The sequence below is a fragment of the Podarcis filfolensis genome (assembly GCF_964270895.1).
Source record: "Podarcis filfolensis genome assembly, chromosome: 6".
Lineage (NCBI taxonomy): Eukaryota > Metazoa > Chordata > Lepidosauria > Squamata > Lacertidae > Podarcis > Podarcis filfolensis.
This window is the reverse complement of record NC_139609.1, coordinates 93,454,846-93,515,592: the sequence shown is the minus strand read 5'-3', so window position 1 is coordinate 93,515,592 and position 60,747 is coordinate 93,454,846. Positions and strand designations below refer to the sequence as shown.

Here is a 60,747-nt window from a genome sequence, read left to right as displayed (position 1 = left end):
CATGGAAGATTCCAGCAAACGTGACTCGACATCCCATTTCAGACCTTCTGTGCTCAACAAGGGAACAGCAGGATGGAGCTGAGGCCCAGAAGATATTCACGGCTCTGTGGCTCCTTTATGGTTTGATATTTCCTCCAGGCAGAATAAACGTTCTCGAAATTTATTTCGCACCGCAATAAGCAGTTTCCGTTCAAAGCTTCCCCTCAAAGAAGTATGCCTTACAAAAAAATGTTTGTGATTTTCCCCTGCAGGGGCTCCCAGGCAAGAATTGACGCAGCGAGAGAACGGCCATTTTCAAAACTCCCAACCGGTCTGCTTCCAAAAGCGTCTCATTGCCAAAACCCTCCCCCTTCCCCGCCCTCATCCCCAAACCTTGACAACTGAAGGATATAGCTCCCAAAACTGAAAACGGGGAACCGGGTCCCAAATCAGAGCAACGTTTAAAACGTGAACCGAACCTAACGAAACGACAATCCCGAAACGTCCGTCGTCAAACGACCTCATCGGGTTTTTGTTTTTCCTTTTTTCCTTCGTAAAAAAGCATCTCCTAAGAAAATTATAAAAGAAAGCTGGTTCGCAACCACAATCACAACAATAATTTCATCTGTAAAATTCCCACCAGCTCTATTTCCTAACACATGACTGCTACCTGAAAAGGAATCCACAAATAATAATAGCTTTTTAAAAAAGAATTTTGACCAGCTTACGCCTGGGTTCCTATTGCACTTTCTTCTCCCTTTGCTTGAGCAAACCCCCCTTTGCTTGAGCAAACCCTCCTTTGCTCTCTTTTCCTCTCCTTCTCTCTCTTTGCTTGAACGGCACTGGGTTCGAATTCAGAAGCAGGAAGAAAGGAAGGAGGGTGACGACAAACCACCTTACTATTCCACCTGCCCATGGACGTGGAGCGCCTGACCCACACAGGGGGTTATGTACAATCCGCAGAGGTTTCCGACGGAAGAATCGCAGCGGCCGTTCCTCGCTTGGTTCTCTTCTTCCAGTGGTGAAAACAAAATGTCCCGTGATTTAAAGTGGTTTTTCGTTTTTAAAAAAGGGATGAGCAGAAGGTGGAAGGGCCCAGCATATACTGGGAGTAGCTCTCCCCTCCTTCCGCCCCATTACCCTGGGCTGTAAACTAATCATTAGAGAGTTTTGTTTTGTTTTCTCCCCCCCAAAAAACGACGGCTTATTTCTCTGGCATTTTACTGGACCCCCCTTTCTTGCTGTGGGGGGGCTTGTTACCTCGCTCTCTCTCATCGGGGCTGAAGTCCGCGGCCTCCCAGGGCCCCGCCGGTTTCTTATGGTTCGTCTTGCCTATCTCTTTGCTTTTGGCGGAAGATTCCGGAGGCCTTTCCTTCGGCTTCCGCCCCCTCTTCTTCCCGTCTGTGCTTTTCTTCTTCTCCTCGTGGCTGGCAGCGGTCGGTTCGCTGGTCTTTTTCTTCCGGATGGCCTCCGTGGAAGTCCGGAACCAGTTCTGCGTTCAAGGAAGGAAAGGAGAACAGAGTCGGGAACTTGATTCGGACGTGGCACGGAACAGCAGCAGCCACAGCTCTGCCGTAACACCACAACTACCAGCAAACGTGGTGGTTTTCAGAAGTTAAAAAAACAACTAAACGAAGCACCTCATCCCCACTTGAACCATTCTGAGCTGCAATCACTTGCTTCAGTTTGGGGGTTTGCCCCAAAATCCTTCCCCCATATTGGGTGAACCAAGGAGACAAAAGGAGACTTAGGAAGGGAGGAAAGCCAACAGGCAGCTCACTCGGCTAACTGCCCAGAGAATCCAGACACACAGAGAGACAGAGAGCTGCTTTTCAGTACGTTTCTTGGAATCAAAAATACCTCGGGTTACAGACGCTTCAGGTTGCATTTTTCCGGGTTACGGACAGCCGAAACCCAGAAGCACCGGAACTGGTTACTTCCGGGTTTCGGCAGTCGTGCATGCGCATAAGAACCAAATCGCACTTTGTGCATGCGCATAAGCGCCAAATTGCAATCTGTGTGCATGCAGACGCGCCGCTGCGGGTTGTGAATGTGCATCCCGCATGGATCACATTTGCAACCCGAGCGTCCACTGTACACGGTGTTATGTACGGAAGTTCTCACCCTGGCCACCAGGGGGTATTGTGTCCAGTGGTACCTCTGGATGAGAACGGGATCCATTCCAGAGCCCTGTTTGCATCCTGAAGTGAACGCAACCCGCGTCTGCGCGTGTCGCGATTCGCCACTTCCGCGCATGCGCGTGACGTCATTTTTAGCGTCTGTGCATGCGCGAGCAGCGAAACCTGGAAGTAATGCGCTCCGTTACTTCCAGGTCACCACGAAGTGCAACCCAAAAATGCTTAACCCGAAGCTACTTCAACCCGAGATATGACTATATGTGGTTTTCATTCAGGTCCACGTAAGTTAATTTAGGTGGGAAATCCTGGGCTGTTGTTACAATGTGGAAAGCCGGCTGCCTATAAAAGCAGGCCAGATGAGCTGTTTGCTGTTCAGTTCAATTCCAGCTTACTTATAAAGACCTACTTGGAGAAATCTCTGTGTCGTCTGCTATGTCCACCCACTACTTAACACACGGAGATCAGGAAATAGGACTGTTCCCTGGAGTGCCCGCTTTTCCCCCTGGCCGCTGACTTTCTCTACCTCACAGACCCTCCTGCTGCCTACGGTGGCCGACAAGGGAATCTTTCCTTTTCTGTTTGGCTTTCCGCTCAGAGACACGAAGGGCACTCCTGGCTTTCTTTCAAGGTGCACGGTGTCAACCAGCTGCTGTACTGTTTCTATGACATCTGACTCCTGTTGCTGTTCAGGACTAGGGCATCAGCTCCACCTGGTACGCAGGCTGAGACCCTACCTGCCCACAGACTGTCTCGCCAGAGTGGTGAATGCTTTAGTTATCTCTCGCTTGGACTACTGCAATGCGCTCTACGTGGGGCTACCTTTGAAGGTGACCCGGAAACTACAACTAATCCAGAATGCAGCAGCTAGACTGGTGACTGGGAGCGGCCGCCGAGACCACATAACACCGGTCTTGAAAGACCTACACTGGCTCCCAGTACCTTTCTGAGCACAATTCAAAGTGTTGGTGCTGACCTTGAAAGCCCTAAATGGCCTCGGTCCAGTATACCTGAAGGAGAGTCTCCACCCCCATCTTTCAGCCTGGACACAGAGGTCCAGCTCCAAGGGCCTTCTCGTGGTTCCCTCACTGTGAGAAGCCAAGTTACAGGGAACCAGGCAGAGGGCCTTCTCGGTGGTGGCGCCCGCCCTGTGGAACGCCCTCCCACCAGTTGTCAAAGAGAAAAACAAATACCAGACTTTTAGAAGACATCTGAAGGCAGCCCTGTTTAGGGAAGCTCTTGGGGTGAGGGTCTCCACCATTCCTAATCATCTGCCCAGTCCCTGACAGGGAGTTACCTAGACTGCCTTTGATGCAGGGTATGATGAACGGCCTAAAGTCCCCTCCCCTTCATGAAACCCTCCCCACAACCCCCCCAAAATTAGCTACTGGAAAATAAGGCAGCAAATCTGGGGGACTAATTTCAGTCAGCTGGAACTTTGAAATTCGCTCCTATATTATTAGAAAAGGATAATGATTTATTCCAGCTCACTGGGACCAGTCTCCTGTAGGCCTCACGAGAATTTCAGCTTTCACGGGGGGGCGGACACCCCCCAAAGACCTTTGCTGACTTACCTCCGAGTGAGTCTTAATGATGTGGTACTTGACTCCGCTTTCTGAGCTAAACTCCTTCTGACACAGAAGACAACGATACTTCCCCACGGAGTGGTCTCCCTGCAATACAAAGGTCCGGCCGTGTGAGCTCAGCCTTGGAGGATATCTTGGAGATGTGTTGATCATCTACGTAGGACAGATTTGCCCTTGGGACTGTGCCATTCAGGCTCCAGGGAAACTTCAGGCCCCTTCATATATGGAGTAGGATTCAGGTGGGAGTCAGAACCTCCCCTGGGAATCCGGGGAAGGGTTAACTCTCACCGGGACCTCTCAGAACCTATCCTGCACTCATGCATTTGGAAACTTAGCAGAAAGGGTCACCTGGCTCGCTCAGGTGAGATGGAGGGCAAAAGATGAGGGATTTTTGGCAGAGGAGCTTACAGCCCCCGCCTTACCTAAGGTCCATTCTGAGGTTGTTGTTAGTATTTGTACTGTATTTGCATTGTAAATCTATTTCGCAAAGAATAAATGGTGGCAGTTGGTTTGCTTATTTTTGTTATCGTCGTTTCTTTGAGAACATGGGAACTCCAGACACTGTCTGGAGGAGTTTGTGATGACAGGCAATCTATGGATTGATAACTTATGCACTGCTATGAAGCAGTTTTGATAGCAAAAGGACTAAGCCCTCTCTTGGGCTCAGGGAAGAGAAACACATGGCTTTCATTAATATGTAAATTTAATATAACAACAACAACAACAACAACAATAATTGAGTAATACCTGTTCAACTGTTGCCAACCTGACAAGCAAAGATTTATCTTCAAGTCTTGTGCAAGGCATCTGTTTCATCACAAAAAAAGCTAACAGCTGTCGGTTGCTGAAGCAACATCTTCCACTTGCCCCAGCTTGAACCCCTCGTGGAGTTCGCCATCCCCAACGTTGCGCCAGCCTACCCAAGCTGCCACATGGAGCAGAACAGCAGCTTCATTCTACCCTGCAGCCCGCTACGAGGAGCAGAGGTTTCCTCTAATTTATGGCCGAACCTGATCAATAAAGCTTTTGAAATTTCTCTTCTGGGTTGCCGAGCAGCTAATTAAAACCCTGGATTTCTGCTACCGCTGACCTTGCGGAAAACGAATGAGTTCCCTACCCTGCCTCCATCTGCCACTAGAGAATGCGTAATATATCCTTTATTGACAATGAGGTGATGTACGAGCTCCCAGCGGGAGAGGGGGTGTAGTGAGAGTCGCGGGAGCATGCTTGCAGCTGGATCTGTGGCATTAATGCGAAGCAGGCAAGCATCAGACATCGAGTATAGGTGCATCTTCACACAACTGGAAGCATCTGAATGAACCAGCCAGCCGTTTTCTGATCCGTCAGAAAATTAATGAGGGGCCTGAATTTGGCAGAGGGTGCTGAAAGCTGAGGGCAGGGAGTGAGAGTTAGGAAAAGGATTTCCGCCTACGCGCTCAGGGAAGGGTTCTCAACCTTGCCATTATATGACCTCTTCGCGGGTTTCGGATACCACTGGCTATGGCATCCTCCAGAGCTGGCTCTGAAGAAGGTTCAGAAACTTCAGCTGTTGGGACGTGGGTGGTACTGTGGGTTAAACCACAGAGCGTAGGGCTTGCCGATCAGAAGGTCGGCAGTTCGAATCCCCGTGACGGGGTGAGCTCCCGTTGTTCGGTCCCTGCTCCTGCCAACCTAGCAGTTCGAAAGCACATCAAAGTGCAAGTAGATAAATAGGTACCGCTCCGGCGGGAAGGTAAACAGTGTTTCCGTGCGCTGCTCTGGTTCGCCAGAAGCGGCTTAGTCATGCTGGCCACATGACCCGGAAGCTGTACGCCGGCTGTACACTGGCGTACTCCCAATTAGTTTCTAGGCCCAATTCAAAGTGCTGAATTTGACCTATAAAGCCTTAAACATCTCAGGACCTCAATACCTCCAGGACCACCTCTACCCATATGAACCAACCCAGACCCTGAGATCACCATGAGGCCCTTTGTTGTGTGCCTCCTCCATGAGAAATCCGTAGGGTGGCAACACAAGAACAGGGCCTTTTGTGCAGTGGCTCCCCGTTTGTGGAAAGCTCTCCCCAGGAAGGCTCGCCTGGCGCCTTCACTGTACATCTTTAGGCACCAAGCAAAAATGTTCCTCTTCAACCAGCTCTTTGCCTGATTAACATTATGTGTCCTTTTATATGTGTTTGTGGGAGCGGAGTGGTTATTGTTTTGTTTTTGCTTTCATTGTGTATTTTGTGTTTTTATTTTGTATTTTGATGCTGTGAACTGCCCTGAGATCTTCCTGATGAAGGGTGGTATACAAATTTAATCAATAATAACAATGAAGTTAGGCTATAAGCCGAATAAATGCCTTACCTTGTTGCAGTTTGCAAGGTGGGCTTTCAAACCGGACACACTGGAATAGATGGCAGCGCAGCACTGGAAGCGAAAACAGCGCAGCACATGTTAAGTAGAGTTTTGTACTCCCCCCCCCTTCCTTTCCCCCTTTCATGGGGTTGCAGCGACTGCCCCATTCCAAATCCCCACAAGGCTCTCCTTCTTTGCAAGCTCCCTCTCGCCGTCACAAGGTTAATTTTACAGGCGATCTGCCTGTTGGGATCTTGCCACATGCTTCTAATTACTGCTAATGGGAGTCATGTGGCTCCGTCGCTGGCAGGCAAAACACGTCCCTAAATGGACCTTTGAACATTCAAGGCGCTTTCAAGCAGTTACGGGAGGCCTGCTGGGCGACGGGAGATCTTACGGCACCGCCGATCGCGAGTCTGATGTGGAAAGGGAAATTGGGCTAATCGCCTGGGCAGAGACGCTATCCGTTTTAGAGCCGTGCACCTTTTCAAAGTGGCTGTGAGAACCGGCTAATGCCTCTCACCTGCTCTGCGAATGACATCCCTCACACCTCCCCACAGCCCTGTTAACAAGCCTTTCCTGGAGATCAGGGAGAGGCAACTTTTTCAACTCAGGGACTGGCCGTGAAACCTTAAGAACGGGAGAACTCAGAAAGAGATCTGTTCCAATCTGCAGCATGTCCATAGGTAAAGGAAAAGGGAACCCTGACCATTAGGTCCAGTCATGGCCGACTCTGGGGTTGCGGCGCTCATCTCGCTTTACTGGCCGAGGGAGCAGGCGTACAGCTTCCGGGTCATGTGGCCAGAATGACTAAGCCGCTTCTGGCAAACCAGAGCAGCGCACGGAAACGCCGTTTACCTTCCCACCAGAGCGGTACCTATTTATCTACTTGCACTTTGACGTGCTTTCGAACTGCTAGGTTGGCAGGAGCAGGGACCGAGCAACAGGAGCTCACCCCGTCGCGGGGATTCAAACCGCCAACCTTCGGATCGGCAAGTCCTAGGCTCTGTGGTTTAACCCACAGCGCCACCCGCGTCCCGCAGCATGTCCATAACACAGCATAAAACATAACATCCCTTTCATTTTCCAATCAGCCCTGCAGTAAACAAGGCACTCACGTTATTAGGGCAGTTGATGTGTCCTTTTTCCTTCACTTCGTTTTTCCAGGTTTCCAGAAGCCTCGGGTTCAGCTTCGGAAGCCCAGGACGGGTGTAGTTTAGCTGCCAGGCGAGAAGCAGTGGTTAATCAACTTTGGCATCTAGAACACAGCTCTACAAAAAACTGCATTATTATTCTTTTAATCTGCTTATTATTTCAACAAGTCCCCCCCCCCAAAAAAACACGATTCTGTTATTTTCATTTCCCCAAGTTTAAAAAGACTGCCTGGAGCGTGTGTGTCTGTATTTCACCAAAATGAGCAAATCTTTAACTGGATGAAATCAACAAGAGTGTATTTTGTCACAGGCAGTGTGACAAAGGAGAGCTCAACCAGTGGCAGAGAAAGAAAACACTGAGGACCTTGCACATATGCGCATCTAGTAGGCTAATAATAATAATCATAATAATGATGTATTTTTTTATACCTCGCCCATCTGGCTGAGTTTCCGCAGCCACTCTGGGCGGCTTCCAATACAATATTAAAAACACAATACAGCATCAAAAATTAAAAACTTTCCTAAACAGGGCCGCTATCAGATGTCTTTTAAAAGTAAGATAGTTGCTTATTGCCTTGACATCTGCTGGGAGGGCGTTCCACAGGGCAGGTGCCACTACCGAGAAGGCCCTCTGCCTGGTTCCTTGTAACCTCACTTCTTGCAGCAAGGGAATCTCCAGAAGGCCCTTGGAGCTGAACCTCAGTGTCTGGGCAGAACGATGGGGGTGGAGACGCTTCTTCAGGTATACAGGACCAAGGCCGTTTAGGGCTTTAAAGGTCAGCACCAACACTTTGAATTGTGCTCAGAAACATACTGGGAGCCAATGCAGTTCACTCAGGACCGGTGTTATAGGGTCCTGGCGGCCACTCCCAGTCACCAGTATAGCTGCCGCATTCTGGATTAATTGCAGTTTCCGGGTCACCTTCAAAGGTAGCCCCACATAGTGCGCATTGCAGTAGTCCAAGTGGGAGATAACTAGAGCATGCTAACTCAGTACAACACTAGTAGCTGGCGGAGAGGCCTGCTAGTCCTGGCTGAAGCATGATCACTGCAAGCAACAACAGAGTGGTACTGAAGCTGTGAGCCCTTCTGTCCATAGAGCTGCACCTGGTCCTGCAAAACCGATTCCCTAAGCTTGGCTTCTCTGGTCAGGCGCCTGTCTGATTTCCAATCTGTTTCCAAACCAGCCAATTGAAGGACCCCCAAGCCACACACCCCAACACGTGCCCCAGACCAAGACCACAGACCCTGTTTTCCCTGCACCCCGCCTTCAGCAAAAGTCAGGTGTGTGATGGGCTCTCACTCGCTTTGTCTCGGGGACCAAGTCGTCCTTCATCCTCCGTTTGGTCCAGTCCTTGGCTAGCTCATCCTCTGCGATTTCCTGCAAGTGGAAGACGGCGACCTGGGCTGACGTGCGCCGGATCCTGCCGCTCGGAGTCCTCTCGAAATCTTCGACAAGGCTGACTTCAGGCTTTATCTCGGGCTGTTCAGGAGGCTGAGAAGACAGGGGGAAAGGGGGTGAAGGTGGAAAGGGGTACCCAAAGAACGACAACCAGTGTCAGCCCCATCTTCTGCATCAGCATGAGAAAGCCTGGATACTATATGTCAACGGCTGTCACCAGGATCCACCAGTCAGAGAATGAGCTTTTAAGCTTCCTGGCAGTTTTGGATTTAACTTGCGTACTTTCAACCAGCCTGCCTTCAGCCGCGTACACTCAAAATTGCGCATGTTTAATGTGTGTGAGATGTTGCTGCACTGTATTTAAAATGATTGTAACGCTGCCTTCTGTTAAAAGGGGAAAACATCAAGGTGGTTCAGAGCCACCCAAAACAAAAAATTCATTAAGATAAGGAGCATTGAAATCAGCAGCACTCAAAGAACCAAATTTAGCAAGCTGAGACAAAGGCTGAGAGGAGAAATAGGTTTTGCACAAACACCACCAACGGATCACTGTTGCCTTGCCAAACTAGCAAAAATGTTGATAAAAGAAAAAGATAAATGTTGGAAATGCAATGAAGTAGAAGCAACCTTTTTCCACATGTGGTGGTCCTGTAAAGTAATCGGGGAATTCTGGGAAGTAATTTACAATGATTTTAAAAAGATATTCATAGAAGCCTTCCCCCAAAAGCCCGAGACATTCCTTTTGGGAATGGTAAAAAAAAATATGTATTATTATTATATGCCACCAACGCGGCCAGAATTTTACTGGCACAAAGGTGGAGAACGAGTATGGTACCCACCAGAGAAGAGTAGCCATTTAAATTGCTTGAATATGCTGAACCGGCAGCAGGAATAGGGTAAGAGAAAAGTATGATAAAGGATATGAGGAGGATTGGAAAATGTTTATTGAATATTTTAAAGAACCAGTATAAACAAGTAAATAACCTAGCTTGTCTTGAGTAAACCCAGCAAAATGGGCGCTAACAGAAATTAACAAAGGAAGAAATTTGAAGATTAAAAATTTGGAATACGCAATTTAGTAGAAAAGTACAGAAACCAGGAAAAGGGTGGATGGGAAGTCACTAGGTATTTAGTTGTACGTCGAGATTGGTATGAAAGTTGTACAATTGGGGGGGGTGGAGGGAAGGGTGTGTGTGTGGTTTTCTTGCTTGTTTTTGTATTAAAAATGCAAATAAAAACTATTTTTCTATAAAAAAATAAAAGATGAGGAAACGCGTTGCAAAATGTAATGTCTGGCATCATAATGATAATCAACAGCATGACAACAGCATGGAGGGAAGAGGCTCATGGGGTCTTACCGCGGACGGATGCTCTGACCGCACGTGGTAGTCGTGTCCTGCTTTCGACTTGTACGTCTTCCCGCAGTGCAGGCAGGTGAAGACGGGCTTCTCCACCTCGGACAACTGCTTCCCGCACCGCTTCTGGTGGTACTGGTACCCCATAAGGCTGGAGAAAGTAGCCACACATCCCTGCAGGAAGATGAACAGGAGAAGCACGGTGGGAACACCGGCAACTTGGGATGGGTTCAAAAGCAGGTGAGATCAGCTCATAAGGCTATCAATAATTACCAAAATGATTATACATTCTTTATCAATCTTCTGAGAAAAAGACAAAACCTTGTACAAAGCCACAGAGACTTGCGAACTACCCAACCTAAGATGAACTTATAATGTCTGATTTCAATGGATTTTTCATCTTAGGTTGGGTAGTTCGTGAGTCTCTGTGGCTTTGTACAAGGTTTTGTATTTTTCTCATAAGGCTATCAATGGCTACTAACCATGATGGCTGTTTTACCTCAGGGTGGATAAAAATCTATGATTTTATTATTATTATTTAAATCGGATTTATTAAAATTTAAATCGGATTTTTAAAACAAAATGCTTTTCGAGGAAAAATGTTTCTAAAGATAGTTTTCTATTTAAGTAACATTATAGTCCAAAGTCTATTCATCAGGAAATAAGGATCCGTTTTAAGTTTTTCATGTGTGCTAAAACTCAGACTAAGTTTTTTTTTAAAAAAAAATCGTTTAACCACATCAGTTAACAAACATGGATACGTATGCCATACTGTTATTGTTTTAGTTAAATAAATTGCTCAAATTGTTATTAAGGTAATGATTGTTTTTCTCCTTCCAATGAAGTACAGCAGAAAAGTTGTCCAAATATAAACAGTTAACTTATTAAACCTCACAATCATTTCATAATTATCGGTCTATGTACTTGTAATAGTATAACCAAATCAGTAATTTTTTATATAACTGTAAAAACTACTCTGAAAATTTATTATTCCAAAAATGAAACCTTCATTTGGTTGTAAATATGCAAGAATGAGTTTTGTTGTTTAGTTGTTTACTGACGAGCGATTTAAATTGAGATTTAAATCGATTTGATTTAAATCAAATCCGCCCTGTTTTACCTCCACTTTGGGGAGACAGAGAAAATGCCAATGGGCTCAGTCCTGCTTGCAAGCTTCCCACTGGGCCATCTGCCTGGCTACCATGAGAACAGGGAGGCTGGATCAGATGTGGGGGGCACTGGCCTAATTCAACAGCCATGCTCTTCTTAAAGTTCTGGTGGCTACTGCCACTTCTCTTCTGCAATATACCTTTCCTCCCCTCACCTGGCCAGGAGGGCAGCATGGCAGAGATTTGCCCACAGCTGTAGGCTCTCTGTCTTGCAGTTGCGTCAACTTAAAAGGTAAAGGGACCCCTGACCATTAGGTCCAGTCATGGCCGACTCTGGGGTTGCGGCGCTCATCTCGCTTTACTGGCCAAGGGAGCTTCTGGGTCATGTGGCCAGCATGACTAAGCCACTTCTGGCGAACCAGAGCAGCGCACGGAAACGCCGTTTACCTTCCCACCAGAGCGGTACCTATTTATCTACTTGCACTTTGCGTGCTTTCGAACTGCTAGCTTGGCAGGAGCCGGCACAGAGCAACAGGAGCTCACCCCATTGCGGGGATTTGAACCGCCGACTTTCTGATCGGCAAGTCCTAGGCTCTGTGGTTTAACCCACACCGCCACCCGCGTCCCTTTGCATCAACTTAGGGAGCTAGAAAAGAGGGTGTCTGCTGGAGCTGCTTTCTGAACATGAGTCCTGCTCTCGCTAGGAAGCCACAACGGTGTTCTGTAATTTCCCAGCCGGCAAACATTGTGGCGGCGGCGATGAAAGCCACTCATGGCTAGGGGGAAACCTTCATCGACAAACAGCACTATCATACTACTTTAAACAGGCAGCATTTCCCCCAAAGTATCCTGGGAACTGGGAGATTTTTTTGGGGGGGGACCCTATTTCCCCGCCCCGAAGAATTACAACTTCCAGGGCATTTCAACAATCAACCTGTCTTTCCAGAGAACATTCATGACCGTTAACAAACTACAGTTCCCAGAATTCTTTGGGGGGAAAGCCATGACCTTTTAAAGGGGCGTTGATATTGCTTTAAACGTAAAGTGCAGTTGTGTGCCATAGCTTTATCTCTGTTAAGACAGCACATCCATGCTGCCTTGCGCCCCACAGCAAAACAGAGAGCTTAACAGCTCTCCGCCTTGCTTACTGGGCTCCGGAATGCTCTCGTGAGATCCCAAGATCTTGCACAAGCATCCCAGAGCCCAGTAAGCAAGGCGGAGGGCTTAAAAGCTCTTTCTGCGCCAGGAGAACCCCAAACAAAGAGAGCTTTTGAGCTCCCTGCCTTCTGGGCGTTAAATTTGTGCAATTTCAACCGGCTGGCCTTCAACCACCTAACGTCAAACACGCCTGACAAACATGCGTAAGATGTGATCGTACTGAAAAACTCGCTGGCTTCCCCAACTCTTTCTCTGCTGGGAATATTAGCCAAGAGTGAAAAGAAGTACCTCAATGGGGCATTTTAGTTTCCCCATCTGCTTTAGTACTTTCCTCAGCCTCTCCCGCTCTTCGTGCTCGCTGAGAGGGGCAGCGGTTTCCACAGGAACTGGCTGCAGGGAAGGAATCGAGAAAACCTGCAATGTTAATCTAGCCTTTCGTACACGCCGTGGGCCCTTGTCTGCCTCACACCCCAGAAAGAGGCATTTTATAAAAGGCACAGTACCCCGGCACCATTATCCAAGACTATGCATCTATTGCAGAGTGATGCCAGCACAGAAAAGTGAGAATCTCAGATTTCTTTTCTTTTTTTCCTTTTACAGCCCTCGTGGTTGCAAAGGTGTGTTCCTGGTGAGATTTCAGGTGCCAGAGGGGTTGTGGAACAAGATTAATAGTCATGGAGTGTGGAGGCACCAGTGCCCAGCACAGCTCCTTGCCCCTCCCCCCCCCCGGGCAATAAATAGCACAAATTCCGAAAACACAGGTTGGAAGACAAGGGAAATTATGCAAACTTGCGAAAAGCACACAAGTTGTGGAATCTGGCTTGTTCGAGGGCAGAATATTCATTTACTTGTTTTATATGCAAGCAGAGTTTCCTACCTTGTTGACGTGTTCGGCCATGGTGTGGTAATTCAACCCGGCTTTGGACTTGAATTGCTTCTTGCAGTGCTGGCATTTCAAGGCATCCTGCAGCTGAAGCAAGCGGAACGAAAAGTCAACACACCAAAAACTGGTTTCCAGAAGCATAGCTGCCTCCGGCCCAGTGGAGACAGAGTACAGCCATCACAACCAATAGCCACTGATAGCCTTACCAATAATAATAATACTACTACTAATAATAGTAGTAGTAGTAGTAGTAGTAGTAGCAGCAGCAGCAGTAGCAGTAGCAGGGCTTGTTAGAAATGTGTATTTTACCACCAGGCCCTTACTGGCAATAAAATAATAAAATATACAGGCAACTCTCAATTTGCATATGTTCAATATCTGTATAACTGCACACACACACATGCATCACTGTGAACCTGGAAGTGACTAGGGAAAGGGCAAAAACGGCCCTAAAAAAATGCAGAAAGGGCAAAAACAGCACAAAAACAGCACCTAACAATCCCACAAGCCTTTGCAAGTGCAATCCCAGGAGCCCTTGCACCGACTTTCCAAGGCCTGTGGAGAGTTGGGAGTTTGAGCAAGGAGGTTTGGATGGAGCGATTGGGGAGTTTGCAGGCTTTGGTCAATGGTGTTCCCAATATATGCAATTTCACTTAAGCGTGCGGTACCTCTGACTGTAAAATCCGTGTAAATGGGGAGTTGCTTGTATCTATATCCGTATAGATACAGCAGGCAGGTGTGGAGGACTCCCTGGTCCTGAATGGGGTAACTGTGCCCCTGAAGGACCAGGTGCGCAGCCTGGGAGTCATTCTGGACTCACAGCTGTCCATGGAGGCACAGGTTAATTCTGTGTCCAGGGCGGCTCTCTACCAGCTCCACCTGGTACGCAGGCTGAGACCCTACCTGCCCACAGACTGTCTTGTCAGAGTGGTGTATGCTCTGGTTATCTCCCGCTTGGACTACTGCAATGCACTCTACGTGGGGCTACCTTTGAAGGTGACCCAGAAACTGCAATTAATCCAGAATGCGGCAGCTAGACTGGTGACTGGGAGTGGCCACCGAGACCACATAACACCGGTTCTGAAAGATCTGCATTGGCTCCCAGTATGTTTCCGAGTACAATTCAAAGTGTTGGTGTTGACCTTTAAAACCCTAAACGGCCTTGGCCCAGTATACCTGAAAGAGCTTCTCCACCCCCATCGTTCAGCCCAGACAGTGAGGTCCAGCTCCGAGAGCCTTCTGGTGGTTCCCTCACTGCAAGAAATCAAGTTACAGGGAACCAGACAGAGGGCCTTCTCGGTGGTGGCACCCACCCTGTGGAACGCCCTCCCATCAGATGTCAAGGAAATAAACAACTATCTGACTTTTAGAAGACATCTGAAGGCAGCTCTGTTTAGGGATTTTTTTTTATTGTTTAATGTTTCATTATGTTTTTAATATTCCGTTGGGAGCCTCCCAGAGCGGCTGGTGAAACCCAGCCAGATACTAGAACAATTTGTTGACATGGTACTCGGTGGTTTGTCCCCATCCAATTTTGGCTTCCTACCTTTTGGCAGACTTCCATGTGCTTCTTGAGGCCAAGGATCGTCTTCCGGGTGATCATGCTGCAGGTCGGACAAGCCACCTCCCCTCTCTCATTGATCGCCCGCTGCCACTGCTCTTCTGGGCTCGCTGGAGAAAGAGGAAAGACAGAGGGGAAGTTTGTCTGGGGCTAAATCCTGGGTGTCCTATAGACTTCCGCTATTTGGTGGGCTGCTGTTCGATCGCATGCACTGGAAACTCAATTTCCTCCGGTCCAACTAATTCACCTTTTTCCTTTTTTGTGCCAATTAATTTTTATCTGTTTTCCAAATTTATAACACGTCAATGCCAAGTTAAAACTAATTTAACACAATTCCCCCAAAAAACTGGCTTCCCACTCTCTTTCTCAGAAATTTCCACTTCTTCCCCATTGCATGATGCTTATATTACAAACTTATCTCTAATTGGCATCCATCTTTCTAAACAAATATCCTTATCCCTCAGCGGTCCCTTTACCAACTCCTGCATATAGATAAAGGAATATATATATATATATATAAAAGAATAATAGATCAAATAACTACAAGTGAGGTTTTACTAAGTTAAGTCTTTCACTCCTCTTTTCAACACGCCTCTTTTTCTTTTTAAGGCCTGCCTGCGTTCGGGAGGTCATGAGGAAACATACTAAAAAGTGTGGGATCGTGATTTTGCCACCTCCCCACAAAACGCATCTACAACAATAATCCCTGAGCTATGCCAACACCGTCATTGCACAGGAAAGGAAAACGGAGCGTGGTTTCAACAACAGTTCCATTCCGAAGCACAGCAACATCTGAGCAAAGGTAGGGTCTGTCTACGCTACGAGCTCCGGGACTCCTTGCAGTGTTTATCTAAATGCCCCCCCCCCATGAGGGAACACAGCCAAAAAGAGGCCGAGACGAGACGCAGTCTCAAGCAGCCATAGGCTTGGCTTCGTTCCCACCGTCGAGCAAACAGGCTAGGCCTGCTGAGTTGTTTACTCGGCGATCAGAGACTCAAAAGCTGGGAACGTGGATCAGCTGGAAGAGGCTGCAGCTGTGCTTTGCTCAGAACATGCTGTCTTCCCCGAGCCAGGAAGAAATTCCCCAGAGAAGCAAGGTTTTTCCCCTGGCTCCAGATACCTACTTGCCTGGGTCTTAAGAGCCAAAAGGAGTGGTTTGAGGGACACTTAAGACAGCTCAAATTAACCCACAAAGTGCACTTTCAAAAGGTAACACTGGAAAGTATAAAAACAAACAACAGCAACAGCAACAACAGCAACAATATATTCATACTCTGTGCTGGGTTGCATAATAATAATAATAATAATAATAATAATAATAATAATAATTTATGATTTATACCCTTCCCATCTGGTTGGGTTTCCCCAGCCACTCTGGGCGGCTTCCAACACATACAAAAACGTAATAGAACGTCAAACATTAATAGTAAGAATCCAATACAAAAAGTCACAATAACTTTAAAATAAACAACTTATATAAAACAAATCAACATTCAGCAATCCATCCGAATCTAATAGTAAACAGTAATGTTAAACATCAGCAAATAATAATTGAACACTTATCAGCCACAATAATGAATTATCAATCTATAATCAATAAAAGTAACAGCAAACCGCAATGCATAAAACACCACAAAACATACAAAGCCATGTAACAGGATCAAACTGAGAAACAAAGGACACACGACTTAAATAGCTATTTTTAAAAAAATAGCCCTCAAGTTTTGATAGCAAAAAATGCACGCCTCTCGTGCAGCAAACAAACCATGTCTGTTCAAACAACCGGGTTTCCCCGCAATGGCTTGAAAGATAGTGACAAAATAAACTGTCTTCAGCCAAGTGAAACCATTGGTCCATCTAGATTAGTACTGTTTGCACTGGCGGGCAGCAGCTCCCCCAGCGCCAGCCAGGGGCTGAACACTGGACCTCCTGCATGCAAACAGACGCTCTATCCCCAAGTCATGTTGGAGCAAGTTCCACAAGCCACACTAGAAGAAGAAGAAGAAGAGTTTGGATTTGATATCCCGCTTTATCACTACCTGAGGAGTCTCAAAGCGGTAACATTCTCCTTTCCCTTCCTCCCCCACAACAAACACTCTGTGAGGTGAGGGGGGCTGAGAGACTTCAGAGAAGTGTGACTGGCCCAAGGTCACCCAGCAGCTGCATGTGGAGGAGCGGGGAAGCGAACCCGGTTCACCAGATTACGAGTCTGCTGCTCTCAACCACTACACCACAGCCTTCCTTGGCCACACTGCTCACCAATCCTGCACCCTCCTCTGGCATTCCTGCCTGTCTCAGCTGCATCCTTGAACCCTGGTCGTGACTCTGGCTTGCCTGGACGGGGGATGGCAAGGGATGTGTGAGTGTGTGCTGAGAAACTAGCCTACTGTCCAAAGCGAACGTTTGCAATTGCAGCTCTGCCCACTTTGCCTCTGGCCCCACCCAGAAGAGAATGTGTCCCTCGGAATGGAAAGGGTTCTGTGAAAAGGGTCAAACCTGTTGCAGAAGGAGCTGCTGCTGTTGGGACCGCATCCTTTCTCATACTGGACCCCGGCGTTTTCTTCTTTAGGTCTTCATTGCCGGCGCCGCTCAGAGACGCCTCCAGTTTCTTTGCCCGGTGTGCTTTCGCCTTGTCCTCTGCTTTCGCCAGCCCTGGAGAAGAGGAAAGATTTTGCTTTTGAAAGAGGTTAGAACAGGCTGCATGGTTCCTTCCTGAAAAGCGGGCCTAGCGCTGCTCATATGGCAGATAATAATAATAATAATAATAATATAATTTATTATTTATACCCCGCCTATCTGGCTGGGTTTCCCCAGTCACTCTGGGCAGTTTCCAACAAAATATTAAAATACCGTAATGCATCAAACATTAAAAGCTTCCCTAAACAGGGCTGCCTTCAGATGTCTTGTAAAAGTCTGGTAGTTGTTGTTCTCTTTGACATCTGGTGGGAGGGCGCTCCACAGGGCGGGTGCCACCACTGAGAAGGCCCTCTGCCTGGTTCCCTCTAACTTGGCTTCTCGCAGTGAGGGAACCGCCAGAAGGCCCTCGGCACTGGACCTCAGTGTCCGGATAGAACGATGGGGGTGGAGATGCTCCTTCAGGTATACTGAACTGAGGCCATTTAGGGCTTTAAAGGTCAGCACCAACACTTTGAATTGTGTTTGGAAACGTACTGGGAGCCAATGTAGGTCTTTCAAGACCGGTGTTATGTGTTCTCGGCGGCTGCTCCCAGTCACCAGTCTAGCTGCCGCATTCTGATTAGTTGTAGTTTCCAGGTCACCTTCAAAGGTAGCTCCACATAGAGTGCATTGCAGTAGTCCAAGCTGGACATAACCAGAGCATGCACCACTCTGGCGAGGCAGTCTGCGGGCAGGTAGGGTCTCAGCCTGCGTACCAGATGGAGCTGGTAAACAGCTGCCCTGGACAAAGAATTGACCTGCGCCTCCATGGACAGCTCCATGGATACGCTACAACAGGCAGGTACAACCAAACCCATGTTCAAAACGGTACATAAAGAAGGGTCTCAGATGATGATCGCGGAGTCTGAGCAGGTTCATATGAGGAGAGGCGGTCCTTGAGGTCCTGAGCCGTTTTAAGGATTTATAGGTCAAATCCAGCACTTTGAACTGGGCCTAGAAACCAATTGGCTGCCAGTGCAGTTGGGCCAGGATCTGTGTAATATGTTCAAACTGTCTTGCCAGTGAATTCTGCACCAGCTGGACTTTCCAAACAGCCTTCAGAGGCAGCCCCACATATAACACATTGCAGTAATCTAACCTAGAGGTTACCTAATCTAGACTTTTCCCTGACGGTTATGTTCTACATTTTGTTTGAGCTTTCACATGGGGTAAAAAGCCCCTTCTGGAACAATAATGGAACGTAGGTGCAAGCTTAGCGCTCATTTCCATGTTATTTGCTTCTAGGGAGGGAATCCACTTGCAAATAATGTGGAAGTGAGTGCCAAACTTGCACCGTATCACACTACGGTTCCAGAAGCGCCTTTTACGTCCAAATATAATGTGAAAATCAACAGTTAGGGAAACGGCGTGAAAATGGAATAAACTGCCGTGCGGAGGTTGCCAAAGTCACGCGGACTAGTAGCCGTGGATAGTTCTTAACCTCCGTGAAGTTGTCTAATCCCCTAGTGAAGCCATTGTCACATTTTGTGTTGGTGAGTTCCATAGGTTGAAAAAAATAAATAAATTATTGATCATTTTCCACATAACAAATTATCAAATCACATACATTATTCCCCCTCACCAAGGACTTTCCTCAACTTCTCTCCCTGATTTCTCTTCACATATTTCCTCTGCATATTATAAAATTGCACATATCCATAGTTCCATAGTTTAATTATGTGCTGCATGAGCCCAAGGTCTCCCTGTGATAACTGCAGCAATGGTGGACAAACTTCTCGCAAAGATACTTTGCCCGCCACGGCTGATGTTCTCCTGAAATGCGTATTTCGGGATGTGCTCTCGCTTCATGCCAGGTAACAGTGAGGCCCAGCAGCTGAAAATGGCGGTGTGTGCCCTGCTTAAACCAAAGGCAACAGCCTAGAATATTTCCCAGAATCCTCTGCAACACACAAAGGGCTCTCCATGAAACTGAGGCAGGAGGTGCTGCCCGGCAACAGAAAATTTGAAATACTCTGCAAAATACTTCCCCAAAACAGGAATGCATCTGACTCGTCATTTACCTTTCAGTCCAAATGTTCCGGAGATGGACGGCTGCTCTCCAGTAAATTTCTTAGGAGTTTTCTGTTTCCTTCCTAACTCAAAAAGGAGAAAACAGAAATAAAAACTTGGTCAAACACCTGCACGGTAAGCTGAGAGTGCAACACCTCTGTCTACACAGAGCAACTCAGCATTTCAGTGAATCCCCTTTTTTTTTGCCTAATTTATTCTGCTGCTTCGCTCCCCAGGGAATAAGCAGAGGGCTGAAATCTTATTCCAGGCCACAGAAAAGAAAGCCCTGCTTGGCTTTTTCCCTCCTGGCTTCTCACTGCCCATGGGCTTTCAAGCTTATCTCCCACAGTCATAAGGAATAGAAACACGCTTTTTCAAGCAACAGTGGGGACAGCCATGGAAAACAAGTCCTATGACGAAAGAACGAAGGAACTGGGTATGTTGAACTTGGAGAACAGAAGAATGAGATGAAGATTCAATAGCACTCTTCAAATGCATTGGGGGGGGCATTCAAATGGTGCACGTGTGCCGTGTCTTGTGATCAATTTTGTGGCAGCCGTTTTGGTGGCCATCCCTGTCTCCTGCGGCGTTCAGTTCCACAGTTTAGCTATGGGCTGTGGGAAGAAGTCCTTCCTTTCATCTCTCCTGAATCCTCCAGCATTAAAGATGCCCACGATTTCTAGTGTTAGGAGAGAAGGAGAAGAGCTTTTCTGTAGCCTCTTTCTCCTTTTGGTGGCCATCCCTGTCTCCTGCGGCGTTCAGTTCCACAGTTTAGCTATGGACTGTGGGAAGAAGTCCTTCCTTTCATCTCTCCTGAATCCTCCAGCATTAAAGATGCCCACGATTTCTAGTGTTAGGAGAGAAGGAGAAGAGCTTTTCTGTAGCCTCTTTCTCCACGCCATGGCAGAGGGCAACCAAGGTGACCAAGGGTCTGGAAACTAAGCCTTATGAGGAGTGGTTGAAGGAGCTGGGTGTATACTAATAATAATAATAATAATAATATTTGTTTATACCCTGCCCTCCCCAGCCAAGGCCGGGCTCAGAGCGGCTTACAAGCAATAATAAAAACAAGTTGAATGATTACAACTTAAAAACAAAATTAAAATACAACATTAAAATATTGAAACATTAAAATATTAAAATGTAGCCTCATTGCAGGTGGAGAAGGAAAAGAAAAAAGAGAAGGAGGGAATCAAATTGGCTCCAAGCCAAAGGCCACCGGGAGCCAGCGCAGCTTGAAAAGCACTGGGTGAATATGCTCCCATGGCAGAGACCCCGTGAGGAGCCTCGCTGCAGCATTCTGCACCCGCTGGAGTTTCTGGGACAGCTTCAAGGGCAGCCCCACGTAGAGCAAATTACAGTAGTCAAGCCTGGAGATGACCGTCGCATGGATCACTACTACTACTACTACTAGTAGTAGTAATAATAATAATGTAATAAATTTTATTTATACCCTGCCCTCCCCAGCCAAGACCGGGCTCAGGGCAGCTAACACCAGATATAAAAACAATTGATTAAAATACAACTTAAAAACAAGATTAAAGTACAACATTAAAATGCAGCCTCATTTCAGCAGAAACTCAAATCAAAAACTTTTGGGGGATGAAAACGTCAAATCTTCACCAAGGCCAACTATCCAGACTGGTCCTACGTGGGCCAGAAAAAAGCCAGGGAAGTCCCCAAATAGGAGTTCTATCACAGGAGAAAGGAAAAAGGAAAGAGGGGGAAGGGATCAAGTTGATTCCAAGCCAAAGGCCAGGCGGAACAACTCTGTCTTACAGGCCCTGCAGAAAGAAATCATATCCTGCATGGCCCTGATCTCATGAGACAGAGCGTTCCACCAGGCTGGAGCCAGTGCTGAAAAGGCCCTGGCTCTGGTTGAGGCTAATCTAACTTCCTTAGAGCCCGGGACCTCTAGGGTGTTGCTAATTATGGACCTTAAGGTCCTGCGCCGGGCATATTGGGAGAGGCGGTCCCGTAGGTACGAAGTACGAGGGTCCTAGGCCGTGAAGGAGCATGCTTGCTTTCTCCTGCTCTGGAGAGGAGGACTCGAACCAATGGCTTCAAGTTACAAGTACAGTGGTACCTCTACTTACGGACGCAATCCGTTCCAGGGTGCCGTTTGCACCCCGAAAAGTCCGTAAGTAGAGTACCGCTTCTGCGCTTGACGCGATAGAGTGTTCCTGCGCATGCGTGAAGCTCGCAGATCGCTCCTGTGCATGTGCGAAGTCACAAACCCACAAGTAAACACTTCCGGGTTTGCCGGGTTCGCAACCTGAAAAAACGCAACTCGAGGTATGACTGTAAGGAGATTCCAACTAACAGGGGACAGGGGGCCAGCTGGTGTGGGGGACTCACTGGTCCTGAATGGGGTAACTGTGCCCCTGAAGGACCAGGTGCGCAGCCTGGGAGTCATTCTGGACTCGCAGCTGTCCATGGAGGCACAGGTCAATTCTGTGTCCAGGGCAGCTGTTTATCAGCTCCATCTGGTACCCTACCTGCCTATGGACTGTCTTGTCAGAGTGGTGCATGCTCTAGTTATCTCCTGCTTGGACTACTGCAATGCGCTCTACGTGGGGCTACCTTTGAAGGGGACCCGGAAACTACAACTAATCCAAAATGCGGCAGCTAGACTGGTGACTGGGGGCGGCCGCCAAGACCTACATTGGATCCCAGTACGTTTCTGAGCACAATTCAAAGTGTTGGTGCTGACCTTTAAAGCCCTAAACAGCCTCGGCCCAGTAGACCTGAAGGAGAGTCTCCACCCCCATCGTTCTGCCTGGACGCTGACATCCAGCGCCGAGGGCCTTCTGGTGGTTCCCTTATTGCGAGAAGCAAAGCTACAGGGAACCAGGCAGAGGGCCTTCTCAGTAGTGGCACCCGCACTGTGGAACGCCCTCCCATCAGATGTCAAAGAGATAAACAACTACCTGAAATTTAGAAGACATCTGAAGGCAGCCCTGTTTAGGGAAGTTTTTAATGTATGACATTTTAATGTATTTTTAATCTTTGTTGGAAGCCGGCCACAGTGGCTGGGGAAACCCAACCAGATGGGTGGGGTACAAATAATTTGTTGTTGTTGTAACATCAGGAAGAACATTCTGACAGTAAGAGCTGTTCAGCCGTGGAACAGACTCCCTCTTCCTTGGAGGATTTTAAGTAGAGGTTGGATGGAAGCAGAGGCCATCTGCCATGGATGCTTTAGTGGAGATTCCTGCATTGCAGAGGGTTGGACTAGATGACCCTTGGTTCCCTTTCCAGCTCTAAGATTCTACATGATTTCACAAACGTCTACCACGAATACCATAGCGCATGCTTCAAATCTTAAACTGGGCAAGGGAAACCAGGACTTGGGGTGGACGGGAGTCGCTGTTCTAGTCTTACTGTGCTTCATCCTCTCAGGGTCTTCCTCCTGCTCAGAGGCCTGCCTGCTCGACTGGTGCTTGGAGCCTTTGCCACCCGACAGCTGAGCGCCAGGCATGGCAGCCGCCCTGGTCTGGAAGTCTTTGCTGCCCGGGCTGACGGCCGCGCATTCTCCGTTCTCGGGGCGGTGCAGGGCGACGGCCTTCTCCACCTTTGCCTGTTTGGGATGGATGGTGAGGGAAGCTGAACCCTCGGCAGCTCTAGGGCAAAGCATAGAGGGCTGGTTTAAAGCGGGGTTTAAGACATCGGGGCCTCTCACGCCTCACCCCCTCCTTCCATCCCAAAATCCACGGGGTCGGGGAGCTTTCCCTCTTCTCTGCCTCAAAGACCGCAGGCCAGTACCTTTTCTTGCCCTTGCCGGAGACTTTCGGAGACCTGTTTTCCACCGGGGCGGCGGCGGCCGGCAACGGCCGGTCGAGGTGGTTCCAGAGGCGGTGCTTTTCCAGCTGGGTTTTGGACGTGAAGGCGGCTTCGCAGAACGGGCACGGAAAAGTCCGTTTCTCCACGACGGCACCCTGGAAGAAGGAGAGGGAGAAGGAAGGGCTGTGCTTAAAAACGAGGGCAACCCAAGAGTCAACTTTTGGGTCCCTTCCAACTCTACAGTTCCATGATTCTAATTAAGCATATGACTTTTAAGACATTGCATCTACATACATTCGCATCGGAACAAAATACGTCATAGCATTCTCTCTCTGTTTTACCTGGAAAGTACAATTAATCCAGAATGTGGAAGCTAGACTGGTGACTGGGAGCGGCCGCCAAGACCACATAACACCGGTCCTGTAAGACCTACACTGGCTCCCAGTACGTTTCCGAGCACAATTCAAAGTGTTGGTGCTGACCTTTAAAGCCCTAAACAGCCACAAAGGCCCAGTATATCTGAAGGAGTGTCTCCACCCCATCATTCAGCCCAGACACTGAGGTGCAGTTCCGAGGGTCTTCTAATGGTTCCCTCACTGCGAGAAGCAAAGTTACAGGGAACCAGGCAGAGAGCCTTCTCGGTAGTGGCGCCCACCCTGTGGAACGCCCTCCCATCAGATGTCAAAGAGAACAACAGCTACCAGACTTTTAGAAGACATCTGAAGGTAGCCCTGTTTAGGGAAGTTTTTAATGTTTGATCTTTTATTGTGTTTTTAATACTCTGTTGGGTGCCGCCCAGAGTGGCTAGGGAAACCCAGCCAGATGTGTGGGGCATAAATAAGTTGTTGTTGTTGTTGTTGTTTTCAGGTGTGGGGCACTTAAAAGATGGACCAATGATCTGACCTGGGATAACCTGACCTGGGATAAAGCAGCTTCTTATGTTCCTGTGAAAGACAGGGGAAAGGAGATTGCCTCCTCTGAGTTTGCAAGGACATTAAAAATAAATAACAATTCAAAAGTGCACGCACACACACTGCTGCCTTGCCAATCAGGAGCTCCTTTCTAAATCAATTTTTAAAATGTCAGGAGAACTGCAACATATATCTAATGAATGATCAGTTCACTGGCTGCACGCTGCGTCCTTACAAACCTCTCCCTATCCACCCCTGCGCCATGGTAACCCAAATTTTCTGCCAAAACATCTGAACTTCACGATCTGCCTGGAGCTATGCAAATGAAACACATTTGGTATGTATCCACATGGACTGTGTAGGTAGTTAACGAATTATAAAGCAAATAAATATGCTGTGCTTATGTTGAGTAATTCGTTCTCAGTAGTCCCACAAGCTGAATTCTCTTCTTTTTATCAGACATTGCCCCCAAACTTTAAGGCATGGACATTTAAGCTTAAGGGCTTGCATGTTTTTCTGTCTTTTTCCCGTAACATGAAATCTGACATTCCTAGGATACAAACCAATTTCTTGACTTGTACTGAATGATCACAGAATCCACAGTATAAACATCACTCTGCCCAACACCCTGCAGGCCAGAGGTATGAATGGGAACTCCTGTTACTGAACTGTAATCCTAAAAATTTCCCCGCTTAGGCAAGTTTGGGCATTTCCTTCCTGCTCCTCCGGCTACGATTTCCCTTCCAAGCTCAAAGCAACTCGGAGCGTATCAATAAGCATTTGTCAAAATAACACAAATGCAAAGTAAACGGAACAGTGCAGAAGAGCGCAAACAGCAGCGTCCCAGAAGAAGTTAATTCGCACTTCAAACAATTGCCCAAACTTGTCTAAGCAGGGAAGCTTTGCTCTTCGAAGGCGCGATAAAGTGAGACGCATCAGGTCTCCTTTGGAAGAGGGGTTTGCAGCTACTATGATGTTGCACCTGACCAAGTCCTTCTCCGGGATATGAGAAAGTTAAGTTGCAGGGCAGGATGCCTCCGAATAATGCAGGAATCGCAAGTGGGAAGAGAGCTACTGCCCTCAGTTCCCTTGTTGTGGGCTTCCTGTAAGCAGCTGGTTGGCCACTGTGGGAACAGGATCTCTAGCTCATTTCCTCTGTGTGTGTACAAGCAATTTCCCACTTGCAAAGGATCTGCATGCATGCTCCTGCAGACATGCAAGCCATTTTCAGCACTGAAAGGAGGCAAGGCTGCAACAGGGGGGAAACCCCACTCGCACACATCCCAGTGATGTGTGCAGTTGCCAGGAATGAAGCCCTGCACAGGCTGGGAGACGCCTGTATTTAATAATAATAATAATAATAAGAATAAGAATAAGAATAATAATTTATACCCCGCCCATCTGGCTGGGTTTCCCCAGCCACTCTGGGCGGCTTCCAACACAATATGAAAACACAGTAATGCCTCAAACATTAAAAGCTTCCCTAAACAGGGCTGCCTTCAGATGTCTTCTAAAAGTCTGGTAGTTGTTGTTCTCTTTGACATCTAGTGGGAGGGCGTTCCACAGGGCGGGTGCCACCACCGAGAAGGCCCTCTGCCTGGTTCCCTGTAGCTTTGCTTCTCACAGGGAGGGAACCGCCAGAAGGCCCTCGGCGCTGGACCTCAGCGTCCAGGCAGAACGATGGGCATGGAAATGCTCCTTCAGATATACTGGGCCGAGGCCGTTTGAATTGTGCTTGGAAACATACTGGGAGCCAATGTAGGTCTTTCAAAACCAGTGTTACATGGTCTCAGTGGCCGCTCCCAGTCACCAGTCTAGCTGCTGCATTCTGGATTAGTTGTAGTTTCCGGGTCACCTTCAAATGTAGCGCCACGTAGAGCGCATTGCAGTAGTCATGAATGGATGGCAACTGGAGCAAGGCTTTTCCAAGCGTTTTTTGTTTGGGAAGCAGGGCAGAATTTATAAGGGAAGAAGATGCACACCAAAGCATCCTACATGCAGGCGAATTAGAGGACAGGGGTAGCTCAGTGGCAGAGCACCTCTTTTGCAAGCAGAACATCCCTAATTTAGTCTTCAAGGCATCTCCAGGGAGGGCTGTCCTCTGCCAGAAACCCTGGCAAGCTGCTGTCAATCTGGGTAGACAATACTGAACTAGATGGACCGGTTTTCTAGCACAGTGTAAGGCAGCAGAATCTAAATATCTCTGTGGCTTCAAATGGTACTAGAAGTCGAACGGCAAATGACTGGCTAGTTAGTTCAGAACCCGTCTTGCGGCAGCAGCATCAAAAACCACAGTGGGCAAGATTCGTAATTTGGTCTTAATGCAACTTCTGTGTTAAAATAACAGTGACCAAACGGCCAAGGCTTGTGGATTGGTGTGCAGAGATGGGGAAATATTTCTGTTTTGGTTTCTCTAGAGTTTCTCTCTTTCCTAATCTTAAATTCAGTCCTCCAATTTTCCACATCAGTTTGTGATTTATTTTTTTTAAGTCCTCACGACTTCCTCAGCGTTTTAGTGCAAATTTCTCCTTTTTGCCAAGCGATCATCCCTGACATTGCACATTTTTTTTTGAAAACTAAAATGCCTTCCTGTGCACACCCGGGCTGGAAAACTGCATTGCAAAATTCGGAGAAATGCAGATTTCAAAGCCTGGCTGCGTTTTGGTTTGCGCATTGATACGGAAGGTGCAAATTTGGTATGTTTGCCTTTTAAATGCTAATCGAATCAAATTTCTTCTCCCACTTCCCTAAGTGTCTGTATGCATATAAATCAGGGTTCAACAAACTTTTTCAGCAGGGAGCCGGTCCTCTGTCCCTCAGACCTTGCGGGGGGCTGGACTATATTTTGGGGAAAAAACAATGAACAAATTCCTATGCCCCACAAATAACCCAGAGATGTATTTTAAATAAAAGCACACATTCTACTCATGTAAAAACACACTGATTCGGACCACCCGCGAGCTGGATTTAGAAGGTGACTGGGCCAGATCCGGCCCCTGGGCCTTAGTTTGCCTACCCATAATATAAATTAAGACAGCCAAGCTCTGGCAGGGTCAAAGCAGTGTTAAGAGGGGCCACATTTGGCACGGACAATAACACAAGCTGTAAATATGGGTTATCAAAACAGAACACACACCTCCATCCTCCTTACCCCTTGACAGCGCTGGTAGTGGTACTTCAGGCCATAGATGCTGGGGAATTCGAGCCAACAGCCCGAGTTGGGGCATTTCACCCTGGAGTGGGCCTTGAACTCTTCTTTCCACTGGTTCATCAGAGGCAGCTGCAATATAGGAGCAGAGGGGAGGGGGAAAGACCCACTTAATGCAAGAGGAATGAAAGCAAAATTTCTGAACGCGCAAACCCCAGTATCTCACATCAAATCAAAGGCTTCTCAGAGAAAAGACCTGGGAACAGAATCAGGCCCCCTCCTGCGCTCAAATGCACCAAGCTTGTCCTATCCTGTCTCTACTTCCTTTTCCCCAGTTCCCAAGAAAAGAAATGAAATACGATTAAAATCTTACCGGAATATCCTTCAGGGCCTGGCTGTCTGCCTTCGGCCTCCCTTTCCTTTTGCCTTCCGTTTTATCGTTAGTTGCATTTCCTGCAAGCAGAATGGGGAAGAATGACATGGTGGATTGAATTAATACATCCGTCCGTCTTATATTTTGTTGGATGTCCACTGATTTAAAATGCTTTCTACTGCATGACAAAGAAGACTTGGCGCTGAGCACACTTCTTCTTCGGCGATAACTCGCAGCTGAGTAAGACTGTCTTCCATGAACACAGTTTTAACAGGGAGTCAGTAGTAACTGTGGAGGCCAATTCTGGATCCACACGTCCTTCCACAGTGAGGATATAGGTTTCAGTGCGAGAGTTAATCACGGTGAAGGTTTGCCAAGCATGCTTTCTTCTTAGCACGTTTCTCTCTTTTGTCCCGAGTTCAAGCGTCTTCGAAGTCCATGACACCTTTGGTAAAGGCTGTTCTCCAATTGGAGCGCTCACAGGCCAGTGTTTCCCAATTGGCAGTGTTTATACTGCATTTTTAAAAGATTTGCCTTGAGAGAGTCTTTAAACTTCTTTTGTCGACCACCAATATTACGCTTTCTATTTCTGAGTTCGGAATAGAGTAGTTGCTTTGGAAGACGATCATCAGGCACCCGCACAACATGACCTGTCCAACGAAGTTGATGTTGAAGAATCGTTGCTTCGACACTGGTGATCTTTGCTTCTTCCAGTACACTGGCATTAGTTCGGCTGTCTTCCCAAGTGATGTGTAAAAATTCCACTGATGGAATCTTTCGAGGAGTTGGAGATGGCGTTTATAAGTGGTCCACGTTTCACAAGCACGCAGTCAAGGTTGGTAGTACAATAGCTTTGTAAACAAGCATTTTGGTTTCCCTGCAAATGTCCCGGTCCTCAAACACTCTGCACACTATATGCAGAGTGTTCTAGCTAACTAGCACAGGCTACTCAATCTCCACTGCATTCTTGCTCACTTGCGTTGTCTTGGGCCCTTTCCGCAGCGCGTTCTTGTAAACTCGAAAATGAAAAAGATCTACCAGACCTATAACGTTGGTTGGATGTACTTTCACACAAGCGGAAAGTCCAACCCCGCCTAGGCTGTTTGTTGTTCCCACGTGCAATGTTGCTAATGCTGCACAGAACGGTTGGGTGGCTGAGATCCCTGCACGGCCGGGGTTGAACTAGATGACCCTTGGGTGCCCCTTCCGCGATTCTATGAGTACATTTTGAATGGAAGGCAACATCCTAACCAATTTAGATTGTGGAAGTTCAGACAGTTTGTTGAATAATGGCAATGGCCACTTGCGCAGGAACTGCCCCCGACATCGGAAGCCAACTGTGCTCTCAACTCGTCAAAGCTCAAAAAACTTGAGAACGGCCATTTCCAATCTGAGTTGCTGTTCCAAAGTACTGGGTTTCGTTCCGCTGGGGTACAACATTTGCTGGCAGGCAATGGAATACAGTGGCACCTCTGGTTGCAAACGGGATCCGTTCCGGAGGCCCGTTTGCAACCTGAACAGAACGCAACCCGCGTCTGCGCATGCACGGGTTGTGATTTGCCGCTTCTGCGCATGATTTTGCATGTCTGCGCATGCGCGAGTGGCGGAACCCAGAAGTAACCCGTTCTGTTACTTCCAGGTCACCGCGGAAAACGCTCAACCTGAAGCAAACATAACATGAGGTATGACTGCACCTATTATTTAACCAAAGTGTTAATTTATCAAGTACCCTGACCTGTACGTGCTTCCTAGCTACAGTGGTACCTCGGGTTAAGAAATTAATTCGTTCCGGAGGTCCGTTCTTAACCTGAAACTGTTCTTAACCTGAGGTACCACTTTAGCTAATGGGACCTCCCGCTGCCGCCGTGCGATTTCTGTTCTCATCCTGAAGCAAAGTTCTTCACCCGAGGTACCATTTCTGGGTTAGCGGAGTCTGTAACCTGAAGCATCTGTAACCCGAGGTACCACTCTATTTATTTCCTTGCACTGCCGGGAGACAGGTAGCCAGGAAGACACCTTCTGCGTTTCAGGCTCCCATCACCCTGGACCATTGGTAACACTAGGAGTTGTAGCCCAATAACATATAGAGGGCCCTGTTCTGGTTCCCCTAGCCAATGGCGCTTCTCTTAATTCAAACGAAGCCCTTCCTATTGCAGCTGGAAAAGGTGGTCCGCTTACTCACCAAGCCTTGACTGCTCGTACGCCGGGTTTATCTTCATCTCTGCCTTGCTGCTGTCTTTGTCTGCGCTGGTCTTGCTAGATCCAGCCACTTTCTTTCCACCTCTGTAGGAATACGAATCTGCCATGGCTAAAAGCAAAGGAAAAAGGACACGATCAAGGAGGCCGATTGCTCAACGTGAGAACGGAGCTTGATAGAAGGAAGACTTGGGTTGCACCTGTCACCTGCTATATAAAAAAGCAGCCTAATCCTGCCTCCTTAAGAGTAGGAGGCCAATTCCTGTGTAATAATAACAATAATGATTTATTATTTATACCCCGCCCATCTGGCTGGGTTTCCCCAGCCACTCGGGGCGGCTCCCAAAAGAATATTAAAAATACGGTAATACATCAGTCGTTAAAAACTTCCCTAAACAGAGCTGCCTTCAGATGTCTTCTAAAAATCAGATAGTTGTTTTTCTCTTTGACATCTAGTGGGAGGGCGTTCCACAGGGCAGGCGCCACCACCAAGAAGGCCCTCTACTTGGTTCCCTGTAACTTCGCTTCTCGCATTGAAGGAACCACCAGAAGGCCCTCGGAGCTGGACCTCAGTGTCCAGGCAGAAAAATGGGGGTGGAGATGCTCCTTCAGATAGACTGGACCGAGGCCATTTAGGGCTTTAAAGGTCCGCACCAACACTTTGAATTGTGCCCTGAAATGTACTGGGAGCCAATTTGGCCTTTCAGGACCAGTGTTATATGGTCTCGGCGGCCGCTCCCAGTCACCAGTCTAGCTGCCATGTTCCAGTTGTTTCCAAATGTACATGATTAGCACAGGCTTGGAGAACCTGCAGGCCTCCAGATGTCACTGGACTCCAACTCCCATCAACCTTAGCCAGCAGTCAAGGATGCTGGGAGCTGAAGTCCAGCAAAGGTCTGGAGGGCCGCAGATTCCCCAGCCCGGGAATAGCAGCAATTCTACAGCCGCTGAGGTTGAAGCTCCCCCATTAATGAATTCAGGGAGACGCGCTCAGCCCAAGTGCAAATACAGAAAAAGTGAACAATCATGATTTCTCTCTTAGGCCTTACAGAAACCCTCTTTTGCTTCTTTTCTCATTTTCATGATGAGAAAGGGGAGAGGGAGCGGGTTTTAATGAGGAGATCTGAGCGATAAATTTCCAATTTTCCTTATTAATGGGGAAATTGTGCTAAACAGGGAAACGTGAGCCTTATCTAAATTCTCGGTATGAATCATTTAAGTGGTCTTTCCTATAAAACGATGAGCGTTAAGCCAGGTTCCTATTGGACGCCATCTCCTCCCCTCCCCAATTCAAGACACAAGAGAAGCTTTAACTGCAGGATGCTTGTATCAATGCATCAGCTTCGAACCAGATGCACACCATAAATTTACAGCACTAGAGCTGTGGGTTCTGAGAGCCTAGGACTTGCTCATCAGAAGGTCGGCAGTTCGAATCCCCGAGACGGGGTGAGCTCCCGTTGCTCGGTCCCTGCTCCTGCCAACCTAGCAGTTCAAAAGCACTTCAAAGTGCAAGTAGATAAATAGGTAAGGTAAACGGCGGGAAGGTAAACGGCGTTTCCATGCGCTGCTCTGGTTCGCCAGAAGCGGCATAGTCATGCTGGCCGCATGACCTGGAAGCTGTACGCCGGCTCCCTTGGCCAATAAAGCGAGATGAGCGCCACAACCCCAGAGTCGGCCACAACTGGACCTAATGGTCAGGGGTCCCCTTTACCTTTACCACTTTGAACAGTCACGGCTTCACCCAAAGAATTCTGAGAGCTTTAGCTTTGGTTGCTAGCAGGCCCCATCCTACTTAGAGCTAAAATTCCCAGAGTTCCCCATGAAGAGTGACTGAGAATTGTAGCTCTGTGAAAGGAACCAGGAGGGGGGGGTCTTCCCTAGCAACTCTTAGGGTGCTTAAACTACAGCTCCCAGAATTCTTTGGGGGTAGCCCTGACTGTTTAAAGTGGAATCATAGCTCCTTAAAAGAATGCTGTGAATGTGGTCGTTCGGTGGCTGGTGGTGGATGCATGGAATTAAGCACTCCTGCACCACTTGTTTCTGGTCCTGGGTAATAACTAGATTTTCTGCAAAACGCCAATTGCGCCCAGGCCCACGGAAGGCCTTCGGGGTAGTTTCTGTCGTGCCTGAGAATGGAAGAAAGTCGTTTTGCAGAACCCCCTGGCCCAAGCGAGCACCGCTGGGAGCTGACGCAGAGAATTCCTTGCTTTCTCTGGGGGAGCGTTTGTAGAACAACCAGATTATCAGGCAAATCAGGCTAGAAAGCAGAGCTTTGGCTTAATCACTCCTTCAGGACAGAAGTCTTTGTTATATTTCGGCTTTGACCGACCCAATTCTTCCCTTCCCCCCCTTAAAAAAAAAAGTTAATCTGCAATGTGGCCATTTACGGCAACCTAGCCATTAATTAATAATGTCAAAGGCTCTGCCTGGCTCTTTGCCTGGGACCACATTAAGCTTAATACCTGGGAAACCGACCTGGAGCAAAAAACGTGGAACAGGAGGATAGAAGGAATTCTGAAAGGCCTCTTGACTCTGCAAGTTTTTTTGCTGTCTATTTCTCTGGGACGATTAAAGTCCATGGATTCTAAAAAAGGTAAAGGAAAAGAACCCCTGGACATTTAAGTCCAGCCAAAAGCGACTATGGGGTTGCGGTGCTCATCTCGCTTTCAGGCCGAGGGAGCCGGCGTTTGCCCACAGCTTTCCGGGTCGTGTGGCCAGCGTGGGGGACACCGTGACGGAAATCAGAGCACATGGAAATGCCGTTTACCTTCCCGCCGCAGCGGTACCTATCTACTTGCACTGGAGTACTTTTGAACTGCCAGGTTGGCAGGAGCTGGGACAGAGCAATGGGAGCTCACCACGTCGTGGGGATTCGAACTGCTGACCTTCTGACCGGCAAGCCCAAGAGGCTCAGTGGTTTAGACCACAGCGCCAACCACATGGGTTGGTATTCAACACTGGGGTGGAAGCCAGGGGAGAAGTTGGATATTGGATTTGCGGAACTGAGAATCATCATCTTCTTATGTGCCAAAACAGAAGAGATGTGGACAGGATCCGTGCACAATGCAGAGGTTATCGGTCTCCTGGAGAGCAGCTGGTCCAGAATCTGCGATCCAGACTCTTTTGGATGGGGGTGGCGCTCTCTTTGAAGAGTCAAGTAAAGGATATAGACCAGGGTTTCCCAAACGTGGGTCTCCATCTGTTTTTTCCAGACTACAATTCCCATCATCCCTGACCACTGGTCTTGCCAACTAGGGATGATTGGAGTTGTAGTCCACAAAACAGCTGGGGAGCAGAGTTTGGAAAACACCAATGTAGACAGACAAAACTTTTTCTCCCTCTTACAACGCCAGAACTCATCGCCAAGCAGCAAAGTTGAATGCTAGAGGAATCAAAAGTGCAAAAAATAATGGACATCTTCATTCAGCTCACGGGAGGATGTGATGGCGACCAAACTGGAAGGCTATCGCCTTGCCGTTTTACCGTTGATTCGGAGCAAATGTCAATCTGTGGGGAACCCAATTGCCGTTCACTCCAATACAGCAGTAAAAAGTGGGTTTTCCTGGAGAAAGTGTCAGGACAAAACACACACACAATCACTTGGACCTGTACCTAGAAACTCGTCACAAAAGACTGTCTGGATGAGCCCTTCGTTAGGCTCATTGATTTCAATGGGTTTACTCGTGAGTCTAATTTTTGTTGATTGACTGAATTTATATATTACCCTATACCCAGGGGTCTCAGGGCTGTTCACAGAATAAAATCAAGATATAAAAGCCACAAAATAACTAATAAAAATAAAAACAACAGCCCAATAGCAACCCCCCCCCCCAAATCACATTTTAAAAGAGCATAGGATATCAATCAGATCACCCTAAGGCCTGGTTAAAAAGGAATGTTTTTGCCTGGCGCCTAAAGGTGTATAATGAAGGTGCCAGGCGAACTTCTCCAGGGAGAGCATTCCACAGATGGGGAGCCACCGCAGAGAGTAAAACTCAGGTGACTACCCCTCATTGCAAATCAAGAAGCAATGGCCTGGTTCTGCCTGAAATGGCGGTTTCTTTCTGGGTTGAACCGTTCAGAGACTCATAAGCTGGATTTAAAACATCAAAACTATATAAACATATGCTGGGGAGGAAAGAACTACCGTATTTTTCGCTCTATAAGACGCACATAGTTTTTGGAGGAGGAAAACAAGAAAAAAAATATTCTGAATCCCAGAAGCCAGAACAGCAAGAGGGATCGCTGCGCAGAAGCAGCGATACCTCTTGCTGTTCTGACTTCTGGGATAGCTGCGCAGCCTGCGTTCGCTCCATAAGATGCACACACATTTCCCCTTACTTTTTAGGAGGGAAAAACCATCCCTGACACGCTAGTCATCTATAAAGATTAAACATTCTGAGAGCGCCCACTTTCCATCTAGTGAGGTCCAGCCCAGACACAAGTTTGGGAACTGAGGGCTCATCCACACTCCAGTTTGCCTCTCTCCTTGGAAAACCAGCACCGTACCGCTGAATCGGACCAAATGCCAACTGGATTTTCCTGGGGAAAGTGGCGGGCAGCAAATGGAAAACCACCTGGACCTGTGCTTTTAGGCATGGGGAAAGCAGAGGTGCGGACAGTGTCGACATACGTGCCGGGTTCCGCCCAACGCTGGGGCCCCCCCCCGACACACGTGTGTGATGTCATGCGGTGGAGGGGAGCCCAAGGCCCATCACGGTGGCAGGTAGACCCGGCGGGGCACGTTGTGGCCACAAAATACTGAGGGACCCCAGCACCCTCCTTGAAAATGGGGGGGGGGTCTCGTCCCCCATTCAGCGCCCCTGAATCCCTAAGCCTATACTAATAACCAATTAGACTGTCTGTTTCCTCATTTCTTAGGATGTGGGTGGCGCTGTGGGTTAAACCACAGAGCCTAGGACTTGCCGATCAGAAGGTCGGCGGTTTGAATCCCCGCGATGGGGTGAGCTCCCATTGTTCGGTCCCAGCTCCTGCCAACCTAGCAGTTCGAAAGCACACCAGTGCAAGTAGATAAACAGGTACCGCTCCAGCGGGAAGGTAAACAGCATTTCCGTGCGCTGCTCTGGTTCGCCAGAAGCGGCTTAGTCATGCTGGCCACATGACCCGGAAGCTGTACGGCGGCTCCCTTGGCCAGTAGAGTGAGATGAGCGCCACAACCCCAGAGTCGGCCACGACTGGACCTAATGGTCAGGGGTCCCTTTACCTTTACCTTCCTCATTTCTTAAATGCAGAAAGTGTTTGGCTGCTCCAGGTTTGGGTCTGGTGTTATTATTATTTTTTAATCACATTATCGTTGCTATTGCTCCACCCCTAGTTACCAACCTGTCTTGCTGCGGCGTAGTAAAGATACTGATTCAATCTACTTCGCCATACATCTGCTTAGTGTTCTGGTCCCATTTCCTCAATCTTTATTAACAGAAATAAATGGGGGTCTTTTTGTTTGCCCCAGTTTTAAGCAGCAACAACTATCGTAAATTGCACTGTCTGTAAAATAACTCATGCACTCTTACTTGGAAGTAATCTCCCTGTAGTTTAGCGCCACTTGCTTCCGAGTAAACACGCAAAGCAATACCTGGAATGTATTTCTATGACTGTCTTGAGGAGTCTGTTCTTTCTAATTCAGTTCATTAATACGTTCAGCTAATTTTGTGTAATTTGGAACAAGAAACATTTTGTGGGATCTGCTTTTAATAAATATTTTATTTTTAAGCTTCGATTGTTGTGGGTGTTTCTTCCCCCCACACACAAACATTCATGTATTTCAAATGTTTCTAGTAAAATATTGTGCAACTTTTCCAGTATGGCTGTGTTTTTAAAGTCAAGTACGTCAATAAACGCCAGTGCTTTGCACCAAAGCGCAGGCCAGCTCTGTTTTAAAGTTTGTTGTCAGAAGTGCACATATTGTAAAAACAAAACAAAACACTGCACTGTTTTGCTCCCCCTTTCTTTCTCTCTTCTCCACTTTATTTCTTTTAACTGAAATTCTCTTAATAAAATATTAACAATCATTTTTAAAACTGCACATATGTTCGCTAATGTTAATTTTTTAAAAGAGGATATTTGAAACTTCACGGAGGCCTTGCACTCAGGTGACATCCCACACTGACAGCCTGCATACTTTTCATTAAGTTAAGTGTCCTAAAAGACCTTCACTGGCTCCCAATACGCTTCTGAGAACAACTCAAAGTGTTGGTGCTGACCTTTAAAGCCCTAAATGGCCTCGGTCCTGTATACCTGAAGGAGCGTCTCCACCGCCATCGTTCAGCCCGGACGCTGAGGTCCAGCGCCGAGGGAATGCCCTCCTCCCAGATGTCAAACAGATAAAAAACTATACAACTTTTCGAAGACATCTGAAGGCAGCCCTGGATAGGGAAGTTTTTAATGTTTGATGTTACAGTGGTACCTTGGTTCTCAAATGCCTTGCTACTCAAGCAACTTGGAACCCAAACACTGCAAACCCGGAGTGTTTCAGTTTGCGAACTGTTTTTGGAAGCCAAACATGCTCTGTTTTGAGTGTTATGCTTCCAATTTGAGTGCCACACTTCCGTTTTGAGTGTGACGCTGAGGTCAGTCTGTTTTTGCTATTTATTTTGCGTTTTTTGTTTTTGCGGCTCTTTTTGTTTTGTTTTTGTGACTGTGTGGAACCCGGTTCAGCGACTGATTGTGTGACTGCAGTACACTGTTTATTGCTTTCATTTTATTGGATCAATGGTCTCGTTAAATCGTAAAATTCATGTTAAATTGCTGTTTTAGGGGTTGTTTTTAAAAGTCTGGAACGGATTAATTCATTTTGCGTTACTTTCTATGGGAAAGCGCGCCCTGGTTTTGGAACGCTTTGGTTTTGGAACAGACATCCGGAACAGATTAAGTTTGAGAACTAAGGTACCACTGTATATTGTTTTTATGTGTTGGACCTGCCCAGAGTGGCTGGGGCATTACTATTATTCAGCTTGGGAGAAGCTCCAGGTTTGGGGAGGTCTGGAGAAGGCTTCCCCAAGTGTCCTAGTAACAGCATCTCAACATGGATGCAGGTCTCTCTGTCATTAAGGTGGCAGCACCAGCAAGGTCTACAGCTGCCCCATCCCAGGCAGGGAACTGGCCCACCTGGCAGCAGTGGCGTCCAGGGCACAAGCTTGCCAACACACGATCTCAACTCCCAACAGCCCCACTCCTAAAGCAGAATATCCCAAACCCATGTTTGCAATACAAGACATAAGACCACAGAAAGCTGTCTTGATCCATCTGGCTCAGTAATACTGGCACGGACTGGCAGCAGATCTCCAGGATATTTTACACAGGGGTTTGCTAGCCTCGCCTGGAAATGCTGGGAATCGAACTCAAGACCTTCTGACAACGCAAAGCAGATGCCCTACAGGACGGGGGCACTTGTACAGGAGAATCCCTGGGCAAGTGAGCGGGGTGGGGGATATAAACCTTTCCCCTTGACTGTTGCACTCCTCCAACCATCTCTCTGTCTGAGTTGTTGCACAAACCCCACCAGATTTATTTGCAAACTTGCGATGCTGTTTGGGGAGAGATGGCTTGGAAGGAACGTGTTGCAGGGGAGAAAATGACAGCGAGGAAAGGGTTAAACACACACACACACACACACACACACACACACACACACACACGGGTTACTAGGCAAAGCAGAGTTTAGGAAGTTGTTTGCTGCAGTAAACATAGGTCTGTGTGACAGGAGAATGATTTTCTAGCCTCCTATTGATTTCTACAATTCCCTTCCCTTTCATTTTAAGCAAGATATGTAGAGGTTTTTTTGTTGGTGTGGGGGTTTTGTGTGTGTGTGAGTTTCTTACAACAAAACTTCTTGGACACGGAGAGCTCTATTCCTCCGCCCACCCGCCAAAGCCTGGATTAAATTAAAAACGGACTCTTTTCCTTTTCCTTGCTTCTGCAGACCTTGCATTTAAATTGGGGGAGGGGGGGGACAAAAAGAAAAGAACCTGTTTTGAATGGAACAGATTCCGTGCACAGCACTTTTAAACGGATAAGCTTTAAAACGGGTATAATTCCCCTCCATCAGTTGAACGGGAAATCTGTGTGCACATCCCATGATTTCAAGGTTCCTTTCTCAGAGGATTAACGATCGCCTCCCACTCCGCGCTGCCAGCAGGCGTAAAAAGGCAAATGTGAAAACAACGTAATGATAATTTTAAAGGACGCTAAATGCCGTCGGTCAATCATTTCTGAAAGGAACTAAAGGAGGAACAAATGCCCGGGAATTCCAAGACTCTCTATCCGACTTATCCTTCTCTAAAAAAACTTTCTGAGCAAATAATCAGTAGAACCCAGCAAATAATTTGCCCGGGGATTGGAGCTCACTCTGTAGTCTTAGGTACATCTGCAAATTTGTCAGCCTCAGTTTTTCTCCCTGTGAAATGGGAAATAATAGTGACCTACCCTCCAAGGCTCTTAGGGTGGTACAGTCGTACCTTGGGAGTCAAACGGAATCCGTTTCGGAAGTCCCTTCGACTCCCGAAACCAAAGCGCAGCTTCTGATTGGCTGATTGGAAGCTCCTACAGCCAATCGGAAGCCGCGCCAGACGTTTGGCTTCCAAAAATAGTTCGAAAACTGGAACACTCACCTCCGGGTTTCGATCGTTTGGGAGCTAATTTGTTCGGGAGCCAAGGTATGACTGTATTCAACTAAGTTTAACTCAGTGCATGATCCTCTGGAAGGAATGAACATGGCTGAATTTGGTCCATTAATTTCAATGGGTCTATTCGGAGTAAAACTTCGTTGACTACCACCCTGAGACGGGCAAAGGCAGCTGTGCACGTAACAAATCAAACCATCATCAAGCTACAGCATCCTCATATGATTCCAGGCCTTGCTTTTGCAAGACATGCAAAATATTCCACCACAGACATCAAGTTTAGACAGCAAGCTTTGTTCCAGATGGATAATACCCCTGAAAACTTGACTTCTCCGATAACGCAGCCCGATTACATAGATGACATTCTGCCATTAATCCATGTGGCACGTTATAGTTAATATGAGCAGAAGGGAAGAGGGAGTCCCTGCCCCAAGGAGCTTACAAAGAGATAGAAGGATACCAAAAGGCGAAGAAAGAAAATGCAGTTAACACATTAAGACAAGCCCAACGAGATCAAACCAAAAAGTCTACCTAACTGAGCATCCTGTTTCCTACACAGGTCCATCAGTTGCCCCCAGGGAAACCATAAGAAGAATGCAAAAGCAAGGTGCCCCCCCCGGCAACTAATATTGAGAGACAGACTGCCTCTGAATGTGGAGGTTTGAATTAGCTATTGTAACCCGTGGCTGCTGATGGTCCCATCTTGTACAGAAAATTTTCAGGATGCTTAGGTCTGGGTAGGAAAGGTAAGTTTTGAGGAAGAGGCAGCAGGAGGTGTGTACTGCAGGAATCAAAACCAAAAGGAGAAATGTTTCATTAGCACCCATAAGGTAAAGGTAAGGGGACCCCTGACCATTAGGTCCAGTCGTGGCCGACTCTGGGGTTGCAGCGCTCATCTCACTTTATTGGCCGAGGGAGCCGGCGTACAGCTTCCGGGTCATGTGGCCAGCATGACCAAGCCGCTTCTGGCATACCAGAGCAGCGCACAGAAACACTGTTTACCTTCCTGACAGAGTGGCACCTATTTATCTACTTGCACTGGTGTGCTTTCGAACTGCTAGGTTGGCAGGAGCAGGGACCGAGCAATGGGAGCTCACCCCGTCGCGGGGATTTGAACCGCCGACCTTCTGATCGGTAAGCCCTAGGCTCTGTGGTTTAACCCGCGTCCCTATACCCTGCCAAATAAATGGGGTGACTGGGTGCAGGCAGGGCTTATAATCCCACAGCCTCTTCCAAGATCTCGATTTCCTTTTTCAGAGCCTCCAGCCCCCATAATCCTTAAGTAGAAACATCAGAATCTGCCTTGCAGAGAACTGGCTCACATAGCCCAGCACTGACTGGCAGCATCCCTCAAGGGGTTCAGGCAGGAGGCATTCCCACCCGTACCTGGAGTTGACCAGGATACTTTCTGTGCTTCAGTTCTGTGGCTAAAACTGCCCCAGTTCTCACGTTTCCGAATTAAGCAACTTGCCTTGCACTGAGTCGCACCATTGGTCCACCCGGCTCAATACTGTCTACACTGACTGCCAGCATCTCCCCAAGGGGTTTCAGCCAGGGAGCCTTTCCCGGCCCTATTTAGGGGTTGGACCGGGGTGAGCCTGCGCTGGTCTTCCTACCAGCCCGCCAAAAAGATGGTGATGTTCGCTGCACGCTCCCTCTCTCTCCAGTTGCCTCGCTACCACATGGCGCACAAAAGCGCCTCGAGGCAAAGGCATGGCCCAGGGGCACGGCATCTGAGACGCACCAGGTGCCCCAAAGGACAAGGTCTGCCTGTGGGCAGCAGGAGGGTCGCCGCCGTTTGGCCCAGCCCCAAAAGCAGGTGCGCTGCGACGGATAGCTGCAGCGCTACAGCATCACTGCCAGGGATCTAGGGCTCAGGCTGCACACCTCTTCCCCCCAAAAACGCCAGTTTCTCAATCTAGGCGCTTGTGCGTCCGTGCGCTCAAGCCAGGATCACATGGATTAAGGAGAGAAGTCGTTCAGGTCCTCGATTTCGGACACCGTTGACCTTGACCTCGGGCCGGGCAGGGCAGGGCAGGGCAGGGGGCCACCAAGAGCTGGTTGCCCTCGTGACCTCCAAGTGACCTGACCAGGTAGGTCAAGCATCCCCACCTGGGCCCCACCCACCTCTCCGCTCTGCACCACTTTCGGCAAGCGTGCCTAACACCAAGCGCAGATATGTGTGTTGGAGAAGGGGGGAGGTCACACCACCTGTCGCTGCCCAGGGGCGAGGCCGCTTAGTTTGCAATGGGGGGGGGCGCGAGAGAGAAGACAGGCTCACCCAACTCTAATCCACTTCCAAGGGGAGCTTCCCAAAGCAGCAAAGCACTCGAAAGCTCCAAACCTCCTCTGCTATTCCTCTTTTTTCCCACATTTCCAGAACTCGGTTGCTCCCCCCCCCTTTCCCTTCCCCAATTCCCAAAAAATAAGCTCGAATAATCAAGGAAATGCAGCGCTGGCGGAGAATGCAAAAGAGAGAGAGAGATGGGTGTTTCGTTTGCTTAAAAAAAATTAAAATCTTGCAGCGGGCGAGCAGCAGCAGGAGGGTTTGGGAAGGGAGAGGGTTGCAAAGGGGGGGGAACCCGAGAAATTAAAAGAAAAACCACATATACACACAAATAAACCCCCTACCAACAAGCAACAGCCGCCCTCCACCCGCGAGCGTTTGATCTCCGCGCCTGCAAAATAAGGTGCGGAGGGGGTGGGGGGGTGGAGGAAAAAGAAGAAAAAGACATATAAATAGACCGAAAGGAAGAAAAGAAAATCTGCCTCCCACCCCATCTTTGGGGCGAGCGCGCGGGGCGGTGTTGAAGAGGGAGGGGGGGCGGAAGGCATACAAAATAATTAATTAAAAAGCCCAGGAAAAGCAATGAAGCAAAATGGCGACTTTTTATGTAGAAGGAGGAGAAAGAGAGAGAGAGGAAGGAAGGGAGAGAGAGAGAGAGAGAGAGAGAGAAAGAGAGAGAGGGATGGGAGGAAAAGAAAAAGAGGGAGTGGTGGGGGGAAGGAGAGAGGGGTTTGGGGAAGGCGCTGCTGGCCCCCTCGCCCTCCTCCTCCTCCTCCTCCTCGCCCGGGGTCTCTCCAGCTCCGCGGGGCGCAAGGAAGCGGGCGAGCCTTGGGGAGGCGGCCGGCGAGGCCGAGCCGGGGCCACCGGGCGGAGTAAAAGCCCCTCTCCGGGTGGGGAAGGGCCGGAGGGAGGCGAGGCGAGGGCCGGGCATCGGCGGGGGGCTCCGGGCTTACCTCGGCGCGGGCGGGCAGCGCGCTCCTCTCGCTCGCTCGGCCGGCGGGGCCCGGGCGCGCACAGCGATGCGCACGGCCAAAGCGCCCTCGCCGCCGCCGGCTCATGCGCGGAGACCCCCCCGCCTCGCCGCCGCCACCACGTCGCCCGCACACTTGCACACACAGACACACAACCACAACCATGCGCCCACCCCCCGCGCGCGCTTTCCCCCCTCTCCCTACCTTCGCAGCCGGGCCGAGGGAAGCCGCTTGCAACTCTCGCGGTATTCCTCCCCCGGCTGCAGCCGGGGATCGGCGCCCGACGGGAGGAGGACGGAGCTGGCTTGGGTGGTGGTGTGTTGTTTTTTTAGGGGGGGGGCGCGCACTGGGAGTTGGGTGGGTGGGGGTCCCCCAGCAGGTGCGCCGCGATCCAAGGGGGCCGGCGCAGGCAAGGGCGCTGCAGAAGTGGCCAGGCGCAGAACTGGAGTTGGGGGCGAAGGAGTTCGAGCTGCCCCTCTTAGGGTTGATCTGATTTTCATTTTTTAAATAGTAATTCTTGTTTTCTGCATCTCCGCTGCGGTTGCCACCCAGCGACTTTGCTCTTTGTTTCGCCACAGCGCAGATCATCGTCTCCTCATCGCGCAGGGAACTCTCTCTTAAAATATAATGGGGATGGGAGCATGCATCGGGGGTGCAGGGGGGGGGGGAATAAAACGCCCTCCCGTTTTTTAAAAATGTAAAGAGAAACCACAGAGGAACCTGCCTTTAGTTACCTTGTTTTTTGCCCATAGAGACCAAAAATTGTCTACTGTGGCATCAGTTCTCCAGCATGTTCTCCAGGGCCCGCTGCATGCAGGATTCAATCCAGAAGGTGCAATCCTGGCCTAAGAAAAGCCAGGCCAGGCCAGTGGTCCATCTAGCCCAGCATCCTGTTCTCACAGTGACCGACCATCAAGCAGAACCCAAGCACAAGAATAGCCATCGTGGCCAGTAGCCACCGATAGCCCCTTCCTCCCATGAATGTGTCTAACTCTCTGTTAAACCTTAAAGCCATCCAGGTTGGTGGCCACCATTGCTTCCAGCTGGAAGGAGTTCCACAGTTTAACTGTGGAGTTAAAGAGTTAAGATGGCGGCGCAAGCACTTGCAGCGGCTCGGCACTCCGAAGACCGGTATTCAGTGATTTGTGTTTTATTTTTATTTGTGAACTTATTGCTGCTATGGACTGTGAATACTCAGGCACAAGAAATTTATAGTCGTCAAGAGCTCTTAAGTATCGGCAGAGGAGAAGGTTGCAGCCAGGAGGTCTCAACCTATAACATTCCAGCTGAGCTTATCAGAGAGCCTCCATATCTTGCACATTCTTGGGATACTCCCCTTGCTCTCCTTGCCAGAAAGAAAAGAAAACGGAGAGGGCGTAAGCAGAAGAGGGGTTGCAGGGCTGGACTACGAGTGAGGTTAGGTAAAAATCCCCACAAGCCTGCATTGCCAAGTCTCCTTGTATCAAATGTGAGATCCTTACCTAACAAGGTAGAGGAGTTGGAGCTTATTACCTCTCGGCAGAAAAGTATCCGGGACTGCTGTGTTATGGTCCTTTTAGAGACGTGGCTGGATCCCTCCTTTCCACAGGGACTTCTGCAGCTAGAAGGACGCTCAGTAATTAGAGCGGATAGAACCGCTGAATCCGGGAAGAGCAGAGGAGGAGGAATTTGCGTTTATATAAATAACAACTGGAGCTCGGACATCAAACAAATGGACACGCATTGCTCTCCTGACTTGGAGTACCTAGTGGTGAAGTGCCGCCCTTTTTATTTGCCACGTGAGTTTAATGTTGTTATAATAACAGCGGTGTATATACCTCCCGATGCAAACACTACTACAGCTATGGGCCACCTGCTAACTGCTATTAGCAAACAGCAGCGGGCCCACCCGGATGGAGCATTTGTGGTTGCTGGTGATTTTAACCGAGCCGATTTAAGGACTGTGCTTCCTAAGTTCCACCAGTATGTTGATTGTCCCACTAGGGGGGGAAATACCCTGGACCGAGTATATAGTAACATCATGCATGGATACAAGACCAAGCCCTTGCCCAATTTGGGGCAGTCAGACCACATATCTTTACTTATGATACCATCATATAGACCTCTCGTATGCAGAATTAGACCATCAACTAGAGAGATACGAGTGTGGCCAGTAGGTGCATCTGAGCAACTTCAAGATTGCTTTCGGAGCACCGAGTGGTCGCTTTTTGTGGAGAATAATGTGGACACATACGCTTCAACAGTACTGTTCTACGTTAAAAGCTGCATTGATGTTGTCACTACCACCAAACAAATACGGGTGTTCCCTAACAACAAGCCCTGGCTAAACAGGGATGTGTATCTTCTGTTAAAGGCAAGAAATGCTGCTTTTCATTCTGGTGATGCGCAACAGTATAGAGAAGCCAGAGCCAAATTGAAAAAGGGCATTAGGAATGCCAAAGCTATGTACTGCCGGAGGATTGAAAAACATTTTGAGAGCTCCGACCCTCGTCGAGTATGGCAAGGCCTGCGACAAATCACAGGGCAAAATATTAAAAACGAACTGGCCAGTAGCAGTGCGCACCTGGCTGATCAACTGAATCAATTTTTTAGTCGCTTTGAGGTGGGAACTGGAACTACCGTCACTACAGCATTGGCTACCAGCACATCATCAGAAACTACTACGGATAGACAACCATTTTTATTACAGACCTCTGACGTACAACGTGCCTTTCGGAGCATTAACATTAGGAAGGCAGCTGGACCGGATGGAATTATGGGACGGGTTATTAGGGACTGCGCTGCAGAATTAGCTGGGGTATTTACGGACATTTTTAACCTATCCCTGTTGCAGGGTTCTGTCCCTACCTGCCTGAAGACATCGATTATAGTGCCAGTCCCCAAGCAGTCAGTGGTGGTATCTCTCAATGACTATAGACCAATAGCTCTAACATCTGTTGTTATGAAATGTTTTGAGAGATTGGTGCTAGATCATATTAAGGCTGGTCTTCCATCCACTCTAGACCCGTTCCAGTTTGCATACAGAAGAAACAGATCTACTGATGATGCTATTTCCATCGCTGTCCATACTGTACTGAGTCATCTAGAACGACAGGGAACCTACGCAAGGCTGTTGTTTGTGGACTACAGTTCTGCCTTCAATACAATTCTGCCAGACAGGTTATTTCTTAAAATGACCAATTTGGGTATACATCAGAAGATCTGTCTGTGGGTAAGGAATTTCTTGACTGATAGGCCGCAGACAGTGAGAATGGGACCTTACTATTCTTCTACTCTAGTATTAAGCACAGGAGCCCCTCAGGGATGTGTGCTAAGTCCCTTTCTCTATTCCCTGTACACATTTGATTGCACCCCACTGTATAAGTCCAACACAATCATCAAATTTGCGGATGATACAACAGTGGTGGGGCTCATTAGTGAGAACAATGAGACTGCTTATAGGAAAGAAGTACAGGGGTTAATTCAATGGTGTAAAGAAAACAATCTTATGCTTAACACCAAAAAAACCAAAGAACTCATAATTGACTTTAGGAGAAAGAAAAGTGTATTTTTACCATTGTACATAAATGGCGAGGAGGTGGAGAGGGTTGGTAGTTTTAAATACCTGGGCATTTATATCTCTGAGGACCTCTCATGGACTGCAAATATTAATATGGTTGTGAGGAAGGTGCAGGGGAGGTTGTATTTCCTGAGAATGCTCAGGGGACTGAATCTATCTCAGCACCTACTTCTGTCCTATTATCACAGTACCATCGAGAGTGTCTTAACCTATAGTGTATTATCGTGGTATGGGAGCAGCTCCGAAACGGATAAAAAAGCTTTACAGAGAATAATTAAAATTGCCCAGAATGTTATTGGGCTCCAACTACCAACCCTGGATGAGATCTTCACGTCTCGCACTTTGAAGAAGTCACACAATATCCTGAGAGATCCCACCCATCCTGCTCACAACTTCTTTGAACTGTTGCCTTCGGGCAGAAGATATAGGACAATGAAAACACGAACCACACGCCTTCTGAATAGTTTCTATCCAAGAGCTCTGATTGCACTAAATAATGATCTCAGGGCCAGTTGCAAGAAATAGCAAGCAGGGAGTAGGAAGGAATGAGATAGGTTTTAGGTTATGTTATGCCTTTAAATAGGTTATGTTATATTCTGGATTATGTTATGTTTTATAGATTATGTCTGAATAGGATGAGAGTGTTGGAGATACGTGTAAATGTGTATGTGAACCCGGTCTTTGGGGGGGTGTTTGATTTTCGTTGTTGTGTATACTGTGTATATACGGACAATGACAATAAATTTATCTATCTATCTATCTATCTATCTATCTATCTAACAGTGCTCTTTGTCAAGAAGGGCTTTTTGTTGTTGTTGTTTAGTCGTTTAGTTGTGTCCGACTCTTTGTGACCCCCTGGACCAGAGCACGCCAGGCACTCCTGTCTTCCACTGTCTCCTGCAGTTTGGTCAAACTCATGCTGGTAGCTTCGAGAACACTGTCCCACCATCTCGTCCTCTGTCGTCCCCTTCTCCTTGTGCCCTCCATCTTTCCCAACATCAGGGTCTTTTCCAGGGAGTCTTCTCTTCTTATGAGGTGGCCAAAGTATTGGAGCCTCAGCTTCAGGATCTGTCCTTCCAGTGAGCACTCAGGGCTGATTTCCTTCAGAATGGAGAGGTTTGATCTTCTTGCAGTCCATGGGACTCTCAAGAGTCTCCTCCAGCACCATAATTCAAAAGCATCCATTCTTCGGTGATCAGCCTTCTTTATGGTCCAGCTCTCACTTCCATACATCACTACTGGGAAAACCATAGCTTTACCTATACGGACCTTTGTCGGCAAGGTGATGTCTCTGCTTTTTAAGATGCTGTCTAGGTTTGTCATTGTTACCTGTCCTCAATCTCCCAACATTTACTGGATGTCTACAGGTTTTAGTGTTGTGAGAGAGAAAAAAAATATTTTCTCCATCCACTTGGAATTGTAGAGTTGGAAGGGACCAGGAGGGTCATCTATAGTTCACCTCCCTGCAATTCAGGAATTTTTCCCCCAATGTGGGGCTTGAACCCTCAACCCCTGAGATTAACAGTGTCATGCGCTACCAACTGAGCTATCCCAAGCCATGCATAATTGCCAGAACTTCTAAAATTACTCAGCTTTTCTCTTAACTGGAAAGTCCTGAACGCCACATCCTTTCTTCGTAATTCATTCTGGCATCTCCAAGTAGCCTGAACCCTGGGGAGGCTATACTGAGCTACGTAGAATAATGGAGCCGGCTCAATATTGGGGAGCTTCCTACATTCCTTCCTGATCCTTTTTCGCTGTACTGGGGGGGTGGGTCTTGCATCACCTTATGAAGTAGGGATGGGAACAGATGGAGCCCCCTGTCACCGAACTTCAACTCCCATCGTCCTTGACTATTGGCCCTCTGACAGGGGCTGATGGGACTTTGCGTCCAACAACTACCTAGAGCCACAGGTTCTCCATCCCATATATATATGCAGCGCACACACATTCTACTGCTGAGCTCTGGCCTGGAACCACAAAAAAGTTTTGTGGCACCTTGAAGATTAAGATAAATTAAGAGGGGCCTGTTGCCCCTTTGTTGTCCATAATGGGGGTATCCCATCCGATTCTGCTCCTATACTCCCATTGGGGTGTACGGGATGTTATGGGAGGAGTAGTACTCTGGTGGGGGACACGTTGTGCTTCTTCTGGGGTAGTTTGTCCCTACTTTTGGTCCCCACTCTACACTCACCTGTGGCTTGCGAGAAGCTGTCGGCATGCGACAGCGGCCACAATCCTGGGAAACGGCATGGACCAGGTGAGGGCAGCCGATGGCTCTCAAACCCTCGGTGAGTTAGAGACTTCCTCTGCATGTGAAGACAGGCTGTGACAGACTGAGCAGGTGAGACCAAACGTGGGTCCAAAGGTCAAGAAGGCGGTTTCTGCCCGTGCTGTGGAAAGAAGTGAGGGGCAGGTAAGGCTCATCCACCTGGGAAGGGAGCCCATCTAAGAGAAGGAAAACTCTGATCCTGAACCTTTGCTGCCTTGCAATATTCAGGAGAAGAAAAGACTAAGGAATAAGTGGTTGGATGGGGCCTTCTCAGGGTCTTGCAGATGAGGAAGAAGAAGAGTTTGGATTTGATATCCCGCCTTTCACTCCCCTTCAGGAGTCTCAAAGCGGCTAACATTCTCCTTTCCCTTCCTCCCCCACAACAAACACTCTCTGAGGTGAGTGGGGCTGAGAGACTTCAGAGAAGCGTGACTGGCCCAAGGTCACCCAGCAGCTGCATGTGGAGGAGCGGAGACACGAACCCGGTTCACCAGATTACGAGTCTACCCCTCTTAACCACTACACCACACTGGCTCTCAGAGCCAGGCAGAGGCCCGGGCCAGGTAGATAATGTGCCCCCCCCTTTTTTTTTACCCTGGGGATAACTGAAGTCTTATAAATAAGTAAGTACACTATATAAATAATTTTCACAAAAGTTATGCTGACAAATAATTTTATTTCAAGGCTTGAACCGTATCTGCATATAAAGACGAAATGGAAAATATAGATATACAATAGTGCTTTTTAAAAATACGTAGGGAAAAGGATTATTTTAAGTATTTACATTTACTTTCTTTTCTGTGAATTCTTGAATTACGCAGGAAAAATCAAGCAACTTCGCCTTATCATGGTTTATATTTATCATTGCTAAACCATTTAGGCGTTCTTGAGCCATGGTTGATTGAAAGAAGTTTTAATATATTGAAACTTCTCTCATTGGAGGCCACTGTAACTGGTAATGATAACAAGGCAGGCTTCTACACCTCCTGGCAACTCCTTCAGCCAAGCTGGTGCCAAAGTATTGCTCTGCTTTCTTTTGGACCACACCAGTGAGGCTGAGAGAGAGGCCCTTGTTCCAGCAGCCCAGGACCTCCATACACACTGCCCAGGCTTGCACCCTAGGGAGGTTTCAGCGCTGCTCATGCAGCAGTTTGGTTTCACTCCTGGAGGTGCAATCTGTTCTCCCTCTGGACAGACTGCTGCCAACAACAAAGCAAAGGTTTTGTGGTACCTTGCAGACTAAGATGCAATGCTATTTTTTTTCTAGAAAAAGAGGCGCCTCACGCCTCCCTTGTTCTCTTATAAAGGCAATGGCGCCCACCTGAGAGGTGCCAGAACTTCTGCTGCTACAGCGGCAAGAATGTTACTTGCCCCCAAAACGGAAAAGAAGCAGAAGTCCCAGCAAAGGAAGAATGGATACAAAAATGTGTGGAATATGCAGAAACGGCAAAACTTACCGGAAGAATAAGAAATCAAGATAACAAACTTTTTAAAAATAAAAGAATGGAAATGGTTTATTGAATATTTACAGATAAATTGCAAACAGATAAGAACATTGGCAGGATTATTGTAACAACCTGCAGTTTCATAAGAGTATATATTTAAAGAAGAGCAAATTAAGTTAATCTGGATATGCAGATGATATTAAGAATAAATTTAAGGACCCGCAGAAAGAGGGGGAAGGAAGTCAAGTTTTGAAATGTCAAAATGATTGTAAAATTAGTGAAATGTATAAACCTGAAAAGTATATATATATTTTTTTAAGAGAGGTGCAGTGCCAGAACTGACTTCTGGTGAGTTTAGCTGAAAAAATATGTTTATTGAGGCATAAGCCACACCATAGAATTGAGACCCCCCCATTGCCCCTTTGGTGTACATAATGGGTGGCTCACATGTACCCCTCCAGATCCTGCTAAACTACAACTCCAATCAGCACTGACCACTGGCCACGCTCCCTGGGACTGATGCAAATTGGAGTCCAACGTTTGGCTAGGCATGGATTTTATATTTTGACACAATATTTTCCCCCCTACGTGAGAAGGTGGCTTGCCCACTTCCACCTAGCTCTGAAGGAGGAGAATGTCTGCCTACTAAGGTTAAAAAAAAAAAAAAAGGCAAAGGACCCCTGGACAGTTAAGTCCAGTCAAAGGTGACTATGGGGTTGAGGTGCTCATCTCGCTTTTCAGGCTGAGGGAGCTGGCGTTTTTCCATAGACAGCTTTCTGGGTCATGTGGCCAGCATGACTGAACCACTTCTGACACAACAGAACACTGTGACAGAAACCAGAGCACACAGAAACGCTGTTTACCTTCCCGCCACAGTGGTGCCTATTTATCTACTTGCACTGGTGTGCTTTCAAACTGCTAGGTTGGCAGAAGCTGGGACAGAGCAATGGGAGCTCACTCCATTGCAGGGATTCGAACCACTGACCTGATTGGCAAGCCCAAGAGGCTCAGTGGTTTAGACCACAGCGCCAACCGCGTCCCCTAACGTAGTCGGAGTGCGCAAGCCATCTCTGGCTTTTTCATTTACAGCAATGGCAAAGATTGCAGCATCCCTTCCATTAACTCAGCCTGCAGGAGTTTGTTCCATCCAGAGGATGCAAATAGGTTCATTTAGGTTTGTTCATCAGGCTTAATCCTCCGCCTGCTCCCCTCCCCCCTTCTGGCAGCTGTCTCCTCCCTAAGGCACATTGATGTTTTTATCCCCAAGGGAACCCTCTGGAGAATGGTGTGTGTGTATGTGTGTGTGTGTGTTTGAAAGTTCAATGGGAGTTTCTGAGGCAGTGGAAAAATCCCCCATATTGAATGAACAGAAAATGGAGGACTATAGTGACTGCATCCCATTAGATAGCTAAGCATCTTAATTCAGTTTATTTTTTGTTTACACACCACATAATCATCAATAGCTCTAAGCAGTTTACATAAAATATACATTAAAATTACTGCTAAAATCAGACATTAAAAATAAGGAAGGCCTTTTCCCCTTTTCAAAACAGGATCAATTTATTGTAGTGCGAGGCTGCTGTTGCACAATCACATCAATATAAGAACAGAAGAAGAGGAAGAAAAAACAGGTGTAAAAAAAGATTATTTATGTATGCTACTACTGCGGTCCGTGTTTTGTTAGCCCCAAAATGGAAAACGAGTGAGGTCCCAGCCAAAGAAGAATGGCAACTTAAGTTGACAAAATATGCACAACTCGCAGACTTAACATATAGAATAAGAGAACAAGAAGAACATACGTTTACAGAAGATTGGAAAACGTTTATTGACTATATAGGGGGAAATTGTGTACACCTAAAAACGTTGGCAGCAGTAAGATAAATTCAGCAGCATAAATAAGTTTTGATGGATGCAATAATGGAATACTGAATGGTTTAGTTTTTGTAAAATATGCAGGGATTTATGATGTGCAAAATGAACCATGGAAAGAGAAGAAGGGAAGTCATTGATATCTCAAGGATGTTGAAATGAGTATTTTAATTGTAAAATCTAATTAAAAAATTATATATATAGAAGAAGAGCCCCGATGGATCAGGCCAATGGCTCATCTCGCAGTGTATGCACTTAATAGATTATATATAAAAAGATAGATGGTTTTAATGCTACCAATTTTAAATGATTTTTTTCTATGCTTTTAGCGGTTCTTCTTTTCATCTGTAAGTCGGGGGGGAAGCGGGATATAAATATATGATGATGATGATGATGATGATGATGATGATGATTGGTTGGACCAATTATGGTTGGACTGATTATGTCTATGTCTGCTAAGCCCTCCTTCCTAATGGCTTCAGTGTGTTCCTAATATATAAGCTCCCTGATTCAGCAAGGATGATCCAAAGGTTGAAACAAGTTTGCATGTCCAGATTGTTCTTAATAGTTTGCATTCTCCCCCCCCCCCAAAAAAAAGGTACCAGGGGGAGACTCTGTCCAGATTGTGCCGTGTGCATGTGTGGAAATGCTTAATTTATTATTTATTTGACAGATTTATAGCCAGCTTTACAACATTTGTTTTCGGATGGGTTAACAGCTGAGTCAAATTACCAATAAAATTGCAGCAATCCTAGCAGATTACTGAGTTTAACGTCCAATACCGAGATGAAGGTCGACCGGACCAAGCTTGGGTGTTGAACATGCTGCTTTATGGAAGTGAAGAAGAGTTTGGATTTGATATCCCGCTTTATCACTACCCGAAGGAGTCTCAAAGCGGCTAACAATCTCCTTTCCCTTCCTCCCCCACAACAAACACTCTGTGAGGTGAGTGAGGCTGAGAGACTTCAGAGAAGTGTGACTAGCCCAAGGTCACCCAGCAGCTGCATGTGGAGGAGCGGGGAAGCGAACCCGGTTCACCAGATTACGAGTCCACCGCTCTTAACCACTATGCCACACTGAGTCGTGGGCAACTTACAATGGCCAGAAGCAAAGCCTCAACGCCTTCCCCAGGCACTGCGTCAGGAAGATTTTAGACATCCCGTGGCAGGACAGAGTCTCAAACAAAGAAGTTCTCTTCCAGGCCCACACTCCCAGCACGTTCGCACTCCTGTCTTAGCGACGTCGATGCTGGCTTGGTCCTGTCCACAGAATGGAAGATGGCAGGATGGCCAAGGATGTGCTCTATGGGGAGCTGGCTTCTGGCACCAGGCTAGTTGGCAGACCAACCCTACAAATATGAAATAATAGTAATAATAGTAATAATAATAGTAATAATAATAGTAATAATAATAATAATAATAATAATAATAATAATAATAATAATTTTATTTATATCCCGCCCTCCAGGGCCAGGGCCAGGCTCAGGGCAGCTAACACCCAGGGATGAGTCCAAGCCGAAGGCCAGGGAGAACAGCTCCATCTTTCAGGCCCTGAGGAAAGATGTCAAATCCCGCAGGGCCCTGGTCTCTTGTGACAGAGCGTTCCACCAAGTCGGGGCCAGTACTGAAAAGGTTGCCAACGTTAAGCCTGCTGTGTGGGAATCCCATGCGGACTACCGCAGTGCCTGGAGACAGACACTCAGGTTATGCATCCATAGCAGTGACCAGAGGAAAAATGGCCGCTGGGAGGAGCACAGAGATAAGAAAAGCCGCAGTGCGCCTGCAGCAGCACAACAGGGTGCCTTCATCTGCCCCAGCTGCAAAAAACCATGTCTCTTCTGCATCAGTTTCTACAGCCACAGCAGGCGCTGTAAGTCTCCAACAGTTTGACCTCACCCGCAAAGGCGCACTCCTCCATTGTCTCCTGAGATAGAACGGATGCCAACTGATTCAGACAGAGGCTGAAAAACTAGGCTGCAAACTTGAGATGGAGGAAGTGCATCAGTGTTGTAGCTGTCCGTGCCTCTGAGGGGAAAGTGTTCCACAACTGGGTGCCATTGCAGAGAAAGCCTTGCTGCAGCTTTGCAATTGACCTGCCACACCCGTTGGTGGGACTGCAAGGGGGACACACACATGCACCCACAACGCCGAGATCAGGGCTGGTGGGTGTCAGGAGCTCGGCCTACACTCGAGTAGGACCCTGGCAGAGACACATGCCCGACTGGCATGTTCCCTCCCTCCTGGTCGATCGTTCGGGAGCTTCATAAGCTTTCTTCAGCCCGAACATCACAGCGACCGATGCCAACTGACACCGGCACACTTAGGGATCCGCAGAGTTTGTGCATCATGCGTGACAGACCTCAGCAACTCAGCATTTTGGCTAATATACTTTATTTACATATAAACACATATGGAGCACTGCAACATGGCTCCCTCTCTCTCTAGCATCAGACAGCAAAGAGAAAGAACAAAGGACAATAGTCCCACTTCATGGAACACAGTAACACAAACATCCTGTCTCCATCACTTCCCACTCTGTGGAATGAAAACATACACCGTCATGTGATAGACAACAGTCCCATGACTGCAGACACAGGGAATGGATCTCCTAACCCCCCGACTCTCACTGGTGCTCCCAAGGCGCTGCTACTTGTCACACGCATGCACAGTAGCAAACAAATCCTTGTTTTTTTAAAAAAGATATTTATTGAAGTTTTACAAAAAAAAAAAGAAAATTACAGAATAAAAAGAAAACAAGAGGAAAAAAAGAGAAGAATACAAAAAATACAAAAATACATAGAAAAAAGATACAAAATACAGCAAAAATAGATAGAAAAAATTAAAAACAAATCAATTTTTTCATATCTTAAATTTCGTTTGCTTATTTCCCTGACCTCCTCACACCTCCCTTTTTTGTATTCCCATTCACACGGTTAGTTCAGCAAATCCTTACCCTCTTTCATTTATCTTAACTCTATATCTCAACATATTATAACTATATATTTTCATCCGTTATCAATCCATTTTTACATATTCTTATTGACCTTGTTACTAAGGCCGCTTAATTTCAATCCAACATCATTTTAACATTCATTAATTTTACAATGTTTCTGCAAATAGTCTTTGAATTTCTTCCAATCTTCTTCCACCGACTCTTCTCCCTGGTCTCGGATTCTGCCAGTCATTTCCGCCAGTTCCATATAGTCCATCACCTTTATCTGCCACTCTTCCAAGGTGGGTAAATCTTGTGTCTTCCAATACTTTGCAATGAGTATTCTTGCTGCTGTTGTAGCATACATAAAGAAAGTTCTATCCTTCTTTGGCACCAGTTGGCCGACTATGCCCAGGAGGAAGGCCTCAGGTTTCTTCAGGAAGGTATATTTAAATACCTTTTTCATTTCATTATAGATCATCTGCCAGAAAGCCTTAATCTTTGGGCACGTCCACCAAAGGTGAAAGAATGTACCTTCATTTTCTTTACATTTCCAACATTTATTATCGGGCAAATGATAGATTTTTGCAAGCTTGACTGGTGTCATGTACCACCTGTATATCATTTTCATAATATTCTCTCTTAGGGCATTACATGCCGTAAATTTCATACCTGTGGTCCACAACTGTTCCCAGTCAGCAAACATAATGTTATGTCCAACATCTTGTGCCCATTTAATCATAGCAGATTTAACCGTTTCATCCTAAGTATTCCATTTCATTTTTTTTTTATAATATTTTTATTTTTTCCATATAAACACAACACAACAAACATAAACATACAAAGACAAAAACAGAACAAAAAAAACATGTATCATTTCATATCCTAATTTCATATACCTTTCTTCCCCGACTTCCTCATGCCTCCCCTTTCTGTATTCCAAATTCTTCTAAGTATTCCATTTCAACAGCAAGTTATACATTCTTGAAAGTATCTTTGTTTTGGGATCTAACCGTTCTGTTTCCAATTTTGATTTTTCCACCTGGAAAGTGGCAAACAAATCCTTGAGGCCACATAGGAGGCGCACTGGCTGTCCGTCCGTGAGAGGGGAGGCAGGGACGGAGGAGGTCTGCATCTCTGCCTGTGCAAACCCGGTGAGGACAGGAGCCAGGCACAAGCCCTCTAGCAGAGAGTCTGCAAATATATCCTGCCAAATTCCGTTGCTCTTTTCTCAGGCCGCAATGGGAATGGCACTGGGGTGGGGGAAGGGGGCGGAGGAAGGAGGAGGGGTCGTCTTTGAAGAAGCAAACTTTTCTCTAGTTGGAACAGCTGTTGCTGCTAAGAATCGCAGAGGCAGGACCCTGGAACGTGGGCGGGAGGGAAGGAGTCTGCTAGAAGGAGAAGTGGAGAAACCCAAAAGGAAAGAGGGAGAGAGAGAGAGAGAGAGAGAGCTGATCTCGTGCAGCAAGAGTTTTGGAAACTGACAGAATATGCAGACAACACCATGCTCCTCTACTCAACAGTTACCCCCATGGGATGGTGATACAGTTGTACCTCGGGTTACATACGCTTCAGGTTACAGACTCCGCTAACCCAGAAATAGTACTTCGGGTTAAGAACTTTGCTTCAGAATGAGAACAGAAATCACACGGTGGCGGCGGCGGCGGCGGCGCAGCAGCCGTAGGAGGCCCCATTAGCTAAAGTGGTACTTCAGGTTAAGAACAGTTTCAGGTTAAGAATGGATGTCCAGAACGAATTACCGTAAAGTACTTAACCTGAGGTACCACTGTACTGTTTCCTTTGCCTTCCCCCAAAGGCTGCTGGTGTTTATTGCAAATACTTACATTTCAGTCCCGGTCGTAACTGTCAATGTTATTCCGTTATCCTCGCAAGACAGCTATGCTCCTGGTCTTCTACCAAATATAATCTGATGGATGTGCCCATTCCCCCCTTTATTCTCACAACAACCCTACAAGGTGGACTGAGGAATGTTCTTGGGCACAAGGCTGCTAGAAGCACACTCTCCAAGCGTCACAATTTTCCAGGGACAGTCCTGGGACTATAAAAGCCATCCCTGCTTTTTTTTTTTGCACCATTTTTCTTTTCCTTTGACCCTGTAAAGCATCATTCATTACATACCAATATACTAACTCCAGAACAATGTTTTTTCATATACTCTTTAGCACAACCCCATTCTTTTAATAATTTCTGGTCCGATTGTCCCCTTATGTAAGCTGTGAGTCTTGCCAGATTTATGTATTCACAAAATTTAATTTGCCAATCTTTCACTGATGGAATTTTTCTGCCTTTCCAGTTTTTAGCTATAAGTATCCTGGCAGCTGTTGTTGCATAAAGGAATACTTTCCTTTGATTTTCGGGGATATCATTTGTAATTAAACCTAAAAGGAATGCCTCCGGTTTTTTGCTGAAAGATATTTTAAACATCTTTTTGAGTTCTTCATAGATTTCATTCCAGAATTGTTTAATAGGTCGGCATTCCCACCACATGTGAAACATTGTTCCTATTTCTTTTTTACATCTCCAACAGGTATTCGATTTTAATTTGTAAATTTTAGCCATTTTTACCGGAGTTAAGTACCATTGGTACACCATTTTCATAAAATTTTCTCTTATTGTATAACATGCCGTGAATTTAATATCATATTTCCATAATTTCTCCCATTGGTCCAGCCGAATTACATATCCTATATCACATGCCCATTTAATCATAACTTCTTTTATTTCTTCATCCTTTAATTCCCATTCTAATAATAAATTGTACATTTTGGATATATATTTTTTTGAGTTTTGTAATAATACTTTTTGTAATTTTGATTCTTCTTTTTCAAATCCTATTACTTTATCCTGGTTGAATATTTGTGCAATTTGGTGATATTGTAACCATGTGGTACAGTATTGGGTCACCTCATCGTATGGTCTTAGTTTTACTTGGCCCTGTTCTTCCTTTAGGAGCTGCTGGTATGTTGCCATTCTTCCTATAGCAAAAAAAAAAAAAAAAAGTACCAAGGTGGAAGTAATCTAATTAGACACAACAACACAGTAAGAGTAAATTTTTTGAGGTCTTGGAACAAAGAAAGGAAGTCAATTTGTGTTTATGTACGTAATGATATGGTTTTTTTTCTGTAGATGTGTGCTTTTTCGTTTTTGTTTAGTTTAGTCTTGTTTCTTTTGTTTTTTTTTCCTTTTGTTTTCTGTTTTTTTTCCCTATACGTTCCGGGGATTTTTGTTTGTATAGTATTATTTTGGATTCAATGTTTGTAATTTTTGTTATGATTTTGCATTGAAAATAAAAAAAAAAGAAGAAGGAAAAAAAGAAAAAAAAAAGAAAAAAAAATAAAAGCCATCCCTGCTTCTGTTTTGATCCTGGAAGGTCCTGGAAGGTCCCTAATCCCTCACCAGTGCTGCTGCTGCCGAGCTCAGGAATGAGCGGCGCTTGTCCCAACTGGCAGCGGCTGCGAGGGAGCATCTTGTTGCCTCTCCAAGGCCTCTCCATGGCTGCCACTGTCGGCCTCCTCCCTTGGGCAGCTCCTAGCAGCTGCAGGAGAGCAGGTGAGGAGGAGGAGAGGCTTCAACCGCTGAGCCCAGCCCTGGCTGATGTGAGAGCTCTGGGGGGCAGGCAGAGGGATGGGCCTCCCTGGGTGGGAGGGAGCTCTAGAGTGCAAGGAGCCTTGATTAAAACAAATATATGTTTTGTGCGGGACACGGGTGGCGCTGTGGGTTAAAGCACAGAGCCTAGGGCTTGCCGATCAGAAGGTCGGCGGTTCGAATCTCCACGACAGGGTGAGCTCCCGTTGCTCGGTCCCTGCTCCTGCCAACCTAGCAGTTTGAAAGCACATCAAAGTGCAAGTAGATAAATAGGTACCACTCCGGCAGGAAGGTAAACGGCGTTTCCATGCGCTGCTCTGGTTCGCCAGAAGCGGCTTAGTCCTGCTGGCCACATGACCCGGAAGCTGTACGCCGGCTCCCTTGGCCAGTAAAGCGAGATGAGCGCCACAACCCCAGAGTCAGCCACGACTGGACCTAATGGCCAGGGGTCCCTTTACCCTTTACCTTTTATGTTTTGTGCATCCACGCCTAACATTGCCTCTCTCTGAATTTTATTTATTTGTCTGTGCTCTTTTTTGTAAATCCACCAAAGAATAAAATAAAATTGGGATTAAGGTAAAAAGGTAAAGGACCCCTGGAGGTTTAAGTCCAGTCAAAGGTGACTATGGGGTTGCAGTGCTCATCTCGCTTTCAGGCCGAGGGAGCCGGTGTTTGTCCACAGACAGCTTTCCCGGTCATGTGGCCAGCAGGACTAAACCGCTTCTGGTGCAACGGAACACAGTGACAGAAACCAAAGTGCATGGAAACGCCGTTTACCTTCCCACCAGAGCGGTACGTATCTATCTACTTGCACTGGCGTGCTTGCAAACTGCTAGGTTGGCAGGAGCTGGAACAGAGCAATAGGAGCTCACTTCCATTGTGCGGATTCGAACCGCCAACCTTCCAATTGGCAAGCCCAAGAGGCTCAGTGGTTTAGACCACAGCGCCACCCATGTCCCTAAAATTGGGATTAAGGGTTTTCTCAGGACAACGGAGGTCATGTGTGCTGAATCCCATTGACGTAGGGATGATGGCATTTGCCCTTTTTCCAATTGGAAATGCTCTTCTGGGGTGGCGGCAACAAAAATGGGGGAATCAATTGGGGTGGAGTGAGAAATGTCCCTATTTTCAACTGAGGAATGTTGGAGGGTATGTAGAAGCTTCTGACAGCTCTCTCCTCAAGGAACGTCAGTTATAAAACTTGAATTTGCTGCAAGGTGTGTGATTTAAGCCCACCTGAAAATTGTCTGTAAAGAAACCAGAAGCGTTTTTACTAGGATTGTTAGGTAATGAGATAGATAAGAAAGATAGGAAGATATTTTTATATGCAGTGTCAGCAGCAAGAACTTTGATGGCCCAGAAGTGGAAACAAGAAGAGTTACCTACGACTTAAGAATGGAGAATGAAAATGATGGATTATGCGGAACTCGATAGACTAACAGGAGGGATCCAGAACCGACGTGATCAAAGATTTACAGAAGATTGGATGAAATTTACTGAATATATGCAAAAATTAAGTGATAATCAGATAACGTAAGTTTTAAGGAAACTCTGTGAAGAGAAAAGGTAGGAATATTGTTAGATTGTAAAAAATTAATTAATAATATGGTGGTGTAATTTAAATTTAATAAATGTGGAGAAAGTAAGTACTAGGAAGGTTTTTCAGGCGGGAGGAGGGAAGTCAATAAGGAGGAATTTGGATGTAAAAAAGATGTTTTGGATGTATAATTTGTTATGGAAAAAGAATAAAAAAATATATTAAAAAATAAATAAAATGCACATTCACTCCCCCCCCCCCAAAAGAAAAAATTGCCGGTCTGTCTGTGTGTGTATCTTTGTTTCAGGTAGGTCTGGACGGGACTGTGTCTTCGGGTCTTTATCCCTAACCTCGAATTGATGTTTGCTCCGAATTCTCACTCTGCGTTGTGCCAAGGATGGATGGCTCGCCAGCCATCCTAAATGGGTTTCTTTCAACCACTCCTGAAACAGCAGTACCTTAGCAGGTGACCCAAATTACTCAAGAGACTTTGAAACTGGCTCATGCGAAACAGGTAACTAGGCTAAAGCTCTTAACATGCTCACAGAGCTTCTAGATTAGCATTTTTAATGCATGGGTGTCAGGCAGAACTCAGAAGATCTTTTATTCAGCTATGCAAAAAAAATCCATTGAGATCTGTCTCGCATCCCCCATCTCTGTTGCAGGAGTGGATAAGATGGAGGGAATATCTCTTGAAGATATATGCATTGCTAGCTAATAAAGTACCGTAACTTTTCGCTTGCCTCTGAGCAATTCGGATTTAAATTCAAACATAGTATGTACACACACACACACACACACACACACACACAAACAAAGCAAAACACCCAACGACATGTACAGTGGTACCTCAGGTTACATACGCTTCAGGTTACGTACGCTTCAGGTTACAGACTCCGCTAACCCAGAAATATTGCTTCAGGTTAAGAACTTTGCTTCAGGAAGAGAACAGAAATTGTGCTCCAGCAGCGTGGCAGCAGCAGGAGGCCCCATTAGCTAAAGTGGTGCTTCAGGTTAAGAACAGTTTCAGGTTAAGTACGGACCTCCGGAACGAATTAAGTACTTAACCCGAGGTACCACTGTAATATTTTTTTAGCATTCCTAGCAGGCCCAAACAGACTGAGTCCAGGATACCCAGCGTAGGGATGAAAAATTCAGATGGGTTGTGAGACTTAAGCTCACCATTTAAGAGATACACTGTGGATGCACTCCAATATTTTCACCAAAATCCCCCTTCTTTGGATGGGTGGGAGGTCAGTGCTTGGTTGGCTAGTCCCATACCATCCAACATTTCTCTGAAGAAAAAAAGGGACGTCCTATTCAATAATAATAATAATTATACCCTACCCATCTGACTGGATTGCCCTAGCCACCCTGGGTTGCTTCCAACATATATAAATACAGTGGTACCTCGGGTTACAGATGCTACACGTTACAGACGCTTCAGGTTACAGACTCCGCTAACCCAGAAATAGTACCTTGGGTTAAGAACTTTACTTCAGGATGAGAACAGAAATTGTGCGGTGGCAGCAGGAGGCCCTTTAGCTAAAGTGTACCTCAGGTTAAGAACAGTTTCAGGTTAAGAACGGACCTCCAGAACGAATTAAGTTCTTAACCTGAGGTACCACTGTACATAAAAAGGTAAAGGTAAAGGACCCCTGACAGTTAAGTCCAGTCACGAATGACTCTGGGGTTGCGGTGTTCATCTCGCTTTACAGACTGAGGGAACCGGCGTTTGTCCGCAAACAGTTTTTCCGGGTCATGCGGCTAGCATGACCACTTCTGGTGCAACGGAACACTGAAACCAGAGCAGCACACGGAAACGTTGTTTAGCTTCCCACCAGAGTGGTACCTATTTATCTACTTGCACTTTTTG

The 60,747-nt window shown here is 47.1% G+C and overlaps 1 protein-coding gene and 1 long non-coding RNA gene across 8 annotated transcripts; one reads left to right on the top strand and one right to left on the bottom strand.

Moving 5' to 3' along the window:
* Window positions 1-804: 804 nt before the first annotated feature.
* ZNF512B (zinc finger protein 512B) lies at window positions 805-41,960 on the bottom strand. 7 transcript variants are annotated; one of them, XM_083618581.1, is made up of 17 exons: window positions 41,857-41,960; window positions 29,742-29,867; window positions 27,560-27,639; window positions 27,190-27,318; window positions 23,110-23,282; window positions 22,729-22,967; window positions 19,356-19,433; window positions 17,155-17,310; window positions 14,644-14,768; window positions 13,092-13,184; window positions 12,503-12,604; window positions 9,951-10,121; window positions 8,494-8,685; window positions 7,155-7,256; window positions 6,046-6,108; window positions 3,689-3,787; window positions 805-1,471 (listed from the first exon to the last, which is right to left on the bottom strand). In XM_083618581.1, exons 2-17 carry the CDS (start codon window positions 29,863-29,865, stop codon window positions 1,184-1,186), a joined length of 2,214 nt encoding a protein of 737 aa, XP_083474707.1. In that variant the 5' UTR covers window positions 29,866-29,867; window positions 41,857-41,960; the 3' UTR covers window positions 805-1,183. The 7 variants fall into 7 exon arrangements, with proteins under 7 accessions (XP_083474707.1, XP_083474708.1, XP_083474709.1 ...); XM_083618582.1 differs by having other exon boundaries at window positions 19,356-19,427; window positions 41,857-41,959; XM_083618583.1 differs by lacking the exon at window positions 41,857-41,960 and adding an exon at window positions 41,635-41,847 and having other exon boundaries at window positions 19,356-19,427.
* Window positions 41,961-42,742: 782 nt separating this feature from the next.
* LOC310765290 lies at window positions 42,743-45,970 on the top strand. Its single transcript, XR_014549511.1, has 2 exons — window positions 42,743-44,545; window positions 45,831-45,970. It is a non-coding gene; the product is annotated as an uncharacterized lncRNA (long non-coding RNA).
* Window positions 45,971-60,747: the final 14,777 nt, after the last annotated feature.

Coding starts and splice junctions, on each gene's coding strand:
- ZNF512B (XM_083618579.1), bottom strand. CDS start 29,865: ATGGCAGATTCGTATTCCTACAGAGGTGGAAAGAAAGTGGCTGGATCT. Junction 23,283..27,174: donor AAGGGGTAAGGAGGATGGAG/GTGTGTGTTCTG, acceptor TCCTTCTTCCAG/GGTGCCGTCGTGGAGAAACG. Junction 17,311..19,355: donor CGGAACATTTGGACTGAAAG/GTAAATGACGAG, acceptor CCTCTTCTCCAG/GGCTGGCGAAAGCAGAGGAC.